Source organism: Rattus norvegicus, chromosome 17 (genome assembly GCF_021556685.1).
Source record: "Rattus norvegicus strain SHRSP/BbbUtx chromosome 17, alternate assembly SHRSP_T2T, whole genome shotgun sequence".
Lineage (NCBI taxonomy): Eukaryota > Metazoa > Chordata > Mammalia > Rodentia > Muridae > Rattus > Rattus norvegicus.
The window spans coordinates 2,930,940-2,996,124 of record NC_141550.1 but is presented as its reverse complement, the minus strand read 5'-3'; the positions used below and the strand labels follow the sequence as shown (position 1 = coordinate 2,996,124).

At 40.9% G+C, this 65,185-nt stretch overlaps 1 protein-coding gene and 1 long non-coding RNA gene across 2 annotated transcripts; both read left to right on the top strand.

Moving 5' to 3' along the window:
• Window positions 1–22,929: 22,929 nt before the first annotated feature.
• Window positions 22,930–50,974, top strand: Zfp431l10 (zinc finger protein 431 like 10). The gene is made up of 4 exons (XM_087591796.1): window positions 22,930–23,049; window positions 45,535–45,658; window positions 45,853–45,913; window positions 47,137–50,974. The coding sequence occupies exons 1-4, from the start codon at window positions 22,972–22,974 to the stop codon at window positions 49,484–49,486; spliced, it is 2,613 nt and encodes an 870-aa protein (XP_087447922.1). The 5' UTR covers window positions 22,930–22,971; the 3' UTR covers window positions 49,487–50,974.
• Window positions 23,380–33,441, top strand: LOC147999938 (uncharacterized). Its single transcript, XR_015641394.1, has 2 exons — window positions 23,380–23,453; window positions 32,156–33,441. It is a non-coding gene; the product is annotated as an uncharacterized LOC147999938 (long non-coding RNA).
• Window positions 50,975–65,185: the final 14,211 nt, after the last annotated feature.

Sequence of the window (65,185 nt, the reverse complement as noted above, 5' to 3'; positions counted from 1 at the left end):
GTGGTCCTAGCCACTAAGTGTTCTTATGGGTTTCACATGAATAACTTCAGTATGGGAGCCTCATCTGCACAAAGCATTTGGAGCAAGGGATTTCAAGTAGAGAAGCTTCTTTGGCATGATTCCAAATTCGGAGGTCTTGTTTGTCAGCATCTGAACATTTCCTTAAGTATTCCTTGCTTATTCAAAATTTCTCTGTTGACCATTCTCTGTTTAGTACTGTACCTATACTTTAATTGGGATATTTGAGAAGTTTCTGTCTAACCTCTTGAGTTCTTCAGAAATTTTTAATACTAACCCTATGTAAGATAAAGCGTTAGTGAATATTCTCTTTCAATCTGTAGGCTGCTGTTTTGTCCTACTGACAGTGACCTTTACTTTAAAGATATTTTGTAGTTTCATGAATTCCCACTTTTCAATTGCTGATGTTGGTGCCTGAACCATTGCCATTCTTGTCAGGAAATTGCATCTTGAGCACTTGTGTCTGATATTATGTTGAGGTCCTTGATTCAATAGGACTGTGCTTGATGTTTACATGTGTTCTTGGATTCTGTTTGGTGTGTGTGTGTGTTTGTGTGTGTCTGTTGTGGCTTCATTTTCATTGAATTCTGGAAAGTCTATAATTACTTTCTTATTTCTTCACTGACATGGTGATCAGAGCAAAAAGAATATTTAGTTTGAGAGAAGTTTTAGGCTATCTGTTCTGTTCATGGACAGAAGTTTACCTACTACAGCTGTGTGTTTTTCACCTTCCCACTGCAGAAGATGTTTCTAGGTAATGATAGTGCTCCAAAATCATTTTCATCCATTTCCTTCTTTGCTCCCAGTGTCAGGATTCTCTAGGTAGTAGCTGCAGTTGTCCTGATACCATCGTGAAGTCACAGAAACAAATGCCATATTTTGTATCCTAAATCTCTTTTTAGCTGGAATCTTCTTAGAACAGTTCTCCTGTGAATGTGATAGTTCACCCTCCTGCAAGTTGAATAGTGTATTGTGAAATATATCCACCTTGATTCCTGGAGGAAGAAGAGAACATGCCTGCTGAGTGCTACTGCTGTCTTCATTTTAGATTGTAACCATAGTACAACTGTAAGTAACCATAACCATAGTAACTATAAGTACTGAAGAAAACTATAAGTTGATAATGAATCTTATTTGCAAGAAAAATGTTGAAGTGCTATCTCTTTTAATGTGTTATTGCATTCTTAGAGAGAAACACTTATTCAGAACAATTTTCTCAGAACCACAATGAGTTCCAGACAACTGTCGCAGTGGGTATAGCTGGTTGCTTCTAAACCTCATGACATAATTAGAATTTCCAATAGATGCATGTTATCTATGAATTCTTTTCTCATTTCTATAGTTAGAATCTGGCATTGGTATGTCACACACTGACAGTATATAAAACGTTAAACAAAATAAGGAACAATGATGTCACTGGAAGCTAAAAGCATACTTGGATCTTATCTGTAGAATGCACATAGTGGAAGTAGACAATAGACACCTGTAAGATGCTTTTTTCTCACTGCTACCTATACCCATGGCACAGGTGTATGTGCAAAAACACAGTCGAAACATTTTTTATGCAGAGAAAATGAACAGTGCAAAGAATATGCCCCATTTTTGAGAAAATATGCAATGATTTTCCTGTTTAAATTATTATTGCAATGTTTCAGTAGGTATTACTAAACATCAAACCCATGAGGCTTAATCTGTAAGTTTTACCTTGCCATTCATTCTTTGATTCAAAGCTAAGTCTTGAAAAAACATGCAGGCCTTTGGGCTGCATTCGTGTAATCCCAGGATATGGGGAGGGTGGTAGGCCAGTCTCTCTGAATTTGAGGCACATTGCTGTACTTTGTAGTGACATACTTTATAGCCAGATTCTGTCTCAAGAATGAAATCTGAAAAGAAAGAGCATACCTTATTTTATTGACATTCCCTAATAGAATTTGAGTGTTTTCTGGACTCATTTGGCAGCAGTTGGAGCCCACAACAATGCATGTCAGGTGTACGTGTGATGTGAGTTGTGCTTCGTGTAAGGAGAGAACAGGAACATGCATACCTGAAGATTGACATGCTGAATGGGATCCTATTTGAGTTCCTTGATGACTAAAAAACATTCATTTTGGAACTCTGTTGGTAACTCTGGGTGACATCAAGTCTGTCTTCAGGGTACCATGGACCTCAAACAGAAATCACTCTCAAACTATGGAAGTCAGGTATTTAGAAAGAACAATGGGGGATGGAGAGAGGGCTCATCAGTTAAGAGCACTGACTGCTCTTTCAGAGGTCCTGAGTTTAATACCCAGCAATGGTACAGTGGCTCACAACCATTTGTAATGGGATCAAATGACTTCTTCTGGTGTGTCTGAAGATAGTGACACTGTACTCATATTTATAAAGTAAATAAATCTTTAAAAAAATGAAAGAAAGAATCATGGAGTATTGATGAACTATTAGGGGGTAGGCATTGTATATTAAAGAGGAAGAAAAGGCCCTCGACCCCAATGCTTAGGGTGGACCTGAACACCAGAGGCTTTCCATTGTAATCTCTGTATCCACTCAGATGTGGTGGGTCAGTCCTATCCAGTTCTTCCGCTCCTCTTTTTTTTTTTCACAACAACTACACAGATCTATCTGTGTTAGCACAATGCATAGCCTCTGTGGCAGTCTCCAATTAAAACTTAAAGGCATTTAGTGGCCACCCAATGGTCCCAGTAAATTGCCTGCATGGTAGTTATTAGGTAGTCCAAAACTACATTAATATTTCTCCTTTTGCTTATGGTCTAATAGAACACTGGACCCCATATCCTTAGAATTTCCCTTGGAATGTCATTCTCAAATATGACTGATTCCTCCAGGTAAGGACTTCTGTGCATAACAAAAGTTTATTCCTTAACTGAATACATTTCAGGTGGAAAAGCAACTAAAATTCAGTTAAAGAATTAGGAAAGGGGGCTGGAGAGATGGCTCAGCGGTTAAGAGCTCTGACTGCTCTTCCAGAGGTCCTGAGTTCAATTCCCGGCAACCACATGGTGGCTCACAACCATCTGTAATGAGATCTGATGCCCTCTTCTGGTGTGTCTGAAAACAGCGACAGTGTACTCATATATATAAAATAAATTTAAAAAAATTCTTTAAAAAAAAAAAGAATTAGGAAAGGGAGAAAATTGCTATTCCAAATGAGTCACACTGAGCAAATACATTAATTTATTTTCAATTCTCAATAATTTTGTTTTGTTCCTTTTATTCATTTTTGTTGTTTTATTTGAAAGTGTATTCTTACCAGTAGTCTCTGGCTGCCCTGGAACTCTTGCCTGTTCTAGAACATCAGAGAATTCTGCCCACCCTGCCTCCAAAATACCAGCATTATAGGTGAACTTGTCACAGCTAGATGGGTCAGTTCTTTTGAGTCTATCTGGTTAGGGTAGCTAAGACACAGACTGTGGTCTTAAGTCTAGCAATAGATGTCTACCCTGAAATGCAGCCCTTCAACCTTCAACTCCAATGTCTTTCAAATTAGGAGAAAATTTGTTTTTGCTTTATTATAATGTTTGTTATGAGTCACCAAAGACCTAGGGCAGAGTTCTGTCCTTATTATACAGATGGTGAAACCCAGACTCAGAGTGCTATGCCATTACTGAATAGATATGTGGACCTGCTCATCTTGTTCATGCTGTGATTCAAATGACTCAGTAAATGAAGTGGAAGGCAAGGCAACTGCCAGGAGCCAAGTCCTTACTCATGCTCTGTCTCAGGAATGTTTCAGGAATGTCAAGCCCACTTACACCCTCTGGGACATAGAAGCCAGATGTCCATTCTTATCACTTTTACAACTTCTGTCTCCAGCATCTGTTCTTATCAGTGGATACCTGCAAATTAGGGTTTAGGGCTCTAGGGAGGGTGGTGGCAGTGATCTCTCAGTCTTGGGTCCTGGGTGACCTTCCCACCTGCTTGTCTTTATAAGCTGCTGTTTTTGTTCATTAAAGTTTGAGAGCTTGATCAGAACACAGACTTGCTCTCCTTCCTTGTTCCTCCTGTCCTCCATTCTTTCGCCTCCTCTCAGGTCTCCTCTGAACCACTGCAGGCCGGGGCACTCAACCAGATATGGTGGCACAGGCCTGTAATCACAATGCTTGGAAAATGGAGACAGTAGTTTCAGGATTTTATAGTCATCCAAGGTGAAAGTGATCAATGGGGTATGGTGCTAGTCCTAGAGAAACAAGGCAGACTGTGATTGGCTCAGACCAATATCCATAGTCTTCCCTGCAGCTCCAGAAGCTCAAGGTCCTGAAACCAGTAAGTGTTTGGTAAGGTATTTATCAGGAAACATTTTCTATTATTGATATTTCTTCCCCTAGAAAACCTAGGACAATTCAGTATCAGTGTAGGATCCTCGTAGGAGTCCAAGGGCAACAATTATACTCAGGATGGGATGAGTTCACTAGTGTCATATAGAAAGCAAATTATTCATCCCTGAAACTATAAGTCAGGGCTGCACCGGCAGGTTTTATTGATATATTTGTGCATTATTTTTCATCCTTAACAAGAAGAAATTGAAAAAAAAAATGGGGACAGATAAAGAAAAAAGAGAGCAAAGTGAAAATAATGCAATATATTTTTATGTAATGTGTATAAAAATACATTTTATATGAAAATGTGTCCAGATAGACATCTTAGCAGTTTAAGATAAACTGGTCTTTGTTACAGTAGACGAGGAGTCTTATTTTCAAAACTACTTGGTTGCTAACTATAATTACGAAGTACCTGCTGCCCACTTCTGGTCTCAGCTTATACTGTTCTCAGACCCATGTAGTCAAGATACCAATACATATAAAATAGCATTTAAAAAGAATAGCTCTAAAAGCTGGAATTCTCCAAAGTGAAGTCATTGTCAGGGATAAATGAAATGTAATTCATTCTTGTCCTGCATTGATGCATCCATTGCCTTCCTCTGAACCAGTTTGTTCAGGAAGAAAAGCTGCTTTACTAAGATATTAGGATAGGTCAGCAGAGTTGGTCATGTAAGAGCAGTAACCACAGTACATTCAGGTGACTTTTCCATGATGTATTCTCTGCCTGTTCTCTGTCCTTTGTATGTGTGAAAATTGTGGCATTGATACATCATTTAATGCTATCATAGAGATCTTACGTCATGATTAAAATGTAAATCTGTGCTGAAAACCACCATCTTCCTCAGATGCTAGACTTGAAGAGTCCTTTCCCTAAAGGCCTAAAACTCACAAATAAGTAGGAATGATAGCATATGTGGAATGCAAAATCTGTTCCTTTTTGGTTCTCTTTGAACTGAATACACACTCTTTTTAAAGATATTTTTAAAGTAATTATTTAGTGTTGGCCAGTAAATCCCTTATCAAACACATATTAATGCTAGAGCAGCTGTACCTGCAAACTAGAAAGATGTTTCTGAGAAAAGCTCTACCACAGCCATGTGTCCCTGATCCCAGTTGTTGTTCCTGAGGGCCACAAATATTGTCTTCTTCATTAGCAAGCTAAATTCTTAAATTAACGGCCCCCACCACCACTCAGTTTTAAAATTCCCTCTTTGTAGACAACATCCATTGAAGCAAGAGGAAAAGGATCTGCATGTGGAGCATGGCTTCTACCTTCAGACCACAGTAGGAGGACTAGTTTTTTTTTTGTGTAAATCATGGAGACAAATAGGGCAAGCAAACAACTGTTAGCACCAAGATTATGTAGAAGTACCAGGTTGGGGCCACGGTGAGTGATTTTGTAATTTCCCAGCCTGTATTAATTCATGTTCTGTGTATGAAAGCAAATCACAGTAGTGGTCATACAAATTGGGAAGATTAGCTTGATCCATTTAATATTGAATTTCCAACTAGAGGGCACTATTGGAGATATGTCCAATACACTTGCAAATTTACTTCAGCTCAAACTGTTTCAAAACAATCTGATGTTCTGTGGAGCTCTAGTTACATATAGATCACTGTGAGCTGCCATGTAAATGTTAGGGATAAAGCCTGCTTCTATAGTTAGTGCTTTTTACAACAACCCACTTTGAACATAGTGAAGTATGATCTCATGCACAAGGGATTTGCGACAAGAGGAGCAGCTTTGAAAAGAGCTGCAAGCATGTAGAGGAGTTGACCTACAAGTGAGCTGTGTGTGCTTCAGTGACAGAGTTGGCAGAGTAAGGATAGCTAAGTACACTGTAGTTAGGCGACTTCATCATAATCTCAAGAAGCTGAACAATGATCTTCCTGACTCCATGTTTTCCTGCTGGATTTAGTCTTGCTTTGGTCTGTTCCATCCTTAGCATGCTTTGACTCATTGTGAAGTAATACCGTTTATTCTTCACACTGTATGGCGGAAACCTAGCACCCTTGTTGAAGGTCATGGAAGATTGTGGGAGTGTAAGAGGCAGTTTGCACTCTCTAAGATTTTAGCAAAATGTGGTATTGAAACGGGAATGTGTCTCATTCACTCATATCTAAAAATACGTACTTTCCAGTACCTGGAAGACTGTGGAAAGGAATAGAGATGTGAGCACATGTATATCATGTAGATGATTTAAGATCCTTTATAAGCCTCTGACCATGCAAAGTGTGCTGCCTATTTCCTTTCTGAGTTTCAGAATGTGAACTCCATTTTCTTCTCATTTCCATGGGTTTTCATTTTCTTCGAGGACTCTAAGCCTTTGGAAGTAGAAGTCCAATTTAATTCTTTCAATTATAATTTGCCTTGGCCATGATGTGTTTTATGACAACACTAAATGTTAACTACACAGAAAGGTTTTATGAACAGTAAGAGCACAGTACACCTCCCCTTCCAATGAGAAACCATGGAGGGTATTTTGTAAATCGAGTTCCAGAGCAGTAAGCTTAAGTCCACTCCCTTTGAGAGTAAGAGCAACCCCATGATAGAGATGTCTAGGCTGCTATGGAGAATCAATCCTGTTAGGAACATAATGCTTTATTCTAAACAGGCCAATAACAAATTACTTTTCAGGTCACTCTTCTGTAGAGGATTATCATGCTAGAAATAGTGGTTCAATTGCATGGCATAAATATATACTGATATTTCAGTATATATACTGCGTTCAGTATCTATTCTATATTTTAGTGTGCTTAGTGAATCAAGGTCAGCAGCAGTTCTAAATGAGACTCTGTCTCATACAGAGGAGACAGATCAAACATATTTGTGACAGCCTAGCAGACTACACTGTTTCTACAAGTTACTAATTAATCACAATGTAAAATTTGACTTCTAAGTTAAAAGTCAACTTTTTTTTACTTGTTCTTCCTCTATAATCTTGTGATTTCCACATCATAAATGATTTATACTATTTATGGTATGTTTTAAAAATTGGCTGATATTTAACTAAATTAATACCTGAAAAGAATCTCCTTTTGTCATCACGTGCTATATTACTGAGCCTTGATTTTGACTATTAAAAGGCTCTACTACTTTTAGTCAAGGCCACCTTATATACTGGGAATGAAATCTCAATAGTCTGATAGAACGTTTAGGACTCTGTGTTTGGGGGCTACATTCTATCTTAGGTTGTCTATTCTTGATCATGTTTCTCATCCTATGTGTTCTAGGACATGTGGGGGGATCATGATTTCCTTGATGGGTCCCTGAAGAAAGGAAAGGAAATCTTGGGAAGAGATGAGAATGAAAACCTCATGAAAATTGTCTTTTAAAACCTGGATCAGAATTCAGGGCACCTAACACCAGGGGAATCATTGGCAGCATACCTAAAACACATTACCATAAGGCAAAAGGTTTCCAGACAACTGTCAAACCAATCAGTCCAACTCCAGGGCCAAAATACATCCTAGGAAGTACCGAGACAGAAACCCTTTTTCCAAAAGCATATTACCAGGGAATAGATTGTCTAGCTTAAAGATGTATGATCAAATGTGGTCTCTGACAAATTACAAAGAGAACAGCAGACCATAAAATGCATGTCACATTTTACATAAGGTTAAGTGACAGTTCGGAGTGGGCAAAGCATGGGTAAATCATTCTTGCAAATTTGGGTGACATCTACCTTTATATCAAGGTAGGGGACTTCTCCCACCACAAATATAAAAAGCTGAAAATGTAAATAAAAAAATACACTTGCAGCTTTTAGATTCCAGGCAGGCACTTGATCTCCATCACTAAGGAGGGAGACCCCTTCCTTATTTTCCTAATACTTGGTGGATGCATTGTGATCTGCAAATCCTATTGCTTATTAAAGTTTGGAACTCCTCCTCAAGTTGGAGAATTAGGCTCAGGCAGTGAATTTCTTTTTGGCTAATCAGTGCAACATGGTCAGTCCTTCAACCATATACACACAACCAGTAGAAATGCAGTCAAAAATTTTATTTATATGTTTGAGCATTTATATTGACACATACATAACAAAGAAGAAATTGGTGGGGAAGAATCTAGGATTGAGAAAAAACAAAGAAGGGCATAAATTGTTGAGGATATTTGATTATGGTTCCTAGAAAGAGTAGTTGTAGTAAAATACCAAAGCTTAGGAAGATATTGCCTTCTCAGATGCAGCTGGGTGTGTCCTGAAAAGATGTGGTTTGGTTGTGTGTCTGAAAGTCTCACTAGAGAAGAATTCTGAAGAGAGGAAAGTTCTTGCCTATTTTAAGACAAATTGCTGGAGAGGGATCTTGTTTCTTTGCTGTCAGACTTGAGGCCATGTCAGCTGGATGCACTGAGGTGCTCATCAGTTAAGTTGAAAACTGTTGACTCCTTACAGACTGCTTGGATCCTCACAGCAGAACCACTAATTGCAATGACCTGCTACAGCCTGACAAGGGTATAGTGAGGAAGACAGAGTCTTCTTTAGCAGCAATTAGACATTCGAGAGCCCTCTTGGTGGGCACTCTCTTTTGACTCTATCTCTGTCTCTTGGTGTAGAAGAGCATCTTGGAAGAAGAGGCGTGAGAAATAGCAGGACACAGATGAAACAGGATGTGAGGAAAGTAGAGGAGCTCCCATGAGTTCTGATGACCTCAAGAGAAAGGTCGCCTACCTAGGTAAAAGGTCATGGATGAAGGAGAGTTCTGAGCACTTAGCAGTTTAGTTGTATATTCAAGCTTATAAATAGATATTTCTCATATACTTAGGAAAATTAATTTTACTCTCTAGGTTAGCAGGTTTGTACCAAACCTCCCTTCTTGTTTGTCAGTATAGGAATTACATAATAGGAAGATGTAAAAAGGTAAAGGTTACACACAGTGATATATTATATTTCAAATGATAAATATTAATTTTAAATGAAAATATACTAAATAATGATATGGCTAAGTTTTGAACATTGAATGTTGTTACACAAGACACAGGTTGCATTCTCAGAGACCATATGACAGTATCCTGCTGCTCTGACTGCAATCTCTCGGATCTATTCCCCTCCTCTGACCCTTGTACAAACAAGTGCCAGAAAAACACTCATATACATAAAATAAAAATAAAGTATAAAAAAACGGAGTCTTCTATGCAGATGTCACAGCCTTGAGACAAACAGCACTCAGGATGAGGTCAGATGCCCTTCACTTAAAATTACTCTAGTTAATTACCTAAAACTGAAACCAGTGGACACTATGTGGGCTTTAAATTATTTTTAATACTTAGCATGGAAAACCCTCTTTAATGTGGAGCTTTTGGATTTACAAGGAAAATCTTTACATTAGCCCACAGCTTCTGTTGGCAGGCCACATACAGAGAGGATATTTAAGATGGCAAACAATGGTGCTCCTTAGTGATCACAACCATTTCCTGCTCTTCTCCCCGGGTTGTCGGGAGAATCTTATTGAAAGGGCAAGATAAGCACCATTTCTGGAGAATCCTATTGAAAGGTAAAGATAAACTCCATTAATCTCCATACGGACCTCATTTGTCTCCATTTGGAAGACCAGACCTGATTTCCTAGATAGAGGGCCATTAACCACCAGCTTCAGAAGTAGATCCTAAGTCCCTGAAAGTAAGTCATAAGGGAGGAGCTCTAGGAACAGACCCTAAAGTCCAGAACAAGATTATAAACCTCCATTGCCAGACACCAATCTTGTTATAACCACAAAATAGTAGAAATATGGTATATCAGAATGCCCGATGTGCACTGTGCAGCCCTATTTCACCATATGATTAAAAGTCCATGGCATTGAAATTCAGACACTGACCTGTCACCCCCTAGCACACAGCAATGACATTTTAGATTACCTAATTCTTCTAGACGGTTCCACCAGTTACCTATAAAAAGTGTGTGTGTGTGTGCCTTTCATGGGATCCACATTTCAAAGAATGATTAACACCCACAAACGGGTGTTTTCTACATAATTAAGTGCTTTTTATTTTTGCATATTATCTGGGCCTAGGGTTTTCTTTCAGTGATTTTCAGACCATCACAACATGTGGCAGGTGAATATCAATTCCTCCTTTCCTGACATCAGTGTGAAATCACAGAAACGAATACCTATTGTGTCCTACAATAGCCCTGTAACTGTCACTATCCTTGGAATCCTTCTGCCTGTGGGTCCTATACTTCCCTCTGCTAAAAGGTGAAAAACAGACTGTGCAAGCAATTCACCTTGGTTCAAGAGCAGGAACAGAGGACATTTGGGGGAGGGGAGGGGAGGAAGAGGAAAGGGAGAGGCAGAAGCAGCAGGACCAGGAGGCGAATGAAAAAATTCCTGCTGAGTGTTGGAATGTAGAAAGATAGGTTATTGGAGGACTGGCACAAGTGACATTGAAACAAGAGTCTTGACCATCAGAAAAGTGTCAGCTCCTACACTAGAATCCTGGGGCAGGAAAGCCTTTACTGTGTACTTTCAATGCACTCTAACCCTAAGGGCGGTGCTCACGTCACTCAAGATGCAGCAGCCAATCAGGGTCTACAAGAATACTGTCCACTTAGAAGGGGCAGGAACTTCCGAATGCTTTCCTGCCTGCTGTAGGTTCCTCTCATGCTTAGCCTAATGTTGGTGCACATGTCACTCAAGATTCACTGGCCAATGAGGACCTCCAGGAAGACCTTCCGATCAGAAGAGCAGGTACTTCTGAGCACTTTGGTCTCTGCTGCAGGTTCATCTCCATTGCAGAGCAACCATAATGGATTGGTTTGATGTGGTTTGACCTCTGCTTCTCTGTGCCTTAGTGGAGTACGGACGGGTGAATCCCAATTGAATCGCATATGGTGAGCCTGGGACCACTGCCCCTAACATGAAGGGAAGGTGACTTGAGAAGCGGGAGTCCGGGTGGCAGGCCCAACCCTTGTATGGAGTGGAAACTAACAGCCCCCTGTGTGGTTCCCTATGGTCTGAGCCGCTAGATGTACTCAGCGGTGGCATCTGGATAACTTCATTTTGGAGCAAGGGCTTGCATGTAGAAATATCCTTAGCTATATACCAAATTCGGAGAGGCCTGGTTTGCCTGGTATGTTGTAGAAGGTTTGCCTTTGCCGCTTAAGTTCCATTTGGAGTTAATTTCGTGGAGACTGTAAAACCCATCTCACCCACTGTGTAACGCTCCAAATTTAAGCAGTGATGAGATTAGAATCTGTGATTTAAAGGATTATCCAAAGTTTGGAAAATAGTAGGTCACACGGAGTAAAATTTAGTTGAGGGAATGACTCCCTCATAAAATATCCCACAGAGAAGTAGTACGTTAACCAATCATGTCAGAGATTAGGATGATAGGATACACATGTTTGTTTCTCAGGGTTGTGGGGAAATATGGCTCCAGATCATATAAAAGTAGAAAATCGTAATTAACAAACACCCACAATGTTCATGACGGGGTCAAAGACCAGCCTATTAAAAAACTGCTCAATAGAGCATTGTGGGGTCGTAACTAACACTAAGGCCTGGTGTGCCATAAAGGACTGCTTTTCTTCTTGAGAAAAGCATAGTTCTGTCCCATGGACAAGACATCTGGTGATACCATTCGAAAAGAAAAAGCAATGTTGTGTTGCAGAATGGCCTGATTGAGCAAGGCTCTCCCTGAGGCCTTCATGGATGGAGAATTACATGGTTCCCTTGGCTGAGCATGTAACAGCCTGGGTCCTAGAACTTGGAGCCTTTCCTTAATGCCTTGATGTATTTGTTAAAAAAAAAAAAACAAAAAAACAAAAAAAAAAAAAAACAAAAAACAAAAACAAAAAAAAAAAAAAAAAAACAAGAAATAGAGCTCCTTCTGTAAAACCAGCCATGTGCTTGGGAGAGCTGGTAATGGTCTGGGGCCAGGTCCTTTGGAGAGGGGATATCTCTGATCCTGAGATTCCAATAATTCCTACCACATTGGGCTAATGGAATCAGTTCCAAACCCCTGTAGTCATGGTCAGTAATTTTGATGAAATTACTCTGTTCTCAGTGTGCAGAATTGTTTGATAGAGCCCTCTTTCTTTTGTCCATTGTATCGTAGTTTCTGCTGACTTCATGGGAGTGTTGCATTTCTTTCCATTTTTCCCTGTAGGTAGTCTACAGCTGCTGTTCTTGAGAAACTTCCCTTAGCATCCGCCTTAGCCCCTCACTACCCCACCTGAGGTTTTATACTTTCTACCTCCTTTTTTTTTATTTTATTAACTTGAGTATTTCTTATTTACATTTCGAATGCTATTCCGTTTCCCAGTTTCCGGGTAAACATCCCCCTAACCTCCCCCTCCCCTTCTTCATCGGTGTTCCCCTCCCCATCTTTCCCCCATTGCTGCCCTCCCCCCAACAATCACGTTCACTGGGGGTTCAGTCTTAGCCGGACCAAGGGCTTCCCCTTACACTGGTGCCCTTACTAGGATATTCATTGCTACCTATGAGGTCAGAGTCCAGGGTCAGTCCATGTATAGTCTTTAGGTAGTGGCTTAGTCCCTGGAAACTCTAGTTTCTTGGCATTGTTGTTCATATGGGGTCTCAAGCCCCTTCAAGCTCTTCTAGTTCTTTCTCTGATTCCTTCAACTGGGGTCCTATTCTCAGTTCAGTGGTTTGCTGCTGGCATTCGCCTCTGTATTTGCTGTATTCTGGCTGTGTCTCTCAGGAGAGATCTACATCCAGCTCCTGTCAGCCTGCACTTATTTGCTTCATCCATCTTGTCTAATTGGGTGGCTGTATATGTATGGGCCACATGTGGGGCAGGCTCTGAATGGGTGTTCCTTCTGCCTCTGTTTTAAACTTTGCCTCCCTATTCCCTGCCAAGGGTATTCTTGTTCCCTTTTAAAGAAGGAGTGAAGCATTCACATTTTGATCATCCGTCTTGAGTTTCATCTGTTCTATGCATCTAGGGTATTTCAAGCATTTGGGCTAATAGCCACTTATCAATGAGTGCATACCATGTGTGTTTTTCTGTGATTGGGTTACCTCACTCAGGATGATATTTTCCAGTTCCAACCATTTGTCTATGAATTTCATAAAGTCATTGTTTTTGATAGCTGAGTAATATTCCATTGTGTAGATGTACCACATTTTCTGTATCCATTCCTCTGTTGAAGGGCATCTGGGTTCTTTCCAGCTTCTGGCTATTATAAATACGGCTGCTATGAACATAGTGGAGCACGTGTCTTTTTTATATGTTGGGGCATCTTGTGGGTATATGCCCAAGAGAGGTATAGCTGGATCCTCAGGTAGTTCAATGTCCAATATTCTGAGGAACCTCCAGACTGATTTCCAGAATGGTTTTACCAGTCTGCAATGCCACCAACAGTGCAGGAGTGTTCCTCTTTCTCCACATCCTCGCCAGCATCTGCTGTCACCTGAGTTTTTGATCTTAGCCATTCTCACTGGTGTGAGGTGAAATCTCAGGGTTGTTTTGATTTGCATTTCCCTTATGACTAAAGATGTTGAACATTTCTTTAGGTGTTTTTCAGACACTTGGCATTCCTCAGCTGTGAATCCTTTCCTTTGCTCTGAACCCCATTTTTAATAGGGTTATTTGTCTCTGTGCAGTCTAACTTCGTGAGGTCTTTGTATATTTTGGATATAAGGCCTCTATCTGTTGTAGGATTGGTAAAGAACTTTTCCCAATATATTGGTTGCTGTTTTGTCCAAACAACAGTGTCCTTTGCCTTACAGAAGCTTTGCAGTTTTATGAGATCCCATTTGTCCATTCTTGATCTTAGAGCATAAGCCATTGGTGTTTTGTTCAGGAAATTTTTTCCAGTGCCCATGTGTTCCAGATGCTTCCCTAGTTTTTCTTCTATTAGTTTGAGTGTATCTGGTTTGATGTGGAGGTCCTTGATCCATTTGGACTTAAGTTTTGTACAGGGTGATAAGCATGGATCGATCTGTATTCTTTTACATGCTGACCTCCAGTTGAACCAGCACCATTTGCTGAAAATGCTATCTTTTTTCCATTGGATGGTTTTGGCTCCTTTGTCAAAAATCAAGTGCCCATAGGTGTGTGGGTTCATTTCTGTGTCTTCAATTATATTCCATTGGTCTATCTGTCTGTCTCTGTACCAATACCATGCAGTTTTTGATCACTATTGCTCTGTAATACTGCTTGAGTTCAGGGATAGTGATTCCCCCTGAAATCCTTTTATTGTTGAGAATAGTTTTAGCTATCCTGGGTTTTTTGTTATTCCAGATGAAGTTGCAAATTGTTCTGTCTAACTCTTTGAAGAATTGGATTGGTATTTTGATGGGGATTGCACTGAATCTGTAGATCGCTTTTGGTAAAATGGCCATTTTTACTATATTAATCCTGCCAACCCATGAGCATGGGAGATCTTTCCATCTTCTGAGGTCTTCTTCAATTTCTTTCTTCAGAGTCTTGAAGTTCTTATTGTACAGATCTTTTACTTGCTTGGTTAAAGTCACACCGAGGTACTTTATATTGTTTGGGTCTATTATGAAGGGTGTCATTTCCCTAATTTTTTTCTCAGCTTGTTTCTCTTTTGTGTAGAGGAAGGCTACTGATTTATTTGAGATAATTTTAAACCCAGCCACTTTGCTGAAGTTGTTTATCAGCTTTAGTAGTTCTCTGGTGGAACTTTTGGGATCACTTAAATATACTATCATATCATCTGCAAATAGTGATATTTTGACCTCTTCTTTTCCGATCTGTATCCCCTTGATCTCCTTTTGTCGTCTGATTGCTCTGGCTAGAACTTCAAGAACTATATTGAATAAGTAGGGAGAGAGTGGGCAGCCTTGTCTAGTCCCTGATTTTAGTGGGATTGCTTCAAGTTTCTCTCCATTTAGTCTAATGTTAACAACTGGTTTGCTGTATATAGCATTTACTATGTCTAGGTATGGGCCTTGAATTCCTATTTTTTCCAGGACTTTTATCATGAAGGGGTGTTGAATTTTGTCAAATGCTTTCTCAGCATCTAATGAAATGATCATGTGGTTTTGTTCTTTCAGTTTGTTTATATATTGGATCACGTTGATGGTTTTCCCTATACTAAACCATCCCTGCATGCCTGGGATGAAGCCTACTTGATCATGGTGTATGATTGTTTTGATGTGCTCTTGGATTCGGTTTGCCAGAATTTTATTGAGTATTTTTGTGTCGCTATTCATAAGGGAAATTGTTTTGAAGTTCTCTTTCTTTGTTGGGTCTTTGTGTGGTTTAGGTATAAGATTAATTGTGGCTTCATAGAAGGAATTTGGTAGTGCTCCATGTGTTTCAATTTTGTGGAATAGTTTGGATAATATTGGTATGAGGTCTTCTATGAAGGTCTGATAGAATTCTGCACTAAACCCGTCTGGACCTGGGCTCTTTTTGGTTGTGAGACCTTTAATGACTGCTTCCATTTCCTTAGGAGTTATGGGGTTGTTTAACTGGTTTATCTGTTCCTGATTTAACTTCGGTACCTGGTATCTGTCTAGGAAATTGTCCATTTCCTGCAGATTTTCAAGTTTTGTTGAATATAGGCTTTTATAGTAAGATCTGATGATTTTTTTGAATTTCCTCTGAATCTGTAGTTATGTCTCCCTTTTCATTTCTGATTTTGTTAATTTGGACACACTCTCTGTGTCCTCTTGTTAGTCTGGCTAAGGGTTTATCTATCTTGTTGATTTTCTCAAGGAACCAACTTTTGGTTCTGTTGATTCTTTCTATGGTCCTTTTTTTTCTACTTGGCTGATTTCAGCTCTGAGTTTGATTATTTCCTGTCTTCTACTCCTCCTGGGTATATTTGCTTCTTTTTGTTCTAGAGCTTTTAGGTGTGCTGTCAAGCTGCTGACATATGCTCTCTCCTGTTTCCTTCTTTAGGCACTCAGAGCTATGAGTTTTCCTCTTAGCACAGCTTTCATTGTGTCCCATAAGTTTGGGTATGTTGTACCTTCATTTTCATTAAATTCTAAGAAGTCTTTAATTTCTTTCATTATTTCTTCCTTGACCAGGTTATCGTTGAGTAGAGCATTGTTCAACTTCCACATATATGTGGGCATTCTTCCCTTATTATTATTTAAGACCAGCTTTAGGCTGTGGTGGTCTGATAGCATGCATGGGATTATTTCTATCTTTCTGTACCTGTTGAGGCCCTTTTTGACCAATTATATGGTCAGTTTTGGAGAAGGTACCATGAGGAGCTGAGAAGAATGTATATTCTTTTGCTTTAAGATAGAATATTCTATAAATATCTGTTAAGTCCATTTGGTTCATGACTTCTCATAGTCTGTCTACATCTCTGCTTAATTTCTGTTTCCATGATCTGTCCATTGATGAGAGTGGGGTGTTGAAATCTCCTACTATTATTTTGTGAGGTTCAATGTGTGGTTTGAGCTTTAGTAAGGTTTCTTTTATGTATGTAGGTTCCCTTGTATTTGGGGCATAGATATTTAGGATTGAGAGTTCATCTTGGTGGATTTTTCCTTTGATGAATATGAAGTGTCCTTCCTTATCTTTTTTAATGACTTTTAGTTGAAAATTGATTTCATTTGATACTAGAATGGCTACTCCAGCCTGCTTCTTCGGGCCATTTGCTTGGAAATTTGTTTTCCAGCCTTTTACTCTGAGGTAGTATCTGTCTTTGTCTCTGAGGTGTGTTTCCTGTAGGCAGCAGAATTCAGGGTCCTCATTGCGTATCCAGTTTGTTAATCTATGTCTTTTTATTGGGGAGTTGAGGCCATTGATGTTGAGAGATATTAAGGAATACTGATGTATTATATTCCTGTTATATTCATATTTGGATGTGAGGTTATGTTTGTGTGCTTTTCTTCTCTTTGTTTTGTTGCCAAGACGATTAGTTTCTTGCTTTTTCTAGGGTGTAGCTTGCCTCCTTATGTTGGGCTTTACCATTTATTATGGGGCCATCTGCACTGGGCAACCCTATTTCATTATATGGTTAGAAGTTCATGACAAAGGCATGCAGACCACTGACAACCTGTGGCTCCAGAGTGTCATTTCTCTGGGGTTGCTATTTCAAATCATGATTGACCCCTGAATGATGATTGTTTCTGCACAATAAGCCCTCTTTGTTTTTGTATACTATGAGAGTCTGGGGTCTTCAACAATTTTCAGACCCTTACATTGTATAGCAGATGAATATTAGCTACAATTTTCCTTATGCAAATGTGAAATTACAAAAACAAACATCATATTTTGTGTCCTAAAAGCTCTCTTTAATTATTAATATCCTTGGAACCATTCTGCCAAGGGGTCATATAGTGAATATTGGACTTTAGAAGTTATCCATCTTGATTCAAGGGGGTTTAGCATGAGAGGAGGAGGAGGGGCAGGGGAGAAAGGGGAAAAAGAACAAGAAGAGGAACAAAACAACAAGGAGTAGGAGAAAAAGAAGATGGGGGTTGGGGATTTAGCTCAGAGGTAGAGCGCTTGCCTAGCGAGCGCAAGGCCCTGGGTTCGGTCCCCAGCTCCGAAAAAAGGAAAAAAAAAAAATATGAGGAAGAGGAGGAGAAGAAATACACCAGGAAGAGGAGGAGCAGCACTAGGAAGAGGAAGATGAGGACAAGGAGTAGAAGAAGGAGGGGGAATAAATTCCTGCTTAGTGGTGGAAGACAGAAAGGTCGGCTATTGGAGGACAGACAAATGGGATACTGAAACACAAATCTTGCAGATCTAAAAAGGGTCATCTCCTAGAGTACAATGATGGGCCAGAAAACTTGCTACTCTGTGCCTTCAGCGCACTCTAATCCTAATGGAGGTGCTTATGTCACTCAAGATTCACTGGCCAGTCAGGGCGTTTTTAAGGACCCTCCAATCAGAAGAAAAGGAGTGTTCTTCCGGGCTCTTTTGTTCCTGCTGCAAGTTCCACTCTATTACTGAGCAGGTTTGAATGGTTGGTGGGACATGCTTTGAACTCTGCTGCTGAGTGCCTTACCGGAGTGCCAACCCTGAACTACCAAGTCCAATCATGGTGAGCATGTAACCACTGCCCTTAACCTGAATTAGCACTGGACTGAGAAGGGGGGGGCAGGGAGGTGGCCCTCCCATGCATGGGCTTGGTCAGAACTAGCAGCCATCTTGTAGATTCCGTGTGGTCCTAGCCATTAGGTGTTCTCATGTGTTCCGTTTGGGAGCTGCATCTGTGCAAAGCCTTTGGAGCAAGGGGTTTCTGTCAGAAACATCATGGGCAGGATGCCAAATGCGGAGACCTAGCTTTTCAGTGTCCTCCAGAACTTGTCCCTTGCCATTTAAAATCAACCTCAAGGCTGGGTAGCACTGGAATTTAATCTCTTAAGGGAACAGGAGAATCTATGATGTAGGATCTTCCATTGCTTAGGAAATAGAGGCACTGTGGATTGCTCTGGTGCTGTTTGTAGTTTGGTGTTAATTCCACTTCTCCCAGAGGGGCTGCCTAGGATGAGGAGTATTCACATATTCAGGTGTCTTTCGATGGAAACTTCTCCCCATTTTAACATGTAAAATATAGGCTAGAGCAGGTTATTGGGCTGGGGAGGGGAAGGTGGAACTGAAAAGGTTTAGGGAGAAGGAGAAAAGTGAGGTAAGGTGGAGGAAGGAAAATTGAAGTGAAGCAGGTGGCCTACAGCATGTGTATTGGTCCCCAGAACAATGGCCTTGCTTTCTTCTTGACTTAAGTTTCCAAATTCTTAAGATAAAGGGCAGTACCTCAACCGAGTTTTAAAATTACCTATTTGAGTCATGGACTGAACTGTGCATTGCAGTAACAGGGAAAGGATTTGCATGTGGAACAGGACTCCTCCCTCAGAAGTGTGCAGGAGGAAGAGTGTCCTGTGTACAATGCAGAGTGAAACAGGGTAGGCAACAGCTAGATCACAGACTAATTGAAGTTTAAAGCCTTCATCTGCAGGGCTCACCTTTATGAATAAAGTCCTGCCTGACTTAGGGTGTGTGATTTTGTAATTTCCTAACGAGTGTTAATTCATACCTTTTAAAGTAAACACACAAGATTGGTGGGTGAGACTCTGGGACCCACTCCTGAAAGACAGTCTTACAACACCTTCCAAGATGTTCCAAGAGTGGACAGTAGGAAGGAGAAAGGACCTTTCATTAGTGTTCTCTGAGGTCTCTGTCCTTGGCGTGGGGCGGGGGTTGGGGGGTAACTACAAACAAAGAGGATCCTGTGTAGGAATTGACATCACTGACAACTTCGTGTGGAAGTGTAGATCACAGGAGACCTGTTTTGTCTCAGTTGCTTGATCAGCATACCTCCAGTAGGGGAGATGCTAAGTTTTTAAGACTTAGCTGTGTGGTTCAAGCTAATGAGGGATATGGGGAGGCTGAGCAGTCAGACACACCAGTGGGAGATAGCAAGCAGTGTCTTCTAGGATTCCCCTTAGACACATCCATTAGGAAATCTGAGGAAGATCACAGTCCCACCGCGGTGAGTGTGAGGACCCCAGATCCCAGACCCCAGACATGGAAGAGTACCCTGGTGGATCTATCAGAGTCTAATGTGTTAGACTAGGATGAGCTGTGATCCACACTGTTTTGTTGGTATATGTGTTGATCTGGGGAGATGCACTGGGCTTTCTTTCCTCAGTGAGAGGGCATTCCTTGAGGAGGGGTGAATCTGGATTTCTATCTATTTCAGTGTTGCTGATACTCTCTCTATGCAGTGCACACACTGAAGCTTATAGTGTGTGGTACACGGACTTGTAGGGAATATTGAGGTCCAGTTTGTAGAAGTTCCAAATGAAATAACTCGACAAGTTCGGTAGGAGTGAAATCAAAGTTTGTGGATTATCCAGAACAAAAGGTAGTTTCAAATGACCATCAAGTGCTGAAAGGAAAGCATAAATTGAAATGCAAGGAGATTATCACCATTAAACAGAAGATCCTTTCTATGGACTTGAAATCTTAGAAGATGCCATGAGAGTAACACGCTTTCCTACTAACCCTCCAATTAATGGAAGGAGTAGACAAAGTGATTCCTAGTCCCAGTAAAAGATTCTACAACTGTTATTCATCTGTGATGGGGTCCAGCCCAGTTTAGAAGCCAGACTCAAGAAGACCACTTATTTCTTGTGGGTTGGAAACAAGAAGGATGCAAAGGTCATGGATGCTTGCTCTGTGGTTCCAATTCAGCACTCTTCCAGCCATCTCTGTTCTGCAGAGTCAGAGCCCCATTGATGAGCCTGTTGAGTTCATTACTTGAGGTCATGAGGATGAAGCTTCAGTTGTATTTCCTGACCACATGACACTGAGATACAAAACATGAGACATCTGCTATGGAGAGCTGCATACACAATGTAGAAGTAACCAAAACAACAGCTATGTTACAAGTTGCCCCTTAAAATGTAAGCCACATATGTCTGAGACAGAGCCATAGGACTTGCCTTTGACATGCAGGTTTCTTGCTCCATCTACTGATGTACCCATGCCTGTTTATTGGAATGGGAAGTGATATTCTGTGCCATTTTTGTCTTTTATTGGATACTTTTTTGTTTACATTTCAAATGTTATTCCCTTTCCCAGATTCCCGGACATAAACCCTCTATCCTATCCCCCTCTCCTTCATTATACGGGTGTTCCCCACCCCAACCACCCTCCCTTCCCACCCTCCTGACTTTCCTTTATACTGGGGGTGTTCACCCTTGGTCCGACCAAGGGATTTTCCTGCTATTGTTGCCCAGCAAGGCCATCCTCTGCTACATTATCAAGCTGGAGCCATGGGTTAGTTCAGGTACAGTCCTTGGTAGTGGTTTAGTCCCTGGGAGCTCTGTTGTTGTTATGAGGTGGAAAGCCCCTTCAGGGTTTTCAATCTTTTCTCTAATTCTTCCAACAGGGATCCCATTCTCAGTTCAATGGTTTGCTGCTTGCATTCGCCTCTGTATTGGACATGTTCTTTCTGTGCCTCTGAGGAGACAGCTATATTTGGCTCCTGTCAGCATGCAGTTCTTAGCTTCATTAATCTTATTTCGTTTTGTTGGATATATATGGCTCTGAATGGCTGTTCCTTCTGTCCCTTCTCCAAACTTTTCTTCCATATACCCTCCTTTTAAGAAGGAGTTAAGCATCCACACTTTGCTTGTCCTTCTTGAACGTCATGTGGTCTGTGGATTGTATCTTGGGTAATTTGAGCTTTTGGGCTAATATCCACTTAATATCCACTCTAAGGCCACATGATGGGAGGACAGTCCTGCATCTCCTCTAGGCTTGGCTCTGAAGGTGAAAGTTTTCCTGCATTGGCAGTACTTGACATTAGCCATGAGTAGTGACGTCATCAATTTCCCTTGGTCGATAATCATCCTGACTGACCATTACTCTGGTCCACAGACCAGGCAAATGAGAATCTGGAAAGTGTATTGCCAGGGCGTTAGTTTGGAATCGATGTGTGGGGGTGGGAGCATCCTCATAGAAGCAAGGGTAGGGGGGTGGGGGTATAGGAGAGGGGGAAAAGGAGATAACATTTGAAATGTAAATACATAAAATATCTAAGAAAATAAATAAAGTAGAAACAAATGTAAAGAAAGAAGAATATGGACAAAGACCTGAACTTACTGTGAACTGTTGTTGACACTAATGCAGGTAGTTCAAATTACTCTAGTTACACGAGTTCAGTTCCCTAAAACCAAACAGATGGGCACTCTGAGGGATTGTTATTATTTGCAATATTCAAGATGGGAAATATCTTCTTTAATCTGGAGGTATTGATTGACAAGAAAAAATTAGTCTAGGCCATAGCTTGTGGTGGGCGCTTCCATGTATAAAGGATATTGAAGTTGGTAGTTCTTTCTCTTCTTCCCCTACACTGGCTAGAAAGATCATTTTATTTTTCTGGCATTTGCATCTCCTTCTCTTTAATTCTGGCATATGGTAAAGACGAGCTGAGACACACAGCTACTGCTGTATTCTTCAAATTTCTTCCAATACAGTTTTTGTTTTACTAGTTGGACCACATTCTGCGAGCCATTCTTATATATCCACTCCATGCACACATAGACATTTCCATTGTATTAGGTCTGTTCATCTGGAAAACCTTTACTAACACAGATATGATGTTTCACCTTCCACTGAGGAAGATGTGCTTCTAACATTAGTGCTCCGTAGCTGTCGGCATCCATTCCCTGCTTTTCTCCCTGGGTTGTTTGCAGTCTCACATGTAGCAGTTGAATATTAGCTGCAATTTTCCCGACGTCAGCGTACAATCAGAGAAACAAACATCACGCTTTGTGTCCTAAAGTCTCTCTTTAATTGTTACTATCCTTGGAACCTATACTACTGTCTGCTCCAAGCTGAATACTGTACCTTGCAAGTTATCCCTCTTGATTGAGGAGCAGCAACAGCAGCAAGAGCAGGAGGAAGAAACTCCTGCTGAGTGCTGGACGGCAGAAAGTTAGGTTATTGGAAGACACGCTAAAGAGATACTGAAATAAAAATCTTGCAGCTCTGAGAAGGGTAAGCTCCTGGACTAGAATCCCGGGCCAGGAAACGCTATGCTGTGTGCCTTCATCGCACTCTAATCCTACGGGAGGGATTCATGTCACTCAAGATTCACTGGCCAATCAGGGCCTCCAGGCAGGACGTCCACTTGTAGAAGAGGAGTGTACTTCCTGGTGCCCTGTTTCCAGCAGCCGATTTTTCTGAGTTGCTTAGCGGGCTTGAATGATTGGCCTGATGTGTTTTGATGTCGGCTGCCGGGTGTCTTATGGACGTGCTGGCAATCTACTAAGTCGGGACATGGTGAGTAGGTGACCGCTGCCCAAAACGAGAAGGAGTGGGCGGCTCAGCCGCAGGACTCGGTGTGGTGGGATGCAGGGGGCCAACCCTGGCTGTTCTTTCTTTTTGGTTTCTTTTGAGGCTGCGGAGGGGGAAGAATGTCCGCGGGGGCAAGACTTGGTCATGCGAGATATTTAGGGTTGCCGTTTTACCTATTTTGAGTCTAAGGCACTTTGCAGCTGTAGCAGACTTTCCTGAGTTCCTCAGAGGCCAGACTGTAAACTGCAATCTCTGGTGTGTAGCCCCTCACCTTAAAACAGCAGGGGGGTTAAGTAGCTTTTCTTCTATCTCCAGTGAACTGGGCTGCTCTAACTTCCAGCCTGGTAGTTGAAGTCACAGGGAGAAAAGTGACAGACACACTTTGAAAGGTGACTTTAATGTTTATTTCCAAGTTTTTCTCAAACGTTGTCTACTAAAAGGGAATCGGGTAATTGAGTAAAGGATTGATTGCTAGATCCTTTCCCTCAAGTCCAGATGCACTCACTTGATAGGCTTGGGGGAAGTTTGGAGCAATAAACTTTTATGAGCCAGGAGAAGAGAGACACACTCACAGAAGAAAGACTTTTATACAAGCAAATATGGATAAACTCACCTAAGTTCTATACAAAATCATATGTTTTGGGGAGGTTGGCTTGATCAATGCATATTGAATTTCCAACTGGAGGGTACCCCTTTGCAGCTGTGTCCAATCCTCTTGCACAATTACTTCAGCTCAGTGGGTTGAGACGAATGCCGTCTCTTCCAGCTGTGTGTTATGTTACATATCTAGCACCTAACATTGCACATAGGGTCCAGGTCAAAGCCATTCTCTCTGCCAGGGAATGGCCCTTACTTATTCCAAATTGGTACGGATATGTGGGGATTTTCTTATTATTAATAATGTTTTTCTTTTGAAAGAGTCAACGATTGATTTCACATTTTACATTTCATTTCTTATTAATTCGTTCATTTTTATTGGTTATTTGATTTATTTACATTTCAAATGTTATCCCTCTTCCTGGTTTCCCCTCTGCAAACCTCCTATGATATCCCTCTCGTGCGCCCCCACAAACTCCTGCCTCACCTCCCTAGCATTCCCCTACATAGGGGCAGCGTCTCCACAGGACAAAGGGCCTTCCCTGCACCCATTGATGTCAGATAAGGCCATCCTCTGGTATGTGAACAGCTGGGGCCATGGATCCCTCCATGTGTTCTCTTTGGTTGGTGGTTCATCCCTGGTAGCTCTAGGGGAATCTGATTGGTTGATAATGTTGTTCTTGCTATGGGGTTGCAAACCCCTTCAGCTTCTTCAGTCTTTCCCCTAAGTCCTCTCTGCTGTCCTAGTGCTCACTCAGTCCGATGGTTGGCTGTGAGCATCCACATCTGTATTGGTCAGGCTCTGGCCGAGCCCCTCAGGGAGCAGCCATAGCAGGCTCCTGTCAGCTCATGCTTCTTGGCATCAGCAATAGTGTCTGGGTTTGGTGTCTGCAGATAACATGGATCAGCATGGGGGGGCAGTCTCTGGATGGCCTTTCCTTCAGTCTCTGCTCCATTCTCTGTCCCTGCATTTCCCTTAGACAGGAACAATTGTGTGTTAATATTTTTGAGATGTGTGTGTGGCCCCATTCCTCAACTGGGTCTGCATATGGTCTCTACAGGTTCTCTTTCCCCTTTGTTGGGTATTTCAGCCAATGCCATCCCAGTTGTGTGCTGGGAGCCTCTTGCTTTCCTAGCATCTAGGGCTTTCTAGTGGCTACTCCCAGTTCCTCATTCCCCACTGCTACATACTTCCCTTCCATTTCCTGACCCTCTGTACTTCTTTCCTATCTCTCCCCACAACTAATGCTCTCCCACCTCCACTGCCCGCCCAGCCTTTCCCTCTCCCTCTTTCTGCTCCTGTAATTTTTTTATTCCCTCTTCTAAGTAGGACTGAAGCATCCACATTGGTCTTCCTTCTTGCATTTCATATGGTCTGTGAGTTGTATTGTAGGTATTCTGAGCTTTTTGTCTAACCTCTAGTTATCAATGAGTTCATACCATATTTATTCTTTTGTGACTGGGTTACCTCACTCAAGAAGATATTTTCTAGTTCCATCCATTTGCGTGTGAATTTCATGGTGTCATTGTTTTTAATAGCTGAGTAGTACTCCATTGTGTAGATGTACCACATTTTCTGTATCCATTCCTCTGCTGCGGGACATCTGGGTTTTTTCCAGCTGTTGTGATAGTACTTAATATTAGGGATGAACAGTGCCTTTGTTGTGAAGTCAAAAGATAATTTCTAAGAAATGACGGTCTGGTTCCTAGGACTTGTGAACACTTCATATTGTTTTGCCTGCTACATTTTACTAATTGTTTAGAAACTGATAGACAGGCGGTGATGGGAAGCACTCTTGAGAGAAAGATCAGTAGCTACTGACGGTAAGAAATAAACAGATTAGAGGGCAGTTTGAGGTATTTTTGTGGTGGCTGTGAAGTCTGTGTTCTGTTTAAATTTTTCATACATACACACATAGGTAATGATGGTCAAGTTGACATTATGCCTGGCAGAGTCTCCTTAAGTGTTTGATGAAAGCCTGACTATATTTTGTGCTTTTGTTCATGGCATTTCTCTCCGTTCCCTCATTATGTCAGCAAGACTGCACGCAGTCTTGATTATTGTATCTTTGTGTCTTACTGTGTCTGTGTGTTTTCTATTTCTTTATTATCCTATTGATAACTCTATGTTCTATAAGATGGCACATACCCTTGGATCAGCTTCCCCATCATAAATTTTGGAATGTTTCTAAAAATACATTTTTTAAAAGAATTATTATTTTATGTCTATGTGTACACTGTAGCTGTCTTCAGATAAACCAGTAGAGGGCATCAGATCCCAGTACAGATGGTAGTGAGCCACCCAGTGGTTGCTGGGAATTGAATTCAGTCTACCTGGAAAAGCAGTCAGTGCTCTTAACCACCGAACCATCTTACCAGTGCCAATTGTTTGATATTTTAATTTATAGTTTTTTTAAATCTGAGTTGCTGTCTCCATCCTGTCTGAGATTCAATCAGTGAGCTCTTTGGTCTTCTTGTTGCCATGTGCCTACATTGCTATCATGGACTCTAATCCTTTAGAAGTGCAAGTCCAATTCAATGCTTTCAATAACGATTCCTGTTGGCCACGGCCTATTTTATGATATCAGTGAAAATTAACCATACAGTAGAGTTGTGTGGATGATCGGAACACAGTAAATTTCCCCTTCCAACTACACAAACCAGGGAGGACTTTCTTCTACATCTAGCTGTAGAGCAGTTAGCATCAGTGCAAATCCTTTAAGGGTTGGAGTGATCCCAAGATTGACAAGTCTAGGCTGCCGTGAGGAAAAATCCTGTTAAAAATGTTCTCCTTTAGTAATAATGAGACCAACGTCAAATGACTTCTCAGCTCTCTCTTCTGTAGAAGATTTTGATGCTAGGAATATTTGTTGAAAGGTGCTTGCTTAAACACAGACTGCCATCTACTACCATCTACTATACTTTTAATATGTGTTATACATTATAGTGTGCCCATCAAATCAAAGTCAGCTGGGGTTCTAAATCAGACCCTGTCTCAAACAAAGGAAATATTCAGAACTGTATTTGTGATAGGCCAGGATATTTCGGTTTTTCTTTCCTTTACTAACTAATCTTAATGGTAAAATTTGATTCCAAGGTAAAAGTTACCTTCTTTTTTTTTTTTTTTTTTTTTTTTTTTTTGACTTGTTCTTCATGTACATTCTTGTGATTTCGACATCATACATGGTTTCCAGTGTTCCTGGTATGTTCTCTTAACTGGGTGATAGTGAACTAAGTCACTATCTGAAAAAAGATTCTACTTCTGTAAGCACATGCTATGTACCTAGGCCTTGAGCTTGAGTATAAAAGCCATCCCCTGCTTTTTAATAAATTGATTTATTTCTTTTATGTATTCAGTTTACATTCTGAACACTGCCCTCCTCCCGGTTACCCCCTCCCATAATTCTTTGCCCAGCTGCCTCTTTTTTTCTCCCTTGAGTCGATGGGCCACATTGCATTATGCAGATCTTCTATTTCGTAGGACTAGTGTAACTACAGTATCTTGGTTTCATACTAAGTTCAATGTTTTATTCAGATTCTTGATAGCCTGGTGTGTAGGCCCAAAAATGGGCCAGTCAGATGCTCATCAATCATCTAAAATTGATTACCTTACTGTTCATTCGTAATATTAAGTATTGTCAAAGAAGGGAAATTATCAACTTCCTTTTATTCTGTCCCTTTCTGTACTGTGACTTTACCACTTTCAAAGTTCCTGGAGTAGACATTGATATTAAGCTGTGATGAAAAGAGTATAGTATCTTTGATGTAAAGGATTTTCCAATGCCTGGGAAATAGTGAATCACACTGAGTAGAGTTTACCTCAGGGAGAGACTGCCTCCCTCACGTAAGTAGCATGGTAACCAAGCATCTTAGAGATTAGGATGCTGGATACACATGGTTGTTCACCCGGATTGTCAGAAAATATGGCTTTGAAAGGAAATTTATACAGATTTAAGGGGTAAGTTTCAAAATTCACAGACTCAGGGCTAAACACTGTGAAAAACAAGCCCAGGCAAGTCCAGACATGACGGGGCCCGCCCTGCCGCTAGGACTAACAGACCATAAGGATAAAAAAAAAGGAATACAGGAACCAGCCCAAGCTATCAGGACTGACTCATAAACCATCTGACAGGAGGGCATCTCCCCCAGCTTACTCAGAGTGACACTTTAACCAGATGTCCTTCAAACCCTGATAAGCCCCTGGCTTCTAAAATCCTGTAAGCTCCAGTCAGCACGTACTCTTCTGCTGTGTTGTAATCTCACTGCTATGTTTGAATGTGCCAATCACTTATAGCTGTGCCAACTCTGCCCATTCCCCGGTTCCTCACCCTATAAAAACCCCTTGCTTCTAAAAGTCCGGGTCGACACCTCTGTCTCCTGCTCGGGATATGTGTCGGCCCGGAGATCTCCGTAATAGATCTCCATAGTAAACCTCGCCTTTGCTTATTACATCCAAAATGGTCTCTTTGTGTCTGGGGTCTGCGATTTCCCAAGACTTGAATAAGGGTCTCTCTTCAGGAATCTTTCATTTGGGGGCTCGCCCCGGATCTTCGCGACCACCCCAGACTACGAAGACCCCATGGAGGTGAGTTAAATTTTTGTCCGAGTGTTTCTGTGTAAGCGGCGCCGCTATGTGTGTATATGTGTGTGTTGGTACCGGTCTGAAATAGGAGAGGAGAGTGGATGTGGAATCCCACTTTGTGTTGCCTCCTAGGAGAGTGGATGTGGAATCCCAGTCTGTGCAGTAGCCTTTTTGGTCCGTAAGGATCCTCTGGCCGTGGAAGGGGGGACACCCCGGGCCCGCAAGCTGCAACCCTGGAAGACCTTCCATGGGTGGAGAACGGTCGGAAGAGCCCGACTGTGGACAGTCAGGAGGACCTGACTGAAGTTTTCTGGAACAAAGCAGACGGAGTGCTTCTTTTACCTAGGCAGGAGTGGACAAGGAATCCCACTCTGTCAGTGGTCGAGTTTGGCTGCCTATTTAAGTATAGGCACGGACGAGTGTGCTTGGACGTGTTAGTGTCTGTTTTCTGTATTCTGTTTCTGTGTTTGGTGTTCTTTTTCTTTGCCATGGGGCACACTGTGACAACCCCTTTGTCTTTAATGGTGGACCGTCGGACAGACGTTAGGGCAAGAGGACACTCTGGAATCCTGTTGGGAGGTAGAATCAGATAGTCCGTCTCATCCCAGAAGCAGCTAAGGTTAAGCTGCAGTGTACTGAAGTGCAGCTACTGAAGGTACCAGGCATCTGTGGAAATTGGTTATAGGATACTTTGTCTTGGTCTCGTTTGTCTGGTTTGTTTTCTGTGGTATTGTCAAGTGTCTTTTTGGCTTTTGTTTCGTTTTTGAAATCTTGGACTGATGACTGTGTTTGAAATCATGGAACTGTTTGCTTTGTTCGTCAAAGAGTTTTACTTGGTCCTCTTGGTGCTTAACTTAAAAGTTAAAAATAATTTGCTTGAGAAAAATTGTTTTCTGCCAGGGAGTTTTATCTTTCTCTCTTGAGCCTCCTCTCCAAGGATTGATGCCCCTCCCTTTACTCCCCTTTTCCAGTCTAGTTGCTATTAACAGTTGTGTATGAAGGACTCCAGGTTAGTGAGTGACCCTGTCCGAAGCAGACATTAACAAGAACCTGAAAGCTTTACCTTAGATCCTGAAGAAAAATTCTCCCTGTTGCTTAAACATTCACAGCTTCTAAGGAAGGGACAGACTAGAAGCCTAGTGTCATTTGGAGGCTGGTTCTCTTGAGAGGCAAAGCCACCAAGCTGACACTGAAGAGAGATACTCCTTGAGGGAAAATCTAAGTCCAGAGAGATAGTCGGTAACCGATCAGCTGCCTCTCTGCTCGCCTTTCTGTTTCACAGACAAAGCTTGTGCTTATTTTTTAATGACCGTTTTGTCCAAAAAAGGCCTCCTGGTTTAGCTGTGTGACTAAATGCTATTTGTCCTCTTCAGTGGACCTCTATTCTCTAGATTCTCTTCTTGGTTTCTCACCATCCCACTTGAGATGCTTGTTAGTAGCTGTTACAGGAAATACAGAATCCTACTAGAGGCCAGAAAAAAATGTTCCAGACACGGATGGAAGGCCCTCACTTCTGCCTGTTGACTTCAATATGCCTGAAGGTAGGGAGTGCCAGGTCTACCGTCAGACTCCAATGGTGTGTCTCTGAGGGGCTGAAAAAACGCCCCACCAATTTGGCTAAAGTAAGGAAAAGATATGAAGAAAAAGTTACAGAAACTTGAAGGGTTAAGCTAAGTCACTGAGAGAGTTATTGTAAGTTGCAGAGAAAATAAGGTTGATGTGTGGTTCAGGGTCTGTGCACAAAAGTGGACAACACTTAATAGCTGTAGAAGAAGATGCAGACAGAGAGACTGAAAAAAGAAAGAAAGAAAGAAAGAGGACAAAAAGAACAGAAAGCTAGGGAAGAAAAGAGACAAAAAGAAGAGGAAGCTAGAGAACTAAAGAGAGATAAAAGACAAGAGAGGAACATATACTGGCCACAGTAGTTAGGGAACCTAGGAAGACAGTACCTGGCAACAGAAGAGAATTCCTGGCTAAAGATCAGTGTGCCTAATGCAAAGAAAAAGGACACTGGGTCAGAGACTGCCCCAGGAAGAACAAGAGGGGCCTCTCCAGTGGCCCCGAAGGCAAGCCTCTCGGTCCTAGAGTGCTGGCTATGCACAAAGATAGAAGGGAAGCCCGCCCAGTTGTTTTGTAAATACGGGGGGCCTAACACTCTGTGCTCCTACGCCCAAATGGACTAGTGTCCAGCAAAAGACCTTGGGTACAGGGGACTACTGGCAACAAACAATACTTATGGACTGCCCGAAGAACAGTGGACCTTGGCGTGGGCCGGGTAACCCACTAGTTCATGGTCATCCCTGACTGCCCCTATCCCTTGCTCATGAGAAATTTGCTCTCCAAAATGGCTTGCCTGGGCTGAAATGGCTGGGTGAGGCCATGTGTATGCATATCTGCAGACTGTGTATGTGGAGCTTAAGACCTGTCTCAGTGCACCAGTACTTGATGCTGGGAGGTGTGTGGCTTAGTGCTGTTCTGCCTGGAACACATCACTCCTGCCAGCTGGGCACTAACAATTATCACCCAATCCAGGACTTAAACTGTGGTAGAGTGGCTGATGTTTTGCCTTTAAATGAAATGTCCCAGAGGATGGGACCACTGGTCAGCTGCCATGGACTAGATTCTCCACCTGTTGGGGGCAATCTGGTCACCTTGCTGCCCAATCCTGACCTGGAGCCACCACAGCACGAGTGTCAAGCACTGGCAGAAGCCCATGGGTGGAGGGAAGACCTCTGTGACTGACTGACCGACACCTGCTGAAAGCTGAAGCTACCTTGTCCACAGACGGGAACAGTTCTCTTCATGAAGGTCAGAGATAAGTGGGTGTTGCCATGGTGGACAACACAATGTCATCTGGAATGGCTGAACCTCTACCCCCCAGCACATCAGCACTGCAGATGCCTTTGCCATTTGTTGGATGCCCTGATGAAGCCAGCAACTGTGAGTATTATTTATTGCCCAGGACATCAGGAAGGAAGAAATTCAGTGGCATGAGGCAGTAACAAAGCAGATAAAGTGGCTCGGGAAATGGCTATGCAGGAGCCTATCCTGGTTACAGGCCTGCAAGAGACAGCCACTGGGAACTGGGATTGGACTAAGGGATGGCCTCACTTAGAATGTACAACAGAAGAAAAGGCCCAAATTGCTTAAACGAAAAAAAGACAATGGCACACTTGAGGGAAAACTATATTCCTCAGAGAACAAACAAAAGACTCACTTTGCCAAATACAGAAATGGACTCACTTAGATAAAAAGTTTGTCCAAGTAGTTAAGATATATGTAATAGACTTTAAGATTCTAGCCAGAGAGGCAGTAAAAAGTATAAGGTATGTCAATAAGTGAATGCTTAGTAAACAAACAGGGCAAAGAGACCTAGAAAGTTTAACGAGAAGTCGAAGTGAACTTCACTGAGATAAAACCAGGAAAATACGGTCACAAGTATCTCCTAGTGCTTGTAGATACCTTTTTAGGAATAGATAGAAGCTTTCCTCACCAAGCAAGAGACATCCTCAGTAGTCATCAAGAAGATACTGGAAGAAATCTTCCCCGGGTCTGGAGTGCCCAAGGTAATCTGGTCAGACAACGGTCCTCCTTTCGTTGCCATGGTAAGTCAGGGTGTGGCCAAATATTTAGAGGTCGATTAGAAATTACATTATTATTTACAGACCTCAAAGTTCAGGACAGGTAGAGTAAATAAATAAAACTCTAAAAGAGACCCTGACTAAATTGACCATGGAGACTGGCGCAGACTGGGTGGCACTCCTTCCCTCTTGCTCTCTTCAGAGCAAGAAATACCCCTTCCAGATTCAGCCTTACCCCCTTTGAGATCTTATATGGGGCCTCAACTCCTCTGACTGTATTAGATGATGTTATTGAACCAACATGTCATAGTAATAATGATTTGTATGCCAGGCTAAAAGACCTACAGGTGATACAGAACGAAATCTGCTCAGAGCTGGCAGCAGCCTATGCCCTGGGACCCCTGAGACATCTCATCAGTTCCAGGTCGGAGACTACAGCTACATACAACGATATGGAGCCCAGACACTCGAGCCTCACTGGAAAGGACCATACCTGGTGCTGCTGACCACCCTGACAGCCGTCAATTCTCAGCCCTCACCAGCCGTGTACTAGCTGTTGGGGCTGAGAGCTGGGACCTAGAGGGAAACTGAGATCTTCAAAAAGCTCCCTAGACTTACACATCAAATAAGTGGATACATCAGAGACGTGACTGGGAGGTTGCTATAATGCTCACTTGAAGAGTGTGTTTTAAAAGCAAAGATTTCATGTTTGCCCTGGGTTCCGTCAGGATAGGTGTGGAGATAGGCTTGATTTCTATTAAAAATGATATAACATTACATATGTTAATACTCCTACAAAATGATAGAGACGTTCAACAAGGTTGGTTTGAGTCTTGGTTCACTCGGTACCCTGGATGACTACCCTACTCTCTGCTATAGCTGGGCCATTACTAATAATTTTCTTGGTTTTAGTTTTTGGCCCCTGCGTGACAAACATGTTAATTGCTTTTGTTAAAAATTGGGAGGGTGGTATACAGTTGATGGTTCTGAGACAACAGTACCTGTCAGATAGGGCAACTGGTGAGACCAAATACGAGATGTGATATCAAAATTCTAAGATTAGAATTACTTAGTAGAAGAAGAGGGGAATGAAAGGAAAATTATACAGATTTAAGGCTTAAGTTTCAAAATTCACAGACTCAGGGCTAAACACTGTGAAAAACAAGCCCAGGCAAGTCCAGACATGACGGGGCCCTCCCTGCCGCTAGGAGTAACAGACCATAAAGATGAAAAAAAAGTAATACAGGAAACAGCCCAAGCTATCAGGACTGACTCATAAACCATCTGATAGGAGGGCATCTCCCCCAGCTTACTCAGAGTGACACTTTAACCAGATGTCCTTCAAACCCTGATAAGCCCCTGGCTTCTAAAATCCTGTAAGCTCCAGTCAGCACGTACTCTTCTGCTGTGTTGTAATCTCACTGCTATGTTTGAATGTGCCAATCACTTATAGCTGTGCCAACTCTCCCCATTCCCCTGTTCCTCACCCTATAAAAACCCCTTGCTTCTAAAAGTCCAGGTCGACACCTCTGTCTCCTGCTCGGGATATGTGTCGGCCCGGAGATCTCCGTAATAGATCTCCGTAATAAACCTCGCCTTTGCTTATTACATCCAAAATGGTCTCTTTGTGTCTGGGGTCCGCAATTTCCCAAGACTTGAATAAGGGTCTCTCTTCGGGGATTTTTCAGCTTCAGAAGGTAACACAGGAGACAGCCATGATTAGCCAACAGCCAGTAGTCCCATCCCCAGATCACAGAGCAGCCCTTTAACAAGCAGCTTCATGGAGCATTGCAGGGTCACAACCACCACTAAGGCCTGGTGTACCATAAAGGACCGCTTTTCTTCTTGAGAAAAGCATAGATCCGCCAGGTGGGCAGGACATCAGGTGACACCATTTGAAAAGGAAAAACACTGTTGTGGTGAGGACTGGCCTGACTGAGCAAGGCTTTCCATGAGGACTTCATGGCTAGAGAATTACATAGCTCCTTCTCAAACTCAGCCACATCTTAGAGCCTGTAAGGGCCTGGGGCCTAGGACCTGGGGCCTTTCCCTAAGGCCTTGAGGTATGTATTAAAAAAGCAGAGTTTCTTCTCTAAAACCAGGCATATGCTTTTGAGATCTGTTAATGGTCTGGGGCCAGGTCCTTTGGAGAGGGGTTGTCTCTGCTGCTTAGATTCCAAAAATTGTACCACATGGGGCTGAAGACATCACTTCCAAAGTAGTGGAGGCATGGTCTTTAATGTTAATGAGATGGCCCTGTACTCAGTGAGCAATATTGTTTGATCAGATCCCTCCTTAATTTGTCGATTGTATGGTTGATTCTGCTGACTTTATGTAAGTCTCCCATTTTTTTCCATTTTCCTTGTAGGTAGTATAAATGCTGCTGTTCTTAAGAAGCTTCCTTAGCAGAAGCCTTATCTCCTTGCTATCCCACCCCAGCTTTCATACTTTCTATCTCTTTCTTTTTCTATCTTTTACATCCTCTGAAGCCTTCCACTTAGGATTCTGTCCCTGAAGAATGGCCTGTTCTTTCAGAGTATTGGTGTAGTTAAGAAATGATTGGTGAAATATATTTGCTATGTAAATCTCCTAACTGCCAAATGGCTAAAACAAGTAGTCACCACTCTATCCTTAAATTGTTCAGAATCAAACTTAGGGTGTCTGTGAATTGTTCTGTTTATGCAGGTGAGGGCTAAATGAGTCCATTTGTGCATTTGGGAAAGTGAGTCTTTTGTTTATTCTCTGGGGAGTATAGCTTTACCATTGAGTGTGCCACTGTCCTTCCTCTTCTAAGCAATTTGGGCTCTTTCTTCTGTTGTATATTCTAAATGAGCCCATCCCTTAGTCTAATCACCATTCCCAACAGGTGTCTCTTACTGGTCCAAAACCGGAATGGTCCTTTGCATAGCCGTTTCTGGAGACACCTGATCTACCTGGTTATTGTTTAGTGCCACTGAGTCTCTTCCCATCTGATGTCATACTTGTTACCTTCATCATGACATCCAAGAGACCTAAGATTTTGGCTTTGAAAGACCACCGGAGCAGGGAGACCCTCACTCAAGTCTCGAGATGATGCGACCCCCCAAAAACTCACGTAAGCCCGTCCTTGCTGTAAAAAACAAGAGGTTTCTTGATAGGAACCAGTGCACTGGGGTCGAGAGTCAAGTCCCACGCAGGGGCAGTGGAGTTCGACCTCGTGATGCTGTGAGAAAGGGTATTTAAAGGGAGAAACCACAACCCAAGGGGGCAGGGGTAGTGTCATTTGGAAAATCACAAGAAGCTTCCTGTCAAGATTGCTTAACTTTTTGTTCCCTTTAGTTCCTAGGAGAAGCTTCCTGCTTCTCAAGGTTGTTCTTTTAAGATTTTAATCTAACTTTATGGTCAACTAGTTCCTGGAAGAAGCTTCCTCTTATCTTTACTAGGTTGGGATCACCTATCTAAGGACCTAATCTTAAACCCTTTTATCTGGATCCTGGGAGAGCAGGCTCAAAAAATGTGATCCTTTACTTACTTACTTGTAGAGAGCATGGTCTGGAATTTGAGGTATTTAGGGCTTCTTAGGGGTGAGATTCCATTTTTAAACTTCCGACTATTTGGCTGTAATTTTTTATTCTTTGAGCTTCTTTTTCTACCTTGGTATATAGCCCGGTGGACGGGAGCTGTGGCAAAGGCATCTGTGCTGATGTGCTGAGGGATAGAATGCTAAAGAATGGAAAGTTCCTGCCTATTTGAAGGCAAATTATTTGGGTGGGATCTTGTGGTCTTTTCCGGATGTCTTGAGGCAAAGTCAGCTGCATGTCATTGAGATGCTCCTCATTAAAGTTGAAAAGTTGAAAAGTTTTAACTCCCTATATACTGGACTTGAATCACCCACCCACAACCCACCCCCAGGAAATGAAGTGTTTTAGCCTGCCAAGGGTGTATTGGGGGGAGAGCCTTCTTTTATAACAATTAGATGTCTGAGAACTGTCATGGTGGGCACTTTCTTTGTACTCTAGCTTTATCTCTTGGCTTACAATAGATTCTTGGAAGCAGAAGGGTAATAAAGAGCAGAACACAGATTAAACAAGATTTGAGGAAAGAGAGCAAAGGATCTGATTTGGGTTTGATGTTTTCAGGATAAATGTAGACTAGGTAGAAGGGCATACATAGAAAGAGATTTCTGAATGTCTTGCAGTTTAGTTCTACATTCAAGCTTGTAAATATCTATGTTACCTATAGTGAAGAAAATGAAGTTAGCTCACTAGGGTAGCATGTCTTACCAAACCTCCCACAACATTTGTTATGGAGAGCTGCATACAGAATGTAGAAGTAACCAAAACAACAGCTATGTTACAAGTTGGCCCTTAAAATGTAAGCCACATATGTCTGAGACAGAGCCATAGGACTTGCCTTTTGACCTGGAGGTTTCTTGCTCCATCTACTTATATACCCATCCCTGTTTACTGGAATGGGAAGTGATATTCTGTGCCATTTTTGTCTTTTATTGGATACTTTTTTGTTTACATTTCAAATATTATTCCCTTTCCCAGATTCCCGGACCTAAGCCCTCTATCCTATCCCCCTCTCCTTCATTATAAGGGTGTTCCCCACCCCAACCACGCTCCCTTCCCACCCTCCTGACTTTCCCTTACACTGGGGGAGGGGGGGAGGTTTACCCTTGGTAGGACCAAGGGATTTTCCTCCTATTGTTGCCCAGCAAGGCCATCCTCTGCTACATTATGAAGCTGGAGCCCAGGGTTAGTTCATGTATAGTCTTTGGTAGTGGTTTAGTCCCTGGGAGCTCTGTTTTTGTTATGGGGTGGCAAGCCCCTTCAGCGTTTTCAATCCTTTCTCTAATTCCTCCAACAGGGATCCCATTCTCAGTTCAATGGTTTGCTGCTTGCATTTGCCTCTGTATTGGACATGCTCTTGCTGTGCCTCTGAGGAGACAGCTATATTTGGCTCCTGTCAGCATGCAGTTCTTAGCGTCATTAATCTTATTTAGTTTTGTTGGATATATATGGCTCTGAATGGCCGTTCCTTCCGTCTCTTCTCCAAACATTTCTTCCATATACCGTCCTTTTAAGAAGGAGTTAAGCATCCACACTTTGCTTGTCCTTCTTGAACATCATGTGGTCTGTGGATTGCATCTTGGGTAATTTGAGCTTTTGGGCTAATATCCACTTATCAGTGAGTGCATACCATGTGTATTTTTCTGTGATTGGGTTACTTCACTCAGGATGATATTTTCTAGTTCAATCCATTTGCCTACAAATTCCATGAAGTCAATATTTTGATAGCTGAGTGGTACTCCATGGTGTAGATGTACCACATTTTCGGTATCCATTCCTCTGTTGAAGGTCATCTGGTTTCTTTCCAGCATTTGCTATTATAAATAAGACTGCTGTCAACATAGTAGAGCATGTGTCTTTTTTGTATGTTGGTGCACCTTTTCCGTATATGCCCAGGAGAGGTATAGCTGGGTCCACACGTAGTGGAATGACCAACTTTCTGAGGACCTTTCAGATTGATTTCGAGCGTCTTTGTACCAGTTTGCAATCCCACCAACAATGGAGGAGTGTTCCTGTTTCTCCACATCCTCGCCAAGATTTGTGGTCACTTGAGATTTTGATCTTAGCCATTCTGACTGGTGTGAAGTGGAATCTTAGGGTTGTTTTGATTTTCTTTTCCATTATGAGTAAGGATTCCAATGTGACTAAGCTGAGTATTCTTTATTTAGCTCTGTACCCAATTTTTAATAGGGTTATTTGACTCCCTGGGGTCTAATTTCTTGAATTCTCTGTATATTTTGCATATTAGCCTTCTATCAGATGTAGGATTGGCAAAGATCTTTTCCCAATCTGTTGGTTGCCGTTTTGTCCTATTGACAGTGTCCTTTGCCTTACATAAGCTTTGCAGTTTTATGAGCCCCAAGTGTCGATTCTTGATCTTGGAGCTTAAGCCATTGGTGTTTTGTTCAGGAAATTTTGCCCAGTGCCCATGTGATCGAGACTCTTCCTCACTTTTTTCCTATTAGTTTGAGTGTATCTGGCTTTATGTGGAGGTCCTTGATCCACTTGGACTTAAGCTATGGACAGGGTGGTAAGAATGGTTCCATTTGCAATCCTGTACATGCTGACCTCCAGCTGAACCAGCACAAATTGTTATGAATGCTATCTTTTGTCTATTGAATGGTTTTAGCTTTTTTGCCAAAATCTAGTGACCATAGGTGTGTGGGTTCATTTCTCGGTCTTCAGTTCTGTTCCACTTGCCTGTCTGTGTACCAATTCCATACAGTTTTTATCGCTATTGTTCTGTAATACTGTTTGAGGTCAAAGATGATGATTCCCACAGAAGTTCTTTTATTGTTAAGGACAGTTTTTGCTCTCCGGGGTTTTTTGTTATTCCAAATGAATTTGCAAATTGCTCTTTCTAACTCTATGAAGAATTGAGTTGGAATTTTGATGGGGATTGCATTCAATCTGTAGATTGCTTTTGGGAAGATGGCCATTTTTAACCTATTAATCTTTCCAATCCATGAGCATGGGAGATCTTTCCATATTTTGAGATCTCTTCACTTTCTTTCTTCAGAGACTTTAGTTCTTTCACTTGCTTGCTTAGAGTCACACCAAGGTATTTTATGTTATTTGGGACTATAGTGAAGGATTGCCTTTATCTAATTTATTTCTCAGCCTGTTTATCTTTTGAGTAGAGGAAGGCTACTGATTTATTTGAGTTACTTTTATACCAAGCCACTTTGCTGAAGTTGTTTATCAGGCTTAGTAGTTCTCTGGTGGAACTTTTGGGGTCACTAAAGTATATTATTATATCATCTGCAAATAGTAATATTTTGACTTCTTCCTTTCCAATTTGCATTCCTTTGACCTCCTTTTGTTGTCCGATTGCTCTGGCTAGGATTTCGAGTAGTATATTAAACAGGTAGGGAGAGATGGGGCAGCCTTGTCTAGTCCCTGATTTTAGTGGGATTGCTTCAAGTTTCTCTCCATTTAGTTTAATGTTGGCTACTGGTTTGCTGTGTATTGCTTTTACAATGTTTATGTATGGGCCTTGAACTGCTGATCTTTCCGGGACTTTTATTGTAAAGGGGTGTTGAAGTTTCTCAATGCTTTCTGACCATCTAATGAAATGATCATGTAGTAGTTTTCTTTGAGTTTGTTTATATAGTGGATTACGTTGATGGATTTCTGTATGTTGCAACATCCCTGCATGCCTGGGATGAAGCCTACTTTACCATGATGGATGATCATTTTGATGCGTTCTTGGATTAGGTTTGCAAGAATTTTATTGAATAATTTTGTGTCAATATTCACAAATGAAATTTGTCTGAAGTTTTCTTTCTTTGTTGGGTTTTTGTGTGGTTTGTGTCTGTTTGTATTTTGTGGAATACTTTGGACAGTACTGGTACGATATCTTCTATGAAGGTCTGATAGAATTCTACAATGAACCCATGTGGTCCAGGGCTCTTTTTGGTTGGGAGACTTTTAATAACTGCTGCTGTTTCTTTAGGAGGGATAGGATTGTTTAGATGGTTTAGCTGATGCTGATTTAACTTTAGTACCTGGTACTTGTCTAGAAAATTGTCCATTTCTTCCAGTTTTGTGGAATATAGGCTTTTGTAGTGGGATTTGATGATTATTTTAATTTCCTCAGATTCTGTTGTTATGTCTCCCTTTTCATTTCTGATGTTGTGAATTTGGATACACTCTCTGTGCCCTCTGGTTATTCTGGCTAAGTGTTAATTTGTCTTGTTGATATTATCAAAGAACCAACTCCTGATTTTGTTGATCTTTATATGGTCCTTTTCATTTCTGCTTGGTTGATTTCAGCCCTTAGTTTGATTATTTTCTGCCTTCTACTCCTCTTGGGTGTATTTGCTTCCTTTTGTTCTAGAGCTTTTCTGTGTACTGTCAAGCTGCTGATTGATGTATGTTCTCTCCTATTCCTTTTTGGAGGCACTCAGAGCTATGAGTTTTCCTCTTAGAACTGCTTTCATAGTGTCCCATAATTTTGGATATGTTGTGCCTTCTTTTTCATTAATTTCTAAAAGGTCTTTAATTTCTTTCTTTCTTTGTTTCTTCCTTGTTATCATTGAGTAGAGCTTTGTTCAACTTCCATGTATATGTGGGCTTTCTGTCATTTTTGTTGTTATTGAAGACCAGCCTTAGTCTATGGTGATCTGATTGGATGCATGGGATTATTTTAATCTTTTTATATCTGTTGAAGTCTGTTTTGTGACTGATTATATGGTCAGATTTGGAGAAGGTACCATGAGGTGCTGAGATGAAGGTATAGTCTTTTGTTTTAGGATGAAATGTTTTATAAATATTTTTAAGTCCATTTGTTTCATAACGTCTGTTAGTTTCTCTATGTCTCTGTTTCATTTGTATTTCCATGATTTATTTATTGATGAGAGTGGGGTTCTCCTACTATTATTGTATGAGGTGCAATGTATGCTTTGAGCTTCAGTAAGTTTTTTTTTTTTAATAAGATTGTAGGTGCCATTGCATTTGGAGCATAGATATTTAGGATTGAGAGTTCATCTTGGTGGATTTTTCCTTTGATGAGTATGAAGTTTTCTTCCTTATTTTCTTTCATAATTTTTGGTTGCAAGTCGATTTTATTCGATGTTACAATGGCTGCTCCAGCTTGTTTCTTCAGATCAGTTGCTTGGAAAGTTGTTTTCCAGCCTTTTACTCTGAAGTAGTGTCTGTCTTTGTCTCTGAGTTGTGTTTCTTGTATGCAGCAAAATGCTGGGTCCTCTTTACATATCCAGTCTGTTAGTCTACATGTTTTTATTGGGAAGTTGAGTCCATTGATGTTAAACTATATTAAGGAATAGTGATTTATGTTTCCTGTTAGTTTTGTTGTTAGAGGTGGAATTATGTTTGTTTGGTTCTCTTTCTTCTTTTGGGTTCATTGCATGAGATTTTTCTAGGATTTAGTTTTCTTCCATGTGTTGGAGTTTTCCACATATTGTCTTTTGTAGGGCTGGATTTTTAGAAAGAAATTGTGTAAATTTCATTTTGTAATAGAATATCTTGGTTTCTCCATCTATATTAATTGAGAGTTTTGCTGGATACAGTAGCATGCACTGGCATTTGTGTTCTCCTAGTATTCTTATGACATCTGCCCAGGATCTTCTGGCTTTCATAGTCTCTGGTGAGAAGTCTGGTGTAGTTCTTATAGGTCTGCCTTTATATGTGACTTGACCTTTTTTCCTTACTGCTTTTAATATTCTTTCTTTGTTGTGTGCATTTGGTCTTTTAAGTATAATGTGACAGGAGCAATTTCTTTTCAGGTCCATCCTATTTGGAGTTTTGTAGTCTTCTTGTATATTTATGAACATCTCTTTCTTTAGGTTAGGGACGTTTTCTTCTATAATTTTGTTGAAGATATTTACTGGCCCTTTAAGTTAGGAGTCCTCACTTTCTCCTATACCTATTGTCCTTAGGTTTAATCTTCTCATTGTGTCCTAGATTTCCTGGATGTTTTGGACTAGGAGATTTTTGCATTTTACATTATATTTGATGGTTGTGTCAATGTTTTCTATGGTATCTTCTGCCCCTGAGATTCTCTCTTCTCTCTCTTGTATTCCGTTGGTGACACTTGCACCTACGACTCCTGATCTCTTTCCTAGGTTTTCTAACTCCAGGGTTATCTCCCTTTGTGCTTTCTTTATTGTTTCTATTTCCATTTTTAAATCTTGGATGGTTTGATTCAATTCCTTTACCTGTTTGGTTGTATTTTCCTGTAATTCTTGAAGAGATTTTTGTGTTTCCTCTTTAAGGGCTTCTATTTGTTTACTGGTTCTGTCCTGTATTTCTTTCAGGGAGTTATTTATGTTCTCCATCATCATCGTAAAATGTGATTTTAAATCCAAATCTTGCTTTTCCAGTGTGTTTGGAAATCCAGAGTTTGTTTTGCTCAGAGAACTGGGCTCTGATGATTCCAAGTAGTCTTGGTTCCTGTTAATTAGGATCCTGTGCTGGTTGTCTCTGGTGTTAGCTTGTGTTGCTGTGTCTGACAGTGGCTTGACCCTCCTGTAGGCCTGTTTTCTTTCAGCTGAATCTGGGAACAGAGACCTACTCCTGGGTTTTTTTGACCTGAAGCCTCCAGGCGGGTTGCTGATACAGAAGTGTTGGTCTTACCTCTGCTCATGGTGTGTAGGCTATGCTGGTGACTTGCTTTCAGCTTTTTGCATGAGCACAACCCTGAAGGTTCTTCCCCTGACTGCTTCTAAGTCCCTGTGCCCAAAGGGCACAGATGGCTCTAAGCAATTTCCTCTTGGGTGAAGAATGTGGGCGGAAAGTAGTTGGTTCCTCTGAGTTCTCAGGATTTTTTGCACTTCTGAGGGTCCAGTTTTCTCCCCTACAGGTTTTGGGTAGAGGGAGCTGTGGGACCAGTTCAGTTCATCTCCAGGCTCCAGCAGAAACTACTAGCAGGTTCCTGCCACTGACTGCAGCTCTATTCCTGTATCCAGAGGCTACTATGCAAGTTCCCCTTGGGCCAGGAATGTGATCAGAAGTGGGCAGAAGTGGCGTTCTCTCCTGAGGTCTCAGATTTGTCCTCATTTCTGGGAATTTAGCTCTCTCCCCTACAGGATTTGGGTGCTGGGACCTGTGGGATTCATTCAGTTCAGTTCCGGGCACATCCAGAAACCAGAAGTGTCCTGTCCTGGAATTCTTCTGCCATGTGTGTCCTGAGGCCACCAGACGGGTTGCTTGGAGCAAAAAAGTTGATCTTACCTCTGCTCTCAGGTGTGACTCCTTGTGACTGCCTTTCGGCTCTCAGCACAGGCAGAAACTCGAAAGGTCCTGTCCCTGACTGCTCCTAGGTCCCTGTGTCCAGAGGGCACAGATGTCACTAGGAGGTTTAATCTTTGGTCAGATAGGTGTGCAGTAAGTAGTTGTCTCCTGTGAGTTCTCGGGATTGTCCACACTTCTGAGGGTCCAACTGTCCCACCCACAAGATTTGGGGGGAGGGAGCTCTGGTACTGGTTCAGTTCAGTTCCAGTTCAGTTCAGGATTCAGCAGGTTCCTGCCAGTGACCACTCCTGTATTCCTGTATCCAGGGGACACTATGCAGGTTCCTTTTGGTTGAGGAATGTGAACAGAAGTGGGCAGAAGTGGCGGTCTCCCCTGAGGTCTCAGGATTGTCCACACTTCTGGGATTTCAGCTCTCTACCCCATGGGATTTGCCATTTTATATGATAAATATATCACTTGCTTTCAGACTTTAGAGTATGTGACAGTCTAAAGAATGTCTTGAGGGTGACAGGAGACTTTGGACATTTGAACACTGTACATGCTGTAACAGACTTTAAGTGTCCTTGATAGTAGATTAAATGCATTTTTGTCATAGAATGACCATGAACCTATAGAGAGCATGGTCTAGCATAGTTAGGTGGATGAAAGAGCATCCAGATAGTATGTTGACTTTAAACATTTGTCTCTTGTTGGTGGACTTGTTGGTGAGAATATGTGGAGAAGGACTCCTACAAGAGGCAATTCCTTATTGGGATGGGATTTGAGTGTCTATAACTTAATCAATAGCCACTTATATCTGTTATTCTGTTTTCCTTGAAATTCATCCTTCAGCTTCCTTCTCGTGTCCTTCCTTCCTGTCCTGCCTTCCTTTAAATAGACTCTATCCTTAAATCATATGAGATACAGAAGAAGCAATGCTAAGCTATTTTGCTTAACTAATGTTTTCATATTTTTCAAGTTTGGTTTTGTTTTTGAAGACAATGTTTTTCTTTGTGGCCGTGGGTATCCTTAAAGTAGGCCTATATGCTAGGCAGGCCTTGAATGTAGGGATCAAATTGATTCTGGGTTCTAGTGCTGGAATCAAATGTGGGCCAACGTGCCTGGCCTTTCTCTTTTATTGATGTACATGGGCCTGGAATGAATGTGTCTTTATATGCTTTTGTGCTGAACGTACCCCTCATTTTGATTTTTGAAATTTCTTAGTCATTATCATTCTATTTCCTAGGGTACCATGTACTCATGATGTTAATACTTCTGAGTCTTCTCAGTCATTGCAGGGCATTCACTGACCTTCTTTCTACCTGTCTTGTTTGTTTTGACTTTATGTTAGAAAGACTATGAGTCTTTTGCCTATATGCATGAATATATCTCTCAGGTGTGTCTAGTCCTCAGAGTAGCCAGACAATGGTCTGACACATGCTGAAAGTAGAATAATGGATGGCTGTGATCCTGCTGTAAATACAAGCAGTTTACCTCACTTATTTGTAGGACCTGCAAGAGCTCTTCCTGAAGCATGTAACCTTTTCACTACCCGGCCTTAAGTTCCTGACAGGTACACTTCCAGTCCCTGCCCTGGTTCCCTTGTATGGGGGAACAGTGTCACACAATAGAACACACACACACACACACACACACACACACACACACACACACACACACACACTAATATGTTTATCCTGACTAATGTCTCATCCAAGCTTCCCACAGCTAGTGTGTCCTCTCCGTTACTCTTTGCTCGACACTCTATATCTGCCCTTAGCTTAGTTGCCCAGTTCCTTTTCATTGCTCACCACCATAAAGCTACTCTCAGCTTAATTACATTTCTAATCCCCAACCTGGGGTTGTGGCCAATGAACACTCCTCTGGACATCTTACATGGTTGTCAGCTCTCTCTCCAAAGCAAGACAAATCTCTCTTTCCTGTCTCCTGCTTCTCTTTCCTCACCTTTTGGAACCTGGAATTCTCACCTTTTCTACCCTTTCCATTGGCTGCTGTCAATGGATCTTGATTGATCAAAATCCAATTAGAGAGAAGGAACTACATAATTTACATGCAGATTCCCAGTCAAAGCATGAGATCCATGCCCTGTACTTCACTGCTGAGCCCTCCATCCTGCACTGTGTTGTTTACATCTAATCAACTTTCATATAGCTAAGATTTTCTTCTGCCTAATTGTAAAGTTCTTTTTTTTACCCCCGGACCTGAGGACGGAACCCAGGGTCTTCCGCTTGCTAGGCAAGCGCTCTACCACTGAGCTAAATCCCCAGCCCCTGCCTAATTGTAAATGTTTAAACATATATTCCCTTTTGGTAATATCTTGTTAATGTTATAATTTGTACCTGTGGACGTCAGATATCTGGAAGATGACTACAGAGCTGGATTTTATGTATAATTCTCTTAGGAATTTAAGGAAAAACCTGAGGCCTTTCTATATTTCTGGTTTGGTTAGTCAATTCTGGTAGAGGATACAGGGTCTTACTATGTACCTTCGGCTGCTCTAGAACTTATTGTATACCCCACACTGGCATCCGACTCAATGTGATAATTCTGCTTCTGTCTCCTGACTGCAGTGTTAAAGGCATAGGACAATAGACCCAGCTTTTAACTGCTTTTTACAGTTAGTAATTGTTAGTGTTAATACAATTTCTTTGTTGTGTGGTAAGCACTATTGATCTTGTAGAGCTTGTGTCCTCTTTACATATGTAGGTGTCATTTCACTAGAAAGGCTACATCCTATTGAACAGGCTGTGAAATGACAGGGCTGAACCTCATTAATACATTTCCTACAAGTATGTATTGGTAGTTACAGTAGAACTTTGCAGTCAAGAAATAAGTCTGATAGGCCCCATAATTATATGAACACATTGTCTATGAAGAATACATGCCCAATGTTGTCTCTATCATGCTTTCTTTTGTACCCATGTATGGGATACTCGAGAAGACAGTGACTTTTGAGGATGTGCATGTGAACTTCACTCAGGAAGAGTGGGCTTTGCTAGATCCCTTCCAGAAGAAGCTCTACAAAGATGTCATGCTGGAGACCTACAGGAACCTCAATGCTATAGGTAAGAGTATAAATACCCTTTCCTGTTTTAAAATTGGAGAAAACCCTTCTTTCTTTTGAAGCACTTGTGTAATTTCAATTGAGATGGGTAGAGAATTTGGTGAGTAAAGCATGCATGACTTTAAGATTCACTGAACACTGTAACTTACATTTTCCATAATTTCCATTCATCATTTTTCTCTTACTCTATTTCAGGCTTTAATTGGGAAGAACAAAATATTGAGGAACATTGTCAAAGATCTAGAAGACAGAAGAGGTACTTCTTATATGCAAGCTCATACAAATATGCCTCTGAAGAAATTTTAATGTGTGCTGAAAGTTTGAAAGTAAAGCAACAGTGTAAATAAGAACTGCTTTAAATATATTGGTGATTGATGCATTCTAACAAAACCATGGTATTCCGTGTGCTTTATCTGATTTGTTTTTGCAATGCTGTTTTTTAAGGAAGTGTGCTTGGAAACAATGCCTTAATGTATATCACCATTTGAAAGACAGACCTATTACAACTATACTGTACAACTGGCAATACATTTCTGCTAATTTTGTAAAAGCTCCACATGTTGAATAATTGACAAATACATTTCGAAAAGCTTCTAATAAGCTCATTCAGATATTAATAGTGATATTGTTAGTTTAGTGAAATTGGCAGATTATTTGTTGTAAGAGGATGTTATGCATTAACCTCCATTCCTATATCACTTGTCTATGACGAACAAAGTGTTAAATTATGTGAATGCAATGCGTTCAGCTTCCTTTCATAGATATGTCATATATCATAATAAATACAAACCATGTATATAAAAGGGACATTGAAGGAAACAATGTACCTCTCTCTACCTATCTATCCATCTATGTATCTATCTATCTCTATCTATCATAACCACCCATCCTTCCACCCTTCCATCTATTTATCTTTCTACCTATCTTTCTATCTATGTATCTCAATCTTTTTCTGACACTCTCTCTCCCATAACAATGAGAAGATATATAGTGGGTGGCTCTTATACTAGACTGTTTCAACATGATAAATGTTTACAATTAATTATTTTTCCAACATCATTAGCAATACATGTAGAACCTCAATTTGTAATAAATTCTCTTGAATACTAGGAATGCTGAAATGCTTCTATTTCTCCTGGATTACTTCCCAAATATAGTATGAACAACACTACAGTAAATATTGGAATACACTTAGTGTGTTAAAGCTCTGAGCTCTTTTGCTTTTCTTTAAATTTGGGAAAAACGTTTTATAGAAAAAGGATATGTAAATCTGAGCTATGTAATAAATGCTCTGCCATCTCAGAGATCTTGGAAGATGCAAAACAGCCCATAGTCAAGGGAAAGCTGGAATGTGAACGAAGTGAAAAAATTTAAGGCCAGATGCCTCTTTATATTTAGAGAAACAGTAACATTAAATCATCCAGATGAAAGTGTTCATCAGTGTGTTAAACCTTTCACATGTGCATATTATCTTCTCAGGCATGAAAGAAGTCAGAGTGCAGAGATTCCCTCCGAATATACTCACTGTGGAAAACCCTTTGCTTTACATGCTCACAGTCATCCTCAAAGGAATGAAAGGATCCATTCAGAAAAGAAGCCCTCTGAAGTTATTCAGTGTGTTGAAGCCTTTGCTCCTTACACAAGTCTCCAAATACATAAAAGAACACAAGCTAGACAGAAACCTTATGGATGTAGTCAATGTGGTAAAGTTTTTTCAAATCACAGTAAACTTAAAAAGCATGAAAGTCTTCATACTGAAAAGAAACCCTACAAGTATAATGAATGTGATAAAGCCTATCCACGACCCAGTAGCCTCCAGATGCATAAAAGAGTTCATACTGGAGAGAAACCCTACAAATGTAATGAATGTGATAAAGCCTTTTCAGACCACAGTAGCCTCCAGAAGCATAAAAGAGTTCACACTGGAGAGAAACACTACAAATGTAATGAATGTGATAAAGCATTTTCAGTACACAGTAGCCTCCAGACGCATAAAAGAGTTCACACTGGACAGAAACCCTACAAATGTAATGAATGTGATAAAGCCTTTTCACGACCCAGTAGACTCAAGCAGCATAAATATATTCACACTGGAGAGAAACCCTACAAGTGTAATGAATGTGATAAAGCCTTTTCACAACACCATAGCATACGGAAGCATAAAAGAAATCATACTGGAGAGAAACCCTACAAATGTAATGAATGTGATAAAGCCTTTTCAGACCACAGTAGCCTCCAGTCGCATAAAAGAGATCACAACGGAGAAAAACCCTACAAATGTAATGAATGTGATAAAGCCTTTTCACGACCCAGTAACCTCCAGACACATAAAAGTGTTCACACTGGAGAGAAACCCTACAAATGTAATGAATGTGATAAAACCTTTTCACGACCCAGTAGCCTCCAGAAGCATAAAAGAGTTCACACTGGAGAGAAACCCTACAAATGTAATGAATGTGATAAAGCCTTTTCAGACCACAGTAGCCTCCAGTCGCATAAAAGAGTTCACACTGGAGAGAAACCCTACAAATGTAATGAATGTGATAAAGCCTTTTCAGACCACAGTAGCCTCCAGTCGCATAAAAGAGTTCACACTGGAGAGAAACCCTACAAATGTAGTGAATGTGATAAAGCCTTTTCAGAAACCAGTAGCCTCCAGAAGCATAAAAGAGTTCACACTGGAGAGAAACCCTACAAATGTAATGAATGTGATAAAGCCTTTTCAGTACACAGTAACCTCCGGAAGCATAAAAGAGTTCACACTGGAGAGAAACCCTACAAATGTAATGAATGTGATAAAACATTTTCACGACACCGTAGCCTCCAGACACATAAAAGAGTTCACACTGGAGAGAAACCCTACAAATGTAATGAATGTGATAAAACCTTTTCACGACCTAGTAGCCTCCAGAAGCATAAAAGAGTTCACACTGTTGAGAAACCCTACAAATGTAATGAATGTGATAAAGCATTTTCAGTACACAGTAGCCTCCAGACGCATAAAAGAGTTCACACTGGAGAGAAACCCTACAAATGTAATGAATGTGATAAAGCCTTTTCACGACCCAGTAGACTCAAGCAGCATAAATATGTTCACACTGGAGAGAAACCCTACAAATGTAATGAATGTGATAAAGCCTTTTCGGAACACAGTAGCCTCCAGATGCATAAAAGAGTTCACACTGGAGAGAAACCCTACAAATGTAATGAATGTGGTAAAGCCTTTTCAGGACACAGTAACCTCCAGAAGCATAAAAGAGTTCACACTGGAGAGAAACCCTACAAATGTAATGAATGTGATAAAGCCTTTTCAGAAATCAGTAGCCTCCAGAAGCATAAAAGAGTTCACACTGGAGAGAAACCCTACAAATGTAATGAATGTGATAAAGCCTTTTCAGTACACAGTAACCTCCGGAAGCATAAAAGAGTTCACACTGGAGAGAAACCCTACAAATGTAATGAATGTAATAAAGCCTTTTCAGACCACAGTAGCCTCCAGACACATAAAAGAGTTCACACTGGAGAGAAACCCTACAAATGTAATGAATGTGATAAAGCCTTTTCAAGACCCAGTAGCCTCCAGACACATAAAAGAGTTCACACTGGAGAGAAACCCTACAAATGTAATGAATGTGATAAAACCTTTTCACGACCCAGTAGCCTCCAGAAGCATAAAAGAGTTCACACTGGAGAGAAACCCTACAAATGTAATGAATGTGATAAAGCCTTTTCACGACGCAGTAGCCTCCAGAAGCATAAAAGAGTTCACACTGGAGAGAAACCCTACAAATGCAATGAATGTGATAAAGCCTTTTCACGACCCAGTTGACTCCAGCACCATAAAACTTCACACTGGACAGAAACCCTACAAATGTAATGAATGTTTTGAAGCCTTTTCAGAACACAGTAGCCTCCAGATGCAGAAAAGAATTCACACTGGAGAGAAACCCTACAAATGTAATGAATGCGATAAAGCCTTTTCATACCACACTAGCCTACAAAACCATAGTAGAATTCATACTATAGCAAAACCATAGAAATGTAATGAATGTGATAAAGCCTTTTCACGACCCAGTAGACTCAAGAGGCATAATAGAGTTCATACTGAAGAGAAATCCTACAAATGTCATGAATGTGATAAAGCCTTTTCAGAACACAATAGTCCCCAGATGCATAAACGGATTCATGTTGGAGAGAAACCCTACAAATGTCATGAATGTGATAAAGACTTTTCACGACCCAATGGACTCCAGATGCGCAATAGAGTTCAATGGGAGAGAAACCCTACAAATGTAATGAATGTGATAAAGCCTTTTCACGACCCAGTAGACTCAAGAGGCATAATAAAGTTCATACTGAAGAGAAACCCTACAAATGTAATGAATGTGTGAAACCTTTTCAGAATACAGTAGCTTCCAGAAGCATAAAAGGATTCATACTGGAGAGACTCCCTACAAATGTAAGGAATGTGGTAAAGCCTTTTCATGACCCAGTAGCCTCCAGTAGCAAAAAGAGTTCACACTGGAGAGAAACCCTACAAAAGTAATGAATGTGATAAAGCCTTTTCAGTACACAGTAGTCTCCAGATGCATAAAAGGATTCATACTGGAGAGAAATCCTACGAATATCATGAATGTGATAAAGCCTTTTCACGACCCAGTATACTCTACAGGCATAAAAGAGTTCATAGTGGGGAGAAACCCTACAAATATAATGAATGTGATAAAGTCTTTTCAGACCACGGTAGCATTCGGAGGCATACTGAAGACAAAGCCTACAAATGTAGTGACTGTGGGGAAGCCTTTAGTCAACACAATAGAATCCTGATACATGGAAGGATTCATACTGGAGAGAAACCCTACAAATGTAAGGAATGTGATAAAGCCATTTCACGACCCAGTAGACTCCAGATTCATAATAGAGTTCATACTGGAGAGAAAGCCTACATATGTAATGAATGTGATAACGCTTTTTCACAACCCAGTAGACTCCAGGTACATAGAAGAATTCATACAGGAGCAAAACCCGTCAAATGTAGTGAATGTGTTAAACCCTTTTCACAACAAAATAGTCTCTAGACACATAGAGTTCATACCAGAGAGAAACCCTACAACCTTAAACAATGTGATAAAGCCTTTCACAACACAGTAATCTCCAAATACATTAAAGAACACACAGAGGAGGGATACCCTCCAAATGTAACCAATGTGACAAAGCCTTTTCCCAACATAATAGTCTCCAAATACATAGAAAATACATACTGAAGAGAAACCCTACAAATTAATCAGTGTAATAAAAGCTTCCCAATCCACATTCATTTTTTTTGTATGTTTGTTTTATTCTGTTAAGAGTTAAAGACAGATTTTATTTTAAACTCTGATTTACCAAATTAGCTTTTCCTACCAACTCTCAGAGCAGAGACTTTCACAGGATTCACAATCTTTTGTTTATTGGCTGCCTTTGTGGCAGCCTTGGCAGCCACCATTGCTGTCTATGATACCCGCTTAGCCTTTTTTCCTTTCTTGTCAGCCCTTCTAGCCTGCTCTCAATGAGCTTTCCTGACTCCTGTTTTCTGATTCTTCTTAGCATTATATCAGCACGAGACACACAGGGATGACTCCCTGGAATGTGACTGTACTGCGGGTTCTTTTGAATTTCTTCAGCCTATGTTTCGTGTGTGTGTGTGTGTGTGTGTGTGTGTGTGTGTGTGTGTGTGTGTGTGTGTGTGTGTGTATGTGTGTGTACCTGTAGAGGACAGTCTAGTTCATCTGCCTAGGATTCCTTTTGGAAAGGAACGCAGACTCACTTTTGCCAATAAGAAAACTGGAAAACCTTCCAATCTGTCTTGGCATAGTGCTGCCCATGTTCCAGGTAGATCTTGTACCCGCTGAAACTGAACAGCTCAGCTTTCACCGTCATAGATGCTCACCTGCCAGGGAAAGACAGCACAGAGCACAGTAATCTTAAAAGGCATGTGGGAGTGGGTGATGTCATTAAGCAGGTGAAGGCAGGTACAAGATAGGACGAGGCCTGTCATTGGATGAGAGGGAAGGATGAGCTGCAGAAAAGTTTGAGGGAAGAGGATCTTATCAATTGGATCAGAGGTTATTGTGTGTTGTTTCTTGTGGGGAATTAACTTTAATAGAGTATGTGTTAGCTGGGACACTGGGCCACCGAATTGAGATGTATATTTCTGCAATGGTGACAGCGTGCCTTGGGGACTGCATTGGTAGACAGATTATTGCCAGGCCCAGAGAGAGGCCATAGGCAGTGTTATAGGGGCTAGAGCAAAGCGGGTGAGAGGCTTTGCTGATTGAGATTAAGATATCTACCAGATATCTAGGGGCACTGTGATGCTGACCAGTGGGGGTAAAAGACAGCATTCCATTTTTTATAATTTTGCAGCAACACATACACCTGGAGAGAAGCCATTGGTGTCTTGTTCAGTAAAATTTCACCTTTTCCCATGTATTTGAGGCTCATCCCCACGTTTTCTTCTATTAGTTTGAGTATCTGGTTTTATGTGGAGTTCCTTGATCCACTTGAATTTAAGCTCTGTCCAGGGTGATAAGAATGGGTCAATTTGCATTCTTCTACATGTTAACCTTCAGTTGAACCAGCACCATTGGTTGAAATGTTATCTTTTTTCCACCTGATGGTTTTAGTTCCTTTGTCAAACATCAGTTGACCACATGAGTGTGGGTTCATTTCTGGGTCTTCAGTGCTGTTCCACTGATCTGCCTGTCTCTGTACCAATACCATACAGTTTTTATCCTCATTGCTCTGTAGTACTGCTTGGGGATGTTGATTTCCCCAGAAGTTCTTGTATTGTTGAGTATTTTGTATGCTATTCTGGTTTTTTTGTTATTCCAAATGAATTTGCAAATTGCTCTAAGTCTTTGAATAATTGAGTTGGAAATTTGGTGGAGATTTCATTGAATCTGTAGATTTCTTTTGGCCAAATGGCCATTTTTGCAATATTAATCTTGCCAATCCCTGAGCATGGGAGATCTTTCCATCTTCTGAAATCTTCAATTTTTCTTCAGAGGCTTGAAGTTCTTGTCATGCAGACATTTCACTTGCTTGGTTAATGTCACAACAATGTATATTATATTTTTTTGACTACTGTCAAGGGTGTCATTTCCCAAGGACACATGCTGCTCTATGTTTATCAAAGCCTTATTTAAAAGACTCAGATGGCATCGAACACAGGAATGGATACAGAAAATGTGGCAAGTTTACACAATGGAGTGCTACTTGGCCATTAAATAAAATGACTGCATAAAATTCTTAGGCAAATGGTTGGAACTATAAAATATCATAGTAACTGAGGCAACTCGGTCACAAACAGACACACATGATATCCACAAACTGATAAATGGGTATTACCCCAGAAGCTCAGAATACCCACAATAAAATTAACACATCCTATGAAGCTCATGAACAGGGAAGACCAAAGTGTGGATGCTTCAGTTTGTAGAAGGGGAAACAAAATACCCACAGAAGGAAATTAGGAGACAAAGTGTGGAGTAGAGACTGAAGGGAAGACATCAAGAGAATACTCCACCGGGTGTTCACCCCACATACAGTCACCAAACGGATACTATTGCAGATGCCAAGAAATGCTTGCTGACTGGAGCCTGATAAACCTGTCTTGTGAAAGGCTCAGCTAGAGCCTGGCAAATACAGAGGTGGATTTTTAAAACAAACCATTGAGCTGAGTACGGGGTCCCCAATGGAGGAGTTAGAAACAGGATTGGAGGACCTAAAGAGGTTTGCAACCCCATAGGAAGAACAATAATATCAACCAAGCTGATCCCACAGAGCTTCCAGGCATTAAACGCCCAACAAAAGAGCACACGTGGAGCCACCCATGACTCCAGCTACATCTGTAGCAGACGATGGCCCTATTGGAAATCAGTGGGAGGAGAGACCCTTGGTCCTGTCAAGCTGTAATGCTTCAGTGTAGTGGAATGCCAGGAAGGCAAGCAAGAGTGGGTGGGTTTGTGGAAGCACCATCAGAGATGCAGGGGAGGGGCTATATGATAGTGGGTTTCTGGAGTGGAACCTGGGAAAGGGGATAACATTTGAAGTGTAAATAAAGAAAATATCCTTTGACAGAAAAGGAAAAAAAGAAATGGAGTCTTCTTTAGAATGTCACAACCTTCAGACATACAGCACTCAGGATGAGGTAAAATGCCTTTCACATCAAATTAGTGCAGTCAACTACCTAAACTGAAACAGGTGGTTAATGTGAGGTCTTTTTCTTATTTGGAATATATAACATGGCAAAACCCCTCTTTTTTTCTGGAGCTTTTGAGTTCACAAGAAAAATCTTTATCTTCTGCTGGAAGCTTACATATGTAAGGATGATGAAGATGGGAACTCTTTTTCTTTTTCTTCCTGCCATACTCTGGCAAGAGAGATCACTATTTTTCTACCATTCAAGGTTCCATGTTAGGAATTCTGGTATATGCTAAAGACCAGCTGAGACATAGAGACACGACTGTATTCTTCAGCTTGCCATTGTTACACAGTCATTGTTTTACTCGTGGACAACATTCCATGAGACATTTCTCTATATCCACTTCATCCATACATAGAGAGAGCCATGCTTTGGGTTCTGTTCATCTGGAAAACCTCTGCTAATACAGATATGTGTTTTCACCTCCCTCTGAGGACGATGTGCTGGCTTCTAATAGTGCTCCACTGAGATTGCCATCCATATCCTACTTTTTTCCCAGAGTTGTCTTGATTCTCATATTGAAAGAACAAGATAAACCCCATTTGTGCAGAATTATTTTGAAAGGGAAAGATAAACCCCTTTTATCTCCACTGAAGCAACCCTTTCATCCATTTGGAACACCAGGCGTGTTTGAAAAAGCAGCCATAAAGCACCAGCTTCAGGATAGACCACAATTAACATAGAGAAAGTCATGAGACACCAGCTCTAGGAAAATAAAATTAAATCTAGAACAAATTCATAAACACCCCTCACTCCAGAGACCAGTCCAGGTATAAGTACAAATATGGGAAATACCTTTTCTCCGAATGGGCCATTTGCACTGGGCAGCCCTATTTCATTACATGGTTTAAAGTTCATAACACAGGGATGCAAAACACTGACAATGTGTGACCTCATAGCATCCACCAAAGAAATATTTTATTATGCTAGAGATTTTACCTGGTTCCCTATAAAATGATTTTGTGCTTTTCCTGGGGTTGGTATTCTAAAGAATGGGTGACCTCTGTATGAAGACCATCTCTGCACAATAAGCCTTCTTTGTTTTTGCCTACTATCTAAGTCTGGGCTCTTCAGTGATATTCAGACCCTTACATTATATAGCAGATGAATATTAGCTACCGTGTGAAGTTACAGAAATAAACATCCTATTTTCTGTCCAAAAAGTTCTTTTAATTGGGAAGACCCCATCTTTCAAGGAGTTATATAGTAAATAATGGACTTTAGAAGCTATCCATCTTGATTCAAGGAGGTATAGTTTGAGTGGAGGAGGAGGGAGAGGACAAAGGGGTGGTAGAAAAGGAAAGGAAGAGGAAGAGTGAAAAGAACAAGAAGAGGAACAAGACAAGAAGAAGAACAAGATGAGGAAGGAGGAGGAAGAGGCAGAGCAGAAGAAACTGAACAGGAAGTGGAGGAGGAAGAGCGTGAGAAGGAAAAGCAGGAGCAGTGTATATGGAAGAGGAGAATGAGGACAAGAAGAATGAGTGGGAGGAGGAGGGGGAAGAAATTCCTGCTGGAAGATAGAAAGGTAGGATAACGGAGGACAGGCATATTTGATACTGAAACACAAATCTTGGGGATCTTAAAAGGGTCAGCTCCTGGACTAGAATGCTGGCCCAGGAAACCTTAAGCTAATGTGTCTCTTCAGCACAATCCAACCCTAAGAGAGGTGCTTATGGCACTCAAGATCCACTGGCCAATCAGGGCCTCTAGGAAGACCCTGCAATCAGAAGAGGAGGGATCTTACAGGTGCCTTGTTCCTACAGCAAGTTCAGCTCTCTTGCTGAGGATGCTTCTAAGGTTGATATAGTGTGTTTTGACCTCTTCTGCTGAGTGCTTTCCAGGAGTGCAGGCCTGAGCTACTAAGCCTCATTGTGGTGAGCATGTGACCACTGTCCCTAACCTGAATTATCAGAGGACTGAGAATGGGGAGGTGGCGAAGTGGCCCTCCTGTGTGCAGAGTGTAAATTAGCAGCCAACTTTGAGGTTCTTGTGGTCCTAGCCACTAAGTGTTCTTATGGGTTTCACATGAATAACTTCAGTATGGGAGCCTCATCTGCACAAAACATTTGGAGCAAGGGATTTCAAGTAGAGATGCATCTTTGGCATGATTCCAAATTCGGAGATCTTGTTTCTCAGCATCTGAACGTTTCCTTAAGTATTTCTTGTTTATTCAAAGTTTCTCTGTTGACCATTCTCTGTTTAGTACTGTATGTACCCTATACTTAAATTAGGATATTTGAGCTGTTTCTGTCTAACCTCTTGAGTTCTTCAGAAATTTTTAATACTAACCCTATGTAAGATAAAGCATTAGTGAATATTCTGTTTCAATCTTTACGCTGCTTTTTTGTCCTACTGACAGTGACCTTTACCTTAAAGATATTTTGTAGTTTCATGAAGTCCCACTTTTCAATTGCTGATGTTGGTGCCTGAACCATTGCCATTCTTGTCAGGAAATTGCATCTTGAGCACTTGTGTCTGATATTATGTTGATGTCCTTGATTCAGTAGGACTGTGGTTGATGTTTACTTGCGTTTTCGGTTCAGTTTTGTGTGTGTGTGTTTGTGTGTGTGTGTGTGTGTGTGTGTGTGTGTGTGTGTGTGTGTGTGTGTGTCTGTTGTGGCTTCATTTTCATTGAATTCTGGAAAGTCTATAATTTCTTATTTCTTCACTGACATGGTGATCAGAGCAAAAAGAATATTTAGTTTGAGAGAAGTTTTAGGCTATCTGTTCTGTTCATGGACAGAAGTTTACCTACTACAGCTGTGTGTTTTTCACCTTCCCACTGCAGAAGATGTTTCTAGGTAATGATAGTGCTCCAAAATCATTTTCATCCATTTCCTTCTTTTCTCCCAGTGTCAGGATTCTCTAGGTAGTTGCTGCAGTTGTCCTGATACCATCGTGAAGTCACAGAAACAAATGCCATATTTTGTATCCTAAATCTCTTTTTAATTGGAATCTTCTCAGAACAGTTCTCCTGTGAATGTGATAGTTCACCCTCCTGCAAGTTGAATATTGTATTGTGAAATATATCCACCTTGATTCCTGGAGGAAGAAGAGAACATGCCTGCTGAGTGCTAATGCTGTCTTCATTTTAGATTGTAACCATAGTATAACTATGAGTAACCATAACCATAGTAACTATAAGTATTTAGAAAACTATAAGTTGATAATGAATCTTATTTGCAAGAAAAATGTTGAAGTGCTATCTCTTTTAATGTGTTATTGCATTCTTAGAGAGAAACACTTATTCAGAACAATTTTCTCAGAACCACAACAAGTTCCAGACAACTGTCGCAGTGGGTATGGCTGGTTGCTTCTAAACCTCATGACATAATTTCAATTTCTAATAGACGCCTATTATCTATGAATTCTTTTCTCATTTCTATAGTTAGAGTCTGGCATAGGTATGACACACACTGGCAGTATATAAAATGTTAAACAAAATAAGGAACAATGATGTCACTTGAAGCTAAATGCATACTTGGATCTTATCTGTAGAATGCACATAGTGGAAGTAAACAATAGACACCTGTAAGGTGCTTTTCTCTCACTGCTACCTATACCCATGGCACAGGTGTATGTGCACAAACACAGTTGAAACATTTTTTTATGCAGAGGAAATGAACAATGCAAAGAATATGCCCCATTTTTGAGAAAATATGAAATGATTTTCCTGTTTAAATTATTATTGCAATGTTTCAGTAGATATTACTAAACATCAAACCCATGAGGCTTCATCTTTAAATTTACCTTGCCATTCATTCTTTGATTCAAAGCTAAGTCTTGAAAAAAAATCTCAGTTGGCCTTTGGGCTGCATTCGTGTAATCCCAGGACATGGGGAGGGTGGTAGGCCAGTCTCTCTGAATTTAAGGCACAGTGCTGTACTTTGTAGTGACATACTTTATAGCCACATTCTGACTCAGGAAAAAAAATATGAAAAGAAAGAGCATACTTTATTTAATTGACATTCCCTAATAGAATCTGAGTGTTTTCTGGACTCATTTGGCAGCAGTGGGAGCCCACAACAATGCATGTCAGGTGTACCTCTGATGTGAGTTGTGCTTCGTGTAAGGGGAGAACAGGAACATGCATACGTGAAGATTGACATGCTGAATGGGATCCTATTTGAGTTCCTTGATGACTAAAAAACATTCATTTTGGAACTCTGTTGGTAACTCTAGGTGACATCAAGTCTGTCATTAGAGTACCATGGCTCTCAAACAGAAATCACTCTAAAACTATGGAAGTCAGGTATTTAGAAAGAACAATGGGAGCTGGAGAGAGGGCTCATCAGTTAAGAGCATTTACTGCTCTTACAGAGGTCCTGAGGTTAATACCCAGCAATGGCACAGTTGCTCACAACCACTGTGAGATGACTTCTTCTGCTGTGTCTGAAGATAGTGACACTGTACTCATATTGATAAAGTAAGTAAATCTTTAAAAAATAAAAGAAAGAATCATGGAGTATTGATCAAATATTAGGGGGTGGGCATTGTATATTAAAGAGGAAGAAAAGGCCCTCGACCCCAATGCTTAGGGTGGACCTGAACACCAGCTGCTTTCCATTGTAATCTCTGTATCCACTCAGATGTGGTGGGTCAATCCTGTCCAGTTCTTCCCCTCCTCTTTTTCTGTCGCAACAACTACACAGATCTATCTGTGTTAGCACAATGCATAGCCTCTGTGGCAGTCTCCAATTAAAACTTAAAGGCATTTAGTGGCCACCCAATGGTCCCTGTAAATTGCCTGCATGGTAGGAATTAGGTAGTCCAAAACTACATTAATATTTCTCCTTTTGCTTATGGCCTAATAGAACACGGGACCCCATATCCTTAGAATTTCCCTTGGAATGTCATTCTCAAATATGACTGATTCCTCTAGGTAAGGACTTCTGTGCATAACAAAAGTTTATTCCTTAACTGAATACATGTCAGGGGGAAAAGTAACTAAAATTCAGTTAAAGAATTAGAGAAGGGAGAAAATTGCTGTTCCAAATGAGTCACACTGAGCAAATACATTAATCTATTTTCAATTCTCATTAATAATTGTTTTGTTCTTTTTATTCATTTTTGTTGTTTTATTTGATAGTGTATTGTTACCAGGAGTCTCTGGCTGCCCTGGAACTCTTACCTGTTCTAGAACATCAGAAAATTCTGCCCACCCTGCCTCCAAAATACCAGCATTATAGGCTAACTTGTCACAGCTAGATGGGTCAGTTCTTTTGAGTGTATCTGCTTAGGGTAGCTAAGACACAGATTGTGGTCTTAAGTCTAGCAATAGATGTCTACCCTGAAATGCAGCCCTTCAACCTTCAACTCCAATGTCTTTCAAATTAGCAGCAATTTTGTTTTTGCTTCATTATAATATTTGTTATGAGTCACCAAAGACCTAGGGCAGAGTTCTGTCCTTATTATACAGATGGTGAAACCCAGACTCAGAGTGCTATGCCATTACTGAATAGATATGTAGAACTGCTCATCTTCTTCATTCTGTGATTCTAATGACTCAGTAAATAAAGTGGAAGGCAAGGCAACTGCCAGGAGCCAAGTCCTTACTCACCCTCTGTCTCAGGAATGTTTCAGGAATGTCAAGCCCACTTACACCCTCTGGACATAGAAGCCAGATGTCCATTCTTATCACTTTTACAACTTCTGTCTCCAGCATCTGTTCTTATCAGTGGATACCTGCAAATTAGGGTTTAGGGCTTTAGGGAGGGTGGTGGCAGTGATCTATCAGTCTTGGGTCCTGAGTGACCTTCCCACCTGCTTGTCTTTATAAGCCGCTGTTTTTTGTTAATTAAAGTGTGAGAGCTTTATCAGAACACAGACTTGCTCTCCTTCCTTGTGCCTCCTGTCCTCCATTCTTTCGCCCGCCTCTGAGGTCTCCTCTGAACCACCGCAGGCCGGGACACTCAACCAGATATTTAGTTTTGGGCGGTAAATCCCATATCAAACACATATTAATGCTAGAGCAGCTATACCTGCAAACTAGAGAGATGTTTCTGAGAAAAGTTCTACCACAGCCATGTGTCCCTGATCCCAGTTGTTGCTCCTGAGGGCCACAAATATTGTCTTCTTCATTAGCAAGCTAAATTCTTAAATTAACTGCCCACACCACCACTCAGTTTTAAAATTCCCTCTTGGAGCCATGTAGACAACATCCATTGAAGCAAGAGGAAAAGGATCTGCATGTGGAGCATGGCTTCTACCTTCAGACCACAGTAGGAGGACTAGTTTCTTGTGTAAATCATGGAGACAAATAGGGCAAGCAAACAACTGTTAGCACCAAGATTATGTAGAAGTACCAGGTTGTGCCATGGTGAGTGATTTTGTAATTTTCCAGCTTGTATTAATTCATGTTCTGTACAAATTGGGAAGATTAGCTTGATCCATTTAATATTGAATTTCCAACTAGAGGGCACTATTGGAGATATGTCCAATGCACTTGCAAATTTACTTCAGCTCAGACTGTTTCAAAACAATCTGATGTTTTGTGGAGCTCTAGTTATATATAGATCACTGTGAGCTGCCATGTAAATGTTAGGGATAAAGCCTGCTTCTATAGTTAGTGCTTTTTACAACAACCCACTTTGAACATAGTAAAGTATGATCTCATGCACAAGGTATTTGGGACAAGAGGAGCAGCTTTGAAAAGAGCTGCAAGCATGTAGAGGAGTTGACCTACAAGTGAGCTATGTGTGCTTCAGTGACAGAGTTGGCAGAGTAAGGATAGCTAAGTACACTGTAGTTAGGCAACTTCATCATAATCTCAAGAAGCTGAACAATGATCTTCCTGACTCCATGTTTTCCTGCTGGATTTAGTCTTGCTTTGGTCTGTTCCATCCTTACCATGCTTTGACTCATTGTGAAGTAATACCGTTTATTCTTCACACTGTATGGCGGAAACCTAGCACTCTTGTTGAAGGTCATGGAAGATTGTGGGAGTGTAAGAGGTAGTTTGCACTCTCTAAGATTTTAGCAAAATGTGGTATTGAAACGGGAATGTGTCTCATTCACTCATATCTAAAAATAATTGTTTTCCAGTACCTGGAAGACTGTGGAAAGGAATAGAGATGTGAGCACATGTGTGTCATGTAGATATATTAAGAACTTATATAAGCCTATGACCATGAAAGTGTGCTGCCTATTTCCTTTCTGAGTTTCAAAATATGAACTCTATTTTCTTCTCATTTCCATGAGTTTTCATTTTCTTCAAGGACTCTACGCCTTTGGATGTAGAAGTCCAATTTAATTCTTTCAATTATAATTTGCCTTGGCCATGATGTGTTTTATGACAACACTAAATGTTAAGTACACAGAAAGGTTTTATGAACAGTGAGAGCACAGTACACCTCCCCTTCCAATGAGAAACCATGGAGGGTATTTTGTAAATCGAGTTCCAGAGCAGTCAGCTTAAGTCCATTCCCTTTGAGAGTAAGAGCAACCCCATGATAGACAAGTCTAGGCTGCTATGCTGAATCAATCCTGTTAGGAACATAATGCTTTATTCTAAACAGGCCAATAACAAATTACTTTTCAGGTCACTCTTCTGTAGAAGATTATCATGCTCGGAGTAGTGGTTCAATTGCATGGCATAAATATATACTGCTATTTCAGTATCTATACTGTGTTCAGTATCTATTATATATTTTAGTGTGCTTAGTGAATCAAGGTCAGCAGAAGTTCTAAATGAGACTCTGTCTCATACAGAGGAGACAGATCAAACATATTTCTGACAGCCTAGTAGAATACACTGTTTCTACAAGTTACTAATTAATCACAATGTAAAATTTGACTTCTAAGTTAAAATCAACTTTTTTTACTTGTTCTTCCTCTATAATCTTGTGATTTCCACATCATAAATGATTTATACTATTTATGGTATGTTTTAAAGATTGGCTGATATTTAACTAAATTAATACCTGAAAAGAATCTCCTTTTGTCATCATGTGCTGTATTACTGAACCTTGATTTTGACTATTAAAAGACTCTACTACTAGTGATAGAGCGTTTACCTAGGAAGCGCAAGGCCCTGGGTTCGGTCCCCAGCTCCGAAAAAAAAGAACCAAAAAAAAAAAAAAAAAAAAAAAAGACTCTACTACTTTTAGTCAGTGCCACCTTATATACTGGGAATGAAATCTCAATGGTCTGATAGAACGTTTAGGACTCTGTGTTTGGGGATACATTCTATCCTAGGTTGTCTATTCTTGATCATGTTTCTTGTCCTAGGTGTTCTAGGACATGTGGGGGGACATGATTTCCTAGATGGGTCCCTGAAGAAAGGAAAGGAAATCTTGGGAAGACATGAGAATGAAAACCTCATGAAAATTGTCTTTTTCCACCTGAATCAGAATTCAGGGCACCTAACACCAGGCGAATCATTGCCAGCATACCTAAAACACATTACAATAAGGCAAAAGGTTTCCAGGCAACTGTCAATCCAATCAGTTCAACTCCAGGGCCAAAATACATCCTACCGAGACAGAAACCCTTTTTTCAAAAGCATATTACCAGGGAATAGATTGTCTATCTTAAAGCTGTATGATCAAATGTGGTCTCTGACAAATAACAAAGAGAACAGCAGACCGTAAAATGCATGTCACATTTTACATAAGGTTAAGTGACAGTTCGGAGGGGGCAAAGCATGGGTTAATCATTCTTGGGAATTTGGGTGACATCTACCTTTATATCAAGGTAGGGGACTTCTCCCACCACAAAAAGCAAAAAGCTGAAAATGTAAATAAAAAAAAAAAAACTTGCAGCTTTTAGATTCCAGGCAGGCACTTGATCTCCAACAGTAAGGAGGGAGGCCCCTTCATTATTTTCCTAATAATTGGTGGATGCATTGTGATCTGCAAATCCTATTGCTTATTAAAGTTTGGAACTCCTCCTCTAGTTGGAGATTTAGGCTCAGGCAGTGAATTTGTTTTTGGCTAATCAATGCAACATGGTCAGTCCTTCAACCATATACACATAACCAGTAGAAATGTAGTCAAAATTTTATTTATATCTTTGAGCCTTTACATTGACACATACATAACAAAGAAGAAATTGGTGGGGAAGAATCTAGGATTGAGAAAAAACAAAGAAGGGCATAAATTGTTGTGGATATTTGATTATGGTTCCTAGAAAGAGTAGTTGTAGTAAAATACCAAAGCTTAGGAAGATATTGCCTTTTCAGATGCAGCTGGGTGTGTCCTGAAAACATGTGGTTTGGTTGTGTGTCTGAAAGTCTCACTAGATAAGAATTCTAAAGAGAGGAAAGTTCTTGCCTATTTTAAGACAAATTGCTGGAGAGGGATCTTGTTTCTTTGCTGTCAGACTTGAGGCCATGTCAGCTGGATGCATTGAGGTGCTCATCAGTTAAGTTGAAAACTGTTGACTCCCTACAAATTGTGCTTGGATCCTCACAGCAGAACCACTAATTGCAATGACCTGCTACAGTCTGACAAGGGTATAGTGAGGAAGATAGAGCCTTCTTTAGCAGCAATTAGACATTCGAGAGCCCTCTTGGTGGGCACTCTCTTTTGACTCTAACTCTGTCTCTTTGCTTAGAAGAACATCTTGGAAGAAGAGGGGTGAGAAATAGCAGGACACAGATGAAACAGGATGTGAGGAAAGGGAGCAGAGGAGCTCCCATGAGTTCTCATGACCTCAAGAGAAAGGTCGCCTACCTAGGTAAAAGGTCATGGATGAAGGAGAGTTCTGAGCACCTAGCAGTTTAGTTGTATATTCAAGCTTATAAATAGATATTTCTTATATACTTAGGGAAATTAATTTTACTCTCTAGGTTAGCAGGTTTGTACCAAACCTCCCTTCTTGTTTGTCAGTATTGGAAATACATATTAGGAAGATGTAAAATGGTAAAGGTTACACACAGTGATATATTATATTTCAAATGTATAAATATTAATTTTAAATGAAAATATACTAAATAATGATATGGTTAAGTTTTGAACATTGAATGTTGTTACACAGACACAGGTTGCATTCCCAGAGACCATATGGCAGTACTCCTGCTGCTCTGACTTCAATCTCTCGGATCTATTCCCCTCCTCTGACCCTTGTCCAAACAAGTGCCAGAGAGACACTCATATACATAAAATAAAAATAAAGTATTAAAAAACGGAGTCTTCTATGCAGATATCACAGCCTTGAGACAAACAGCACTCAGGATGAGGTCAAATGCCCTTCAGTTAAAATAAAGGACTGCTTTTCTTCTTGAGAAAAGCATAGTTCTGTCTCATGGACAAGACATCTGGTGATACCATTCGAAAAGGAAAGGCACTGTTGTGTTGCAGAATGGCCTGATTGAGCAAGGCTCTCCGTGAGGCCTTCATGGATGGAGAATTACATGGTTCCCTCTGAAACTCAGCCATATCCTTGACTGAGCATGTAACAGCCTGGGTCCTAGAACTTGGAGCCTTTAGTTAATGCCTTGATATATTTATTAAAAAAACAAAAACAAGAAATAGAGCTCCTTCTGTAAAACCAACCATGTGCTTGGGAGAGCTGGTAATGGTCTGGGGCCAGGTCCTTTGGAGAGGGGATATCTCTGATCCTGAGATTCCAATAATTGCTACCACGTGGGGCTAATGGAATCAGTTCCAAACCGCTGTAGTCATGGTCAGTAATTTTGATGAAATTACTCTGTTCTCAGTGTGCAGAATTGTTTGATAGAGCCCTCTTTCTTTTGTCCATTGTATGGTAGTTTCTGCTGACTTCATGGGAGTGTTGCATTTCTTTCCATTTTTCCCTGTAGGTAGTCTACAGCTGCTGTTCTTGAGAAACTTCCCTTAGCATCCGCCTGAGCCCCTCACTATCCCACCCGAAGTTTTATACTTTCTACCTCCTTTTTTTTTTTTTAACTTTTGCATCCTGTGTGGTCTTCCACTTAGGACTGTGTCTCTGAAGAATAGCCTGCTCTTTCAGGGTTTTGGTGTTGCTAAATAATTGATATAATGTGTGTTCTATGTAAATCTCCCAACCACCAAGTGGCTAAACCAAGTTGTCTCCATGCCATCCTTAATAACCAAGGATGTAAAACCCAAAGAGACATAGGATGGTCGCACAAGTGGACTGCAAATCTCTACTACCCTGGCTCTTCTTTCAGCATCAGGGAGAATTAGGTGCGTGTCCTTGTTACAGAGATTTCTTTATCTTCGTTAATATTTTAATTGTGTCTTTGCTGATTTGTACCCTGGAAAGACATTAATTCTAGAACAGCTGTATTTTCAGCCCTTTAGAAAAACGTTTCTGACACAGACTGTGTTGCCTCAGGGG

What these genes read in the sequence shown, in the direction of transcription:
- Zfp431l10 (XM_087591796.1), top strand. Translation starts at nt 22,972, where the DNA reads ATGATTGGCCTGATGTGTTTTGATGTCGGCTGCCGGGTGTCTTATGGA. An exon ending in ATCTACTAAGTCGGGACATG is followed by an intron (nt 23,050 to 45,534) that starts GTGAGTAGGTGA and finishes ATACTCGAGAAG; the next exon opens with ACAGTGACTTTTGAGGATGT. An exon ending in CAGGAACCTCAATGCTATAG is followed by an intron (nt 45,659 to 45,852) that starts GTAAGAGTATAA and finishes ACTCTATTTCAG; the next exon opens with GCTTTAATTGGGAAGAACAA.